The sequence below is a fragment of the Lacerta agilis genome, chromosome 7 (assembly GCF_009819535.1).
Source record: "Lacerta agilis isolate rLacAgi1 chromosome 7, rLacAgi1.pri, whole genome shotgun sequence".
Classification (NCBI taxonomy): domain Eukaryota; kingdom Metazoa; phylum Chordata; class Lepidosauria; order Squamata; family Lacertidae; genus Lacerta; species Lacerta agilis.
Genome location: NC_046318.1, coordinates 70,759,573 through 70,831,661, shown reverse-complemented (window position 1 = coordinate 70,831,661; position 72,089 = coordinate 70,759,573). Strand labels below are relative to the sequence as shown.

The 72,089-nt window shown below is 45.5% G+C and overlaps 1 protein-coding gene and 1 non-coding gene across 2 annotated transcripts; both read left to right on the top strand.

The window, feature by feature from the left end:
* Window positions 1–3,049: 3,049 nt before the first annotated feature.
* On the top strand, window positions 3,050–3,123 carry TRNAI-GAU. Its single transcript has one exon. It is a non-coding gene; the product is annotated as a tRNA-Ile (tRNA).
* A 26,896-nt stretch (window positions 3,124–30,019) lies between these two features.
* Window positions 30,020–51,284, top strand: SLC30A8 (solute carrier family 30 member 8). The gene is made up of 8 exons (XM_033156103.1): window positions 30,020–30,074; window positions 32,397–32,666; window positions 35,547–35,693; window positions 37,581–37,734; window positions 40,441–40,630; window positions 47,345–47,450; window positions 48,582–48,716; window positions 50,885–51,284. Exons 1-8 carry the CDS (start codon window positions 30,020–30,022, stop codon window positions 51,028–51,030), a joined length of 1,203 nt encoding a protein of 400 aa, XP_033011994.1. The 3' UTR covers window positions 51,031–51,284.
* The last annotated feature ends 20,805 nt before the right edge of the window (window positions 51,285–72,089 follow it).

Below are 72,089 nucleotides of genomic sequence, written 5' to 3'. Positions count from 1 at the left end.
TTCCTTCTGGAACAGGAAGGCAGTTACTTTCCCCTAATGTGAATACAGACAATAGTAATACAGATGTGATAACCCTTGAATCAGTACACAACAATTCAATCTTCCCTTATCTGTCTTTTAAAGTTAGGGTGGGCGCTACAGCTAGACGTATTTAGAAATCCATTTAGTCAAACGTATGAGCTGCTTTGCTTAAGTGTTGCAGTCCTCTTCATTGCTTTTAAGGGTGGTCTCAAAAAATCCTCAGGGTCTGCAAACATCCCTGAAAACAAGAAAGCAGAGACAATTAGGGGGATGGCAACCATTTGACAGCATGCCCCTGGCACCTCCACTAGCTTCTGGCTGGCCACTTCACCCACTAACTTCATTCTGCCAACTTCCACAGGTTTTATCTATCCATGAATATCTACTGCTGGTTTTAGGGCAACACAACCGGTTCCTCGCACTGGATGCTAAGCACAGAGGGTGCTATGGAACAGAAGTATGAGGGTTCTAACAGGGTCCTAGAGCCCTCCTTCCATCCCAAAGCCTAGTTAAGACTTGCCCAACTTTGAGAAGGGGGTGGGTGGGCTCTAGGACCCTGTCAGAGCGCCCCCATCCCCACTTCCTTCCCAAAGCCTGGCAGGAGATTTTGGCCTAGCTCAGGGCACCATAGTACCAAAGCCCACCCCATGGCTTCACCTCCAAAAGTGCTTCATGCAGTCATGTTCTCATCAGAGCTTCCAGCAACAGTTTCTGCATCAAAACTAGATAATAACTCCCTGCCTAATAAATGGTCTGACACCCCCCCCCCCCGGTCCCTCGCACTGCGGAAGCTAAGTGGGAAACCTCGGGAGGCTCCATGTAAGCTACACTGAGCTTCCTAAGGGAAGAGCAGGAGAAGGATGATCCTATATACAGTCGTCCCTTGGATCCTGAAAGCCTTGCGACTTGAATGTTTCTCCCGAATGCCGCAAACCCGGAAGTGAGTGTTCCAGTTTGCAAACGTTCTTTGGAACCTGAACGTCCGACGCGGCTTCCGGTTGAGTGCAGGAAGCTCCTGCGGGCAATCGGAAGCCACGCCTTAGTTGTTGAACATTTTTGGAAGTCGAATGGACTTCCAGAATGGATTCCATTCGACATCCAAGGTACGACTGTACTAATAAGCATGGAAACCTACGTAGCAAAAGCAGCTCGTGCACAAGAGTGACGTATCAGCAGGCTTGGAAACTCCAAGCTTAGCAGAAGTACCAAACATATTTGAGGGCAAAAAAAAATAGCCCCAAACTGCCTAATGAGCTTGCTCAGTGGCTGCAGAATGTCTGTTGGGAATTGAGCAGGGGAATGATGGGATGCAGCACCCTGGAAAACAACATGGCTGGCTAACCAGCTGGCTGGAGCCCCAAAAACGAGCCCTCCACACTGCAGTATTTTGTTGCCGATCTCACTTGTAAATATATTACAGTAACAGCTCAGCAGACCTTTGCAAATCTGGATTTTTCTGGATCCTCTAGATGGCAGGCACGCTCCACTGAAAAATAAAACAAATGCAACCCACCCACCCCCCACCAAAACCCAAACTTTAATTAGGTCACGTGCTTTGGAATTCTTCTGTACGCCAACAGTGGAGAAATGGGACGCTGAATATTGACTGGTCCAATGACCTCTTCCTCCTCCAGATTTAATTGCCGCTGCTCTGCCTGGATTCCTTACACCCACGCAGACACTGTGCAAAAACTGGTATTTTTATTTTTTTTAATGTTGCCTCTCATTGCAGTTTTGTTATCTTTCTTTCCTGCATAATGATTATGCAGATTTCATTAGGCTGCATCTAATAAGATGCTTTTTCTTCTCTGGCTCCACACGGAAGTTATTGACTTCGTGTCTATCCGTGGAAAGTCATTGAACCCTGGCACATTCTACTGGTGGGATGGAAGATCAGATGCAGCTCTCCTGGCCTCACTCTCTGACCTTCAGGACTCTGCTCTGACCTCCAGGCCACATGCCTCACACGGAGGGTGGTGTGTGTCTGGCCACAGCCACTTTTGCCACAATTGGTGCTAGTATGTGGCCCCCAGAAGTCTGACGAGGAGGCACAGTGGCCCTCAGGATGGAAAAGGTCCCCCAGCCCTGTTTTGCAAAGACATTGTTTCCTTTTGAAGCCGTTTCACAAGCCTAGACACAGGCTGAGCATCTCCCAATCCAACCATTTCATTTCATCCTGTCACGGAGGAAGCGGGAAATATCTCAAGGGCCAGAGAATGTGAAAATGCTTGTAGTTGTTATTTTTTAGTTGTTTGTGACTGCAAAGCATCCCACATCAAAGTCAGTGGAGAAATGCAGTTGTCCACATTAGCACTGGCATTTTTGTAAAATATTACTTTACACCGCAGAATTCTGTGAAGGGCAGATTTTGAAGGATGGCTGTGTTTTGGATCGCGTCTTGTTTCAGAAAGCTTGAATTGGGCAGGTTCACCTTCAAATCCAAATTGAACTGAATTTTACTCCCATTCCTACAGTGGCGGTTAGACTATTTCCAGATTGTATTGCACATTCATTCTGATCTGTTTGCAGGGTATTATATGTCTTCCTATTCATAATTTGTCCATCCCACATTTTTAAGTGCGCTATGCGGCAGTTTCCTGAGCACATCAAAATCTTTTCCCCCACCTTTCTTTTTAAAGCAGATTTGTTGTGCTGGGCTGACAGATCACTTTAACCCACTTTAATTTGTGCAACGCTAAATTTCCAGTAAGCACCTGAATCCCTCCTGCAAAATAGTGACAGCCCAGAAGCACACCTGGAGTTGCTTGCTGTGTTACACAAAGGGCCAACTGGCTTCAATTGCAAGTCAGGCATTTAGTGTCACCATTTCCCAGGCTGTGGAACACTCTTCCAGCAGAGAAATTCAGCCAGCATCTCTGAGACCTTGAGCTATGTGCATGTATTAGGATGCCTGAAGAGCAGAACCACCCCATAACATATAGCTACATGAGGGCTCAGTTCAGGCATCAACATACATGCATATAGGTTGTGGTGTAGAGCTTGCTACTGCAGTGCCACAGAGCTTTCTGCTTGGATAGCTCAGTTGGTTAGAGCATGGTGCTGATAACGCCAAGGTTGTAGGTTCGATCCCCATTTGGGACAGCTGCATCTTCTTGCATTACAGGGAGTTGGACTACAGGATCCCCAGGGTCCCTTCCAATGCTACAATTCTATGATTGTCAGGGACTGGTCTGAAGGGCAGGGCTGCAAAATGTCCAGAGAACTGCTAAGTTTACAGGTATTGAGAGAAGGAGGGAAAATTGGAGAACAGATAGCTGACTGTCAGGAATGAGCCAGCTCCCAATGAAGGTTTGCAGCCAACTGAGGAAAGCAGCCAGGAACAGAGAGGATTAGCTTTCATACAGGATGAAGAGCCTAGAGAGCTAACTCCCCCACCCCTTGGAATGCCAGCTGATAAGGGAATGACTGCATGCAGGCTGGAACCCTGCCAATGCTCTCGGAAAAGTCAATCAGGCAGGAACACAGTAGTATGTCAGACCGGGAAGAGATTGGAGCTGATCCAATCTTTCCTAAGAGTCAGCTAAGGGTTGGGTTGTTAGACCAGAAGCAAAACTAACGACGCCGGGTTCGAAAGTTCATATCTTCTGTAGAACCCGGAAACAGTCTTCAGAAGGGTCATCATGATTGATGATGCCAGAGGCTCGTTACAGCCATCCGGAGTTACCGGTATTTGTTTGTTTTGGCAATAAAGCCTCTTTTTTAATTACTTACACGTACTGTGTTACCAAGCTGAGAACCTGGACTCCTGACACTGACACATCCTTAGAGAGCCTGGGAACTCTTCCCCCTTCTCCAAGGACACTTCGGTCAGTCAGGATTCAAGAGCAAAGAATGCAGAGACGTATGACTGCTGAGACTTTACGTAAGGACACAGGATGTTGTTGGGGAAAGAAGAGGAGCTCAGAGTGAGCAACATCATAACGGCGTCCGGCACTAGATTCTTTGCTCTGATCCACAGTTGCTGAATAAAACCATAAATACAAGCTTCCTTGTTCCTTCTTTGATCCTGGAGGTTGCTGGGGGAGGAGAGAATTCCTCGAGTCTAACAAGGATTCTATGAATTCCCACACAGTTCCCCCCTCTCGCAGCCTCCTGAACATTCCTTATATACACCAACTGAATGTCCACATACCTCTGATATAGTCCTAACTGTCTATGCAAAGTCCTAACGAATTCAGTGGTATTTACATTCAGGTGAGTGGGGTTAGGACTATGGCCTCAATGGCCGTTGATTTCAGTGGGTGTACTCTGAGTATGATGTAATCGGATACCATTCTTAATAATGGCAGCAGAGGGCTTTAGCTAATAAATCATATGAGTTTTAGTCATAAATACCGTGCCCACATACCTGGGAGTACAACCCATTGAACTCACTGATGGCCAACCAGCTGCCCATGGAAAGCCGGCATGTAGGACCTGAGCAAAACAGAATTCTTCCCCACCTGCGATTCTCAGCAACTGGTATTAGGAGGCTTACTGCCTCCAACAGTGAGGTAGGACATAGCCCACCATGACTAGTTGACACTGAAGACTTCTTCTTCTTCTTCTACTTCTTCTTCTTTGGCAATCACTCGTAGCCGACATAAGGCATATGGCAATATTTTACAAATATGCAAAGTGAGTGATGGTGGAGGAGACACAGCTTTTTTGTTGTTGTTGTTGTTCAGTCGTTCAGTCGTGTCCGACTCTTCGTGACCCCATGGACCAGAGCACACCAGGCACGCCTATCCTTCACTGCCTCTCGCAGTTTGGCCAAACTCATGTTAGTAGCTTAACATCTTGCAAATCCACTAGTTCTGGGTTGTATCCAACAATGTCATGTTGCCAATGCAAGGATTTTCATTGGCACAGCAGGACTCATTGGCAGAACTCTCCTCCCTCCCTCCAACCTGTTCTGGATTCTCCCCTACCTTCTAGAGGAAATTTAGGGGAAGTCCTTGCAGGGAGATGAGAAAAAGAGGAGATCCCATTGCAGACGCAGAAGTCTGTGTGCTAATGGGATGACTTTGTTGGATACACAACCCTACAAGAACCAGCATCTGAAAGCATCACAGTAGTAGTAGTAGTAGTAGTAGTAGTAGTAGTAGTAATAATAATAATAATAATAATAATAATAATAATAATAATAATAATTTATTTGTACCCCACCCATCTGACTGGGTCTCCCTGGCCACTCTGGGCGGCTTCCAACAAATATTAAAATACATTAGAATATCACAGATTAAAAACTTCCCTAAACAGGGCTGCCTTCAGATATTTTCTAAATGTCAGGTAGTTGTTTATCTCTTTGACCTCTGATGGGAGGGCGTTCCACAGGGCGGGCGCCACTGCCGAGAAGGCCCTCTGCCTGGTTCCCTGCAGCTTTGCTTCTCGCAGTGAGAGAACTGCCAGAAGGCCCTCTGCGCTAGATCTCAGTGTCTGGGCTGAACGATGGGGGTGGAGATGCACCTTCAGGTATACAGGACTGAGGCCGTTTAGGGCTTTAAAGGTCAGCACCAACACTTTGAATTGTGCTCGGAAACGTACTGGGAGCCAATGTAGATCTCTCAAGACCGGTGTTATGTGGTCCCGACGGCCACTCCCAGTCACCAGCCTAGCGTTCTGGATTAATTGCAGTTTCTGAGTCACCTTCAAAGGTAGCCCCACGTAGAGCGCATTGCAGTAGTCCAAGGGGCTAAAAGGAGATAAATGGAGCAACTGAGCTTTGGTCCCAACTAGTAAAATTTTGAACATCACCACAAAGAATGTACTTAAGAGCTAAAAAAATGACATTTTACTTCTTCCTCTTTTTTCATGTCTCTATGGCTTTGATTTTCTTCCTTCCCCAGACCCCCCCCCCCCCGCTGTCCTGGTTTGTCAGTGACAATTCCAAGGCTACTTGGCAGCTACTGTATTGCTCTGCTCCATCCCTTTCCCCTGTGCGTTATGTAGCATCAATTTACAGCAGAGAGGAAAAAAGAGAAAGATTATTCCACTACCACAGAGCTCACAGACATGCTCTGGGAGCTAGCAACAAGGACACCTGGCCCATTCCTTATTGAGCATTTTTCAGAGAACAAGTGTTGCCACTTCGTGGGGTGTAAATATAAAATTTAACCTAAAGGCCAAATGGTATATCTTAAAAGCGACCTTCATGCTAAATAACTGTATGGGAGCTGTCAGGTTATTCCTCCTAGAACAAGGACACAATCCATGTCTTAATAATATTTTATTTCTTCCTGTCACAAACTGATGCCCTGCGGAACAATATTTTTCTCTGCCCTTCATTTGTGATTTATTAGATAGAATACATGAACACAGACTGTATTCATATTGGTCCTCTCCCACATACAAATGTTCATTCTCCTTTGACCTTGAAGGTCCCTTGTTGCTTGTCCCATGCTGCATATCTAACTAACTAACACCATCTAATAGGAAATTCAGGTATTTGAGTGCTCCTAAAGTGTAGCACAAATGAGGCCGCTGAGAAATAGGATGAACAAATCTGAATTCTCAGGGCAACTCTTCAGATTGTGTATTGTTTCAGATTGTGTATGGAGAGAGAGAGAAAGAGAGTAAGAGAGAGAGAACAGCCAAATGACGTCTAAGAAAGTGTGTCCTCCATCAAAGAGGTGCGACCTGGCCACCTGACCCGGTGTTGTGGGGGGTAATCTGGAATCAGCCACAACCCCTGGTAGGTCGGTCCTGTGTTGTTGGGGTGCAATCTGACCAATGAGGTGTCACGAAAGAGCAGCAACGCAGGACCTATTTAAGCCCATGTGAGGCAACTGAGCTTCCTCTTTGGGGCTTTCACATCGGAACACCTGCCCACCTCTCCCTATATTTAGGGCTTGCACTTGACCTTGCTATGCCATCGTGTGCCGTCTGCTTTTGAGGCAGGGGCACGGCAGGAATTTTCCCCACTTGGCTGATTGGCTGGTGCCATTTGGGTTTCACCTGCCGTGTAGCAAATAGTCACAACTTCTAAGTTGCGGATATTCTCTGGTTCAGGTGATAGGCGTGGCACGTGACATGGCCACGCCTATGCAAATGAAGGATATTCCAATAGATGAATCCGGGGACTCACTGGTTTGGCGTTCCCTGAAAGGAGTCCAGGCCGCACCCGAGTCCCGGGGACATCAGGTCGGCTGATTGGTGCTCCTTCCAGCAGCTGTCCCTGGTGTTCATCCTTGGCTGTCCTACGAATGTGGCTCTGGGACAGCGCTGCCTGCAAGGGTGCAGGGAGATAGCCGAACCAGAACCTATGCAACCACTCACTTGGTTGTAATCAATAAAGTTGTGGCTTAAATTTCTGCCAAAAACCAAACCAAATATCTGACTCTTGTGTTAATTTATTTGGGGAAAGGTAAAAGGTCTAAACATGCAATGTTCAATATCCATGTAATGTAGAATAACAGCTGGAAAGGGGGGGGAATGGAGTGTGGCAGGAGTGTAGCAGGTGAAGAATTAAATATCTAGCTTGGAAGGATAACTGGCTGGGACCCTGAACAGCAAGCTTTTGCCATATGTTTCTATAGATCTTACTATATAATAAAAATGTAGCAGTGTCATCATGCAGCAGTAGTTCACATGGCCACCGACAAATGGCGCTGAAGACTACAGAGCAATGACAGAATTCTGAGAGCTGTAAGGGAAAATCAGGACATTGGAGGGTATGTGATGTGGCAGTGCTGCTGCTGCTGCTGCTGCTGCTGGGAGGCAGGTCAGCAGCAGAACCCGTCCCCCTTCACTGGCCACTTGTGCTGACAGTTTTTTGTGAACCTCTCATTTGCTGGCTGTCCTTGAACCTGAACTTTTGCTGCACCTGACCATGCATAATGGAACCGGACTTCTGTTTGCTGAGCTGCCTTTCTAGAATTTGGACCAGCCAGGCTAATTTGACACTGCACAGCAAAGGCAGGAAGAACCAGAGCCCAGCCATCTCACCCCAATCTGGCCTACATGTGTTCTCCAGCTGGGAATGCTAACTGAAACAGAACTATTTATATTATCGGTGTCGCTTCTTTAAAAATATATTTATCTGGAGACTTTGGTCCCCACTGGTCTAGTTCCTTATTCCAGAACAGCATAAACGGGGCCATTTCTATGTCTCTTGGGAAAACAAGTGTTCACTTATTAAAAGAAATGGCAAATCATTTCCCCGGGCAAGCAGAAGTAAAAAGGTTCATTGGGTTAGCGATATAAATAGGATAATTTTGGGGATGGGAGAAAAGGGAATCAGCAGAATATTCTCACCGGTACCTGTGTTATTTATTTATTTAGTCAACATTTATTTTTGTATCCTCCTTACTCGTCACAAGGCCCTCAAAGCAGCCTGTAATAAAAAGAGAGTGCCACATCATAAATACACCATAAAGCAAGTCTTTAAAATGGTAAGAGAGTAATTCCTACACCCACACAGCAATCTATTAAACATATTAAACTTAAGTGGGGAGGGGGAACAGTGGAAGAAAAATGTCTTTGATTTTGAAGGAGAATTTATGGCTTAACTCCTAAGGAGTACCTGACAGACCAAATTAATTCCTTAAACTCCCGTCTAGAGTGGTCTCCTTCACTACCTTTCCCAGACAAGGCAGAATGGTAAGGTTTGTGGGAGATAGAATTGTCCCCACTCCCAGACATTCAACCAAAACATTCAATCATTTTAAAAGGTTTATTGGAATAACAAAATCTCTATTACAGGAGCTATAGCCAGACAGTAACTTATGCACACACAATTTCCTGATAATGGCAGTGGAGTGGAGAATCTCACGGGAGTGGGGGTGGGGGACAACAGAGATTCACGGGGATTCATACAGGGCTCCTCCGGACTGGTAGGGTGGTGGTGGTAGGGGGCTATAGGTGTACTCTGCAACATATCATTGAGACAATAATAGTGTGTTGGTCCTGGATTTATACCAAGCCGTCCACACATAATTCTGCTTCCTTAGTTGTTCTGCAATGCTTCCCAAATGTTGTTGTTGTTGTTTAGTCATTTAGTCGTGTCCGACTCTTCGTGACCCCATGAACCAGAGCACGCCAGGCACTCCTGTCTTCCACTGCCTCGCACAGTTTGGTCAAACTCATGTTGGTAGCTTCGAGAACACTGTCCAATCATCTCATCCTCTGTCGTCCCCTTCTCCTTGTACCCTCAATCTTTCCCAACATCAGGGTATTTCCCAGGGAGTCTTCTCTTCTCATGAGGTGGCCAAAGTATTGGAGCCTCAGCTTCAGGATCTGTCCTTCCAGTGAGCACTCAGGGCTGATTTCCTTCAGAATGGATAGGTTTGATCTTATTGCACTCCATGGGACTCTCAAGAGTCTCCTCCAGCACCATAATTCAAAAGCATCAATTCAGCCTTCTTTATGGTCCAGCTCTCACTTCCATACATCACTACTGGGAAAACCATAGCTTTAACTATATGGACCTTTGTCGGCAAGGTGGTGTCCCTGCTTTGTAAGATGCTGTCTAGGTTTGTCATCGGTTTTCTCCAAAGAAGCAGGCATCTTTTAATTTTGTGACTGCTGTCACCATCTGCAGTGATCATGGAGCCCAAGACGGACAGGTCATAGTGGAGAGTTTTGAGTTTTGACTAAACGTGATCCACCTGGAGCAGGAACTAGCAAGCCACTCCAGTATCCCTGCCAAGAAAACTCCATGGCTCCCAAATGTAGGGTTCTGCAATTAGGCAGGAAGAACCAGATGCCCAAATATAAGATGGCAGGCACCATCTAGAGGGTCTTAGTAGACCACAAGCTTAACATGTGTCGACTGTGTGATGCAGCAGCAGAAAAAAAGCTAATGCTGTTATTGACTGCATCAATAGACGTATAGTGTCCAGATCTATTCTGCCATGGTCACTCAGACCACACCAGGAGTACTGTGTCCATTCCTGGCACCACAATTTAAGGATACTGACAAGCTGGAATGTGTGCAGAGCAGGATGACCAAGATTATAAAGGGTCTGTAAACTAGGGCTTATGACGAATGGTTGAGGGAGTTGGCTATGTCTAGCCTGGAAAAGAAGAGACTGGGAGGAGATATGATATCCATCTTCAAATATTTAAAGGGTTGTCACAGGGAGGATGGAACGAACTTGTTTTCTCTTGTTCTGTAGGAGAAAAAGGACTTGAGGCAATGGATTCAAGTTAAAAGAATGGAGATTCCAACTAAACACCAGGACAGACTTTCTGCAGTGGAACGGACTCCCTTGGGAGGTTGTGGACTCTCCTCCTTTGGTGGTTTTTAAGCCGAGGTTGGATGGCTACCTGTCATGTATGATCTAGTTGAGATTCCTCCATTGCAGGTGGTTGGACTAGATAACCCTTGAGATCCTTCCCAACTCTATGATTCTATTATTCCATGAAATTTTATCCGCTGTCTGGAAGGGCACTTCTGTGCTATAGGACAACAAATGCCAGACTAAAAACAACAACACCTAGAATATTTGTGGCATAAAAAGTTACAGGATTTCAGCTGGGAGTTGGTTAGAAACGGAGTGGCACGCCCACCGCTTTTGCAGGCCCAAACAGTGTATTGCATATCACTGCCCTGAGAACAAATCACCACTTTCATTCCACTTTAATAATAATCTACCTAATTTGCACTTTGGAAACAATACGTGGTTTTTAAACATATATTTCAGAATGGTTTAAAATGGCCTTTTATGCAAATGTCTCAATTTAAAATAGCACACTGGAGATACAAAAATCAAATCAGCCCAAAAGTTAAAACACAATACATGATCTGATTCATGCAGCAAAGAGGAAGCTCACGTTGCGTGCAAAGACATATGCCGTGTTTCTCCGAAAATAAGACACCGTCTTATATTTATTTTCCCTCAAAAAACCCCACTATGGCTTATTTTCAGGGGATGTCTTATTTTTATTACCACAGATTTAGTACTTCTCATGGCTCAAGTGAGAGCCATGAGAAGTACTAAATGTGGGTGCAGGCTGCCAAGACTGCACAGCTTATGTACGTTCTTTGCTAAACTTTTTTTCCCCTTTTAACACAAAGGAAATTCAAATACAGTGGCAAGTATTTTTTTGGGGGGGAGGAGTAATTTAGTCCCAATCCCAATAGTTTAACCTCTTGGGTTCTCTGCTGGGTCCCGCTGGCTCGGGGCTCCACGTGGCGCTGCTAGGCGTCCCTCTCATAGCTGCAGCAGCAGCCGGTTGTTGGTGCCGTGCCGGCAGACCTTGGCCGAGCCAAGCGGAGGCGAGGCCGCTGGCTCGGGGTGCTCCACACAGCGCTGCCGGGTGTTCCACTCGGTGCTGCAGGAGCAGCCGGTTCCGGGCGCCAAGCTGGCAGGCGGATGCAAGGCCAGGCAGAGGGGAGGCTGCTGGGTGTTCCACTCGGTGCGGCGCTGTGGTAAAGAAGATGGGCAGCAGCTGGAGGGCAGCTCCTCCAGCAGGAAAGAGGCTTTAAGGTGCGGGCAGCCTCACCTCTTCCTTGGCGCCCTCCAGAACTGCGCCCAGCACTACAGCTTATTTTGGGGGTATGTCTTACATTTCGTAAATGCTTGAAAATCCTGCCATGGCTTATTTTATAGGGACGTCTTATTTTATGAGAAACAGGGTATAAACTCTGGGCTGTCCATCAACAATTGCAACATAGAAATCTCCCCAACGACACCCAGAGCCCAACCACAGCAATGGCCATCTATATGATCCCGCCCAGCAACAGAGGGGTGACTTGCTGGCCCCCACTGCAACACGTGCTCCCCATGAAGGAGAACCCGCTTTCTCAAAATCAAAAGAGAACACCAACAAAAGCAGTTTGACATAGAGAAAAGAACTCAAAGGGCTAGCCAGAAAATTGTCCTTAACTTCACTGAGTGGAACAAACAGTGAGGAACAGATGTTGTTTCAATGTTATCTGCAAGGTGATAGAATGAGCAAATATATATAGATATACATTTGCCAATGTGGGGTGAGAGGGTGAGAATTGAAGCATGTGCTCCCGGTGTGGGCAGCTAACAATATTGCCTCGAACTCCAAGTCAGATGCACTTAGAGAGACGTCGGGAAAGCAAAATAAATACACCTGCCAGTGCACTGTGTGAAAACAATTAGGGCTTGCAACGCAGCGGGAAGTGTAGTTTCTCTTCCTGCTTACTCTTGGAAGGTTAAAGCAGGCAAGAGCAACAATACGGTGGGAGAGCGATGTCTTTTCCATAAACAAAATGAGAGGCCTTCTAAGGCAACCTCCTGCAACATTCGCTTTTTCCAGCATTCTCGTTATTTGTTGAGACAATTAAGTAGGAAGAACCTCAGTTAAACATCTGGAGAAAGTTTCTCATCCAAAAATCCACCCCTACGACAGCAGAGTGATTTAACCAGGGGGTGCCATCAACATCATCACCACCAATCGTAATATTTATTATATTTCTCCTCCAATCTTACAGAGTCTTACAGAGTTAATTATGCACACAACTATTTGAAATATTGTGTATGCAGTGTACTTTGAGAGTTGATGCGTAATTTGTTTTGATGTCTTCTTTCTATTGTTTATTTATTTATTTTATTCATATTACTGGAGTGGAGTAACTCCAGAATGTTATTTGCAATTATGTATGGCAAAACTCCAATGAAAAATTGTTTCAAAAAAGAAAGCTTAATTAGCTATGACTTTTATTTGTGAATGTGGGGTGTTTCAATCCAGATTTAAAACGCACACACACACACACAGAACTGTCTTTTCGATTTGTTTACATTGCTGGTTTTAATATGTTTATGTGTTTGTTACTTTGCTTGCTTGCTTGCTTAAAATATTGTAAGTTGCTTTGAGTCGCATCAGCAAAGAAACCTGAAATGGATTGAGTTTCTCTGATCACCTTTTAAAGCCATCCAAGTTGGTGACTGTCTCTGCATCTTGTGGAAGTGAATTTCATAGTTCAACAACTATGCAGTGTGTAAAGATGTACAAAATGTTGTCTATCCTGCTGAATCATCCAACATTTAGCTTCATCAGAGGACCCCAGGTCCTAGTATTACAAAAAGTAAAAATAAGTCCACCTTCTCTATATCATGAAAAATTATCTGTACATCCCGCTTTACTTACCCTTTTTCTTAATTGTTGTTGTTGTTCAGTCGTTCAGTCGTGTCCGACTCTTCGTGACCCCATGGACCAGAGCACGCCAGGCACCCCTATCCTCCACTGCCTCCCGCAGTTTGGCCAAACTCATGCTAGTCACTTCAAGAACACTGTCCAACCATCTCATCCTCTGTCGTCCCCTTCTCCTTGTGCCCTCCATCTTTCCCAACATCAGGGTCTTTTCTAGGGAGTCTTCTCTTCTCATGAGGTGGCCAAAATACTGGAGCCTCAACTTCAGGATCTGTCCTTCCAGTGAGCACTCAGGGCTGATTTCTTTAAGAATGGATAGGTTTGATCTTTTTGAAGTCCATGAGACTCTCAAGAGTCTCCTCCAGCACCATAATTCAAAAGCATCAATTCTTCGGCGATCAGCCTTCTTTATGGTCCAGCTCTCACTTCCATACATCACCACTGGGAAAACCATAGCTTTAACTATACAGACCTTTGTCAGCAAAGTGATGTCTCTGCTTTTTAAGATGCTGTCTAGGTTTGTCATTGCTTTCCTCCCAAGAAGCAGGTGTCTTTTAATTTTGTGACTGCTGTCACCATCTGCAGTGATCTTAATTTAAAAAAACCCAAACATTTTCGTATCTTATATTTGTAGAGGGTCTCATTTTGGCTGCCCTGTTTTGTTTTGTTTTTGCACTTCACTGATCCTTTCTGCCCTTTTCTGATGCCATTGTTAATTTTTAGATTGTATTTTATCTTTATGGTTTTTTTAAAATTGTTGTTGCCATAAACTGCTTTGGGTTTTATAAGAAATGCCTGTGTATTTTTAATAAATGCTACTTTAAAATGCACATTTACTTCCCCCAGCTTTTAAAATCTGACCTGTTTTATCTCTGTGGATTACTTTCACACCAATTTACATTTTGTTTTATTTCTGCTGACTGCTTTTTGTGCTGCTTTATAAAATTGCGACGTTTAATATTTTGGTTTTAATCTTTTCCCTTTTCTTTCTTGCAGCGTTTTTACCTTCTGTAAACCACCGTAGGAAGTTGTTGGAAGGACAGGGTATAAATTCCCAAAATAAACTGGGAGACATGAACAAACAAACAAATATATTCTGCATATATATAAGGTTAATAATAATATTATAATACTGTAATTTATTATTTATACCCCGCCCATCTGGCTGGGTTTCCCCAGCCACTCTGGGCGGCTTCCAACAGAATTTTAAAACGCAATAGTCTATTAAACATTAAAAGCTTCCCTAAACAGGGCTGCCTCCCGATGTCTTCTAAAAGTCTGGTAGTTGAGACAAAAAAAATTTGAATCGGCTAATAAGACAGGGAAGCTATTAGCATGGCAATTAAGGAAGAGACAAAATCAGAATATAATTAATAAATTGGAACTTGGAGATGGAGTAACAGAAGATCCAAAAGAAATTAAAAGAGCTTTCCAAAGATATTATAAAAATTTGTATCAGCAGGAGAAAGAGAATAAGAGAAAAATAGAGATGTATCTTGGAAAGTGTAAACTTAAAAGGATTCCAAAAGAGAAAGTGGATATTTTGAACGCTCGCATTACGATGTTAGAAATACAGATGGCAATAAAAAGAATGAAACTAGGGAAATCTCCAGGACCGGATGGACTTTCAGCAAAATATTACAAAACTCTCAGTGAGCAGCTAACTCCGGTACTGAAAGACGTAATGGATAATATTCTGGAAGGGGGCAAGATCCCAAGTACATGGAAGGAAGCATACATAACTCTAATACATAAACAAGATACAGATCGATTGAATGTCAAGAATTATCGACCAATCTCTTTATTGAACAACGATTATAAACTCTTTGCAGATATCATGGCAACAAGATTGAAGGGATTGTTAAATGAAATGATTCATAAAGATCAAGCTGGATTCCTTCCTGGTCGACAGTTAAAAGATAATGTGAGACATATTGTGGATGTGATAGAATATCTGGAAACCAGGAACGATAAACCAGCAGTACTAATGTTTATTGATGCGGAAAAGGCGTTTGACAACATTTCTTGGCATTTCATGAAGAAGACTATGGAGGGAATGGGAATGGAGGGATCTTTTATGAGAGGAATTGAATCAATATATTCAGATCAAAAGGCAAAATTAATAGTGAATAACGAAATAATGGAAAGTTTTGAAATAACGAAAGGTACCAGACAAGGCTGCCCGCTGTCACCCTTACTTTTCATAACGGTCCTGGAGGTTTTAGCGGAAAGATTGAGAGAAAGTCCGGAAATAAAAGGGATTAAAGTTGGTGCAAAAGAGTATAAATTAAAAGCCTTTGCAGACGATTTGGTAGTAACACTAGAAGAACCCCAAATCAGTGTCCCGAAAGTCGTAGAAGAAATTGAGAAGTTTGGACAATTTGCAGGATTTAAATTGAACAAAACCAAGACTAAGATGATGATTAAGAATATGGAAAAAGAGCGAATTGAGGAAATAGAACAAAAAACTGGAATAGCAGTTTCAAGGAAAGTTAAGTATCTGGGAATCTGGATGACCCCGAAAAATATAAATTTGTTTGAAGATAATTACCAACCTGTTTGGAAAGAAATCAAGAAAGATTTAGAAGTGTGGTCTAGATTTAAGCTGTCCTTCAGTGGAAGAATAGCTGCAATCAAGATGAATATCCTACCCAGGATGTTATTCTTATTTCAGACAATCCCAATAATTAAAGGGATAGGGCAATTCACTGAATGGCAAAAAACATTATCAAGATTTATCTGGCAAGGACAGAAGCCAAGAATAAAATTCAAGATTTTGACTGATAAGAAAGAAAGAGGGGGCTTCGCCCTGCCAGATTTGAGGTTATACTATGAAGCGTCCTGCCTGTGTTGGTTAAAAGAGTGGATAACACTGAGAAATACCGATCTGTTAGACCTAGAAGGTTATGATAATAGGTTCGGATGGCACTCATATCTCTGGTATGACAAGGTAAAGGCTCATAGAGGCTTTTCGAACCACGTGATAAGGAGAGCCATCCTTGAAGTGTGGGAAAGGAACAAGAGACTTTTGGAGAGTAAAACCCCACGGTGGATCTCTCCGATTGAAGTGCTTACCATAAAAAAAGTTAATATGGAAGGTAAAAGGTCCACGTACGAGGATTTGTTGATGAGATCGGAGAGAGGTTGGAAATTAAAACCATATCACCAGATCGAGGATACTTTTACAGGATGGATACAGTATCACCAGGTGAATAATTTGTTATTAGAAGATAAAAAGCTTGGTTTTGAGGACAAAAAATCGAGATTTCATACTGAGTTATTAGAAGGTAAAGGTAAATTTCTAACAAAAATGTATGATTTGTTGTTAGAATGGAATACTAAGGATGAGTTGATAAAAGAAGTGATGATCAAGTGGGCAATAGACTTTGGGCACAATATTGAGTATGATGCATGGACAAAATTATGGAATGAGACACTGAAATTCACTGCATGTGTATCATTGAAAGAGAACATTTATAAAATGATGTATAGATGGTATTTGACGCCGGTAAAATTGTCGAAAATGTATAGAATGCATGATAAGCGATGTTGGAAATGTAGACAAGAAGAAGGGGACTTTTATCACTTGTGGTGGACATGCAATAAGGTTAAGGGATTTTGGGAATCTATTTACAACGAGCTCAAGAAGATGTTTAAATATACTTTCCCCAAAAAGCCCGAAGCCTTCTTGTTAGGTTTGATGGGAGAAGAAATAGATAAAAAGGACAAAAGATTGTTCATGTACGCGACAACGGCAGCGAGAATACTACTTGCCCAAAAGTGGAAATTACAGGAATTACCAACAGTTGGAGAGTGGCAGACGAAGATGGCTGAATATGCGGAGATGGCAAAACTGACCGGCAGGGTCAGAAACCAGGAGGACTCGAGGTTTCAGAGAGACTGGAGTAAATTTGTGGAGTACTTAAGATTGAACAGAGGAAGTTTAAAGACACTAGTAGGACTGGAATAAACCTTTGACAAAGATTAAGATAGTTTTATTATGAACTGCGCGACAAGAATGGACAAGAAAACCTGCTGACGTGGGGGAGGGGAGTATTTAGCTCGGCAGAGCATTGTTTTAAAAAATGTATTGTATTGTGATGTGGAATTGGCTGTAATTTGATATATTTGGAAAATAATAAAAATTCTATTGGAAAAAAAATAAAAGTCTGGTAGTTGTTTTTCTCTTTGACATCTGGTGGGAGGGCGTTCCACAGGGCGGGCGCCACTACCAAGAAGGCACTCTGCCTGGTTCCCTGTAACTTGGCTTCACGCAGCGAGGGAACCGCCAGAAGGCCCTCGGCACTGGACCTCATAGTGTGGGGTGAAACTGAATAGGGAGTAGTTTCTCTCTCTCCATCCAATGAAGTGAATGCTGGAAGATTCAAGAGGAGATGCTTCTTCACACAGTGTGTTGTCATATTATTGAATCACTCCCACAAGAGGCAGTCAGGACCACCAACTTGGATGACTTTAAAAGAGGATTATACAAACAGCGGCGTAGGAAGCCTCTTCGCCACCTCCCCTCACAACGCCCCTGATTCCACGATCAAATCAGAAACTGGGACAGCTTCCGTAAATCTGGGACTGTCCCTGGAAAATAGGGACACTTGAATAGGGTCTGCGTATGCAGGTGGCCATTGTGAGAACAGGATGTTGGACTTGATGGGCCAGATCCAGCAGGAATCTTTTTATTTTGCTTCCCTCACAGAATAGACCATAGATGTATTGTTTCAGATTATAGGGAGATACAGGTGAAACTTGAAAAATTAGAATATCGTGGGAAAGTCCCCGACACGTCTGAATGGTCTTTTCCTGACAATCCTCTTCAGGCTGTGGTCATCCCTGCTGCTTGTGCACCTTTTTCTTCCACACTTTCCCCTTCTGCATAACTTTCCATTCATGTGCTTTGATACAGCACTTTGGGAACATCCCAACTTCTTCTGCAATTACCTTTTGAGGCTTTCCCTCCTTATGGAGGGTCTCAAAGATGGTTTTCTGCACAACTGTCACGTCAGCAGCTTTTCCCATGATTGTGATTCCTACTGAACCAGACTGAGAGACCATTTAAAGGCTCAGGAACCCTTTGCAGATGTTATGGATTGAGTACTGCACCTTTTCACAATATTCTAATTTTCTGAGATTGTGAATTTTCACAATATTCTAATTTTCTGAGATTGTGAATTTTCACAATATTCTAATTTTCTGAGATTGTGAATTTGGGGTTTTCATCAGCTGTATGCCATAATATCACAATTATAACAAATAAAGGCTTGACATATCTCGCTTTGCATGTCATGAATCTATCTCATATGTTAGTTTCATCTTTTAAGTTGAATTACTGAAATAAATGAACTTTTCCACAATATTCTAATTTTTTGAGTTTCACCTGTAGATGCAAGATGTATAAAGAGTGAATGGAGGGATCCTGTGGCTATTTACTTCAGGGTAATCCCACTGAAACTAACTTCCAAGGAAACACACATATGTTTGATTCACAGAGCTACAAAGGGTTGGTGACATTTATGACAGGTGCAGCCACACGAGTTACTGCTCTAGCTTTTCCATCACATTTGTGTGTGAGACTGACAGAAAGAGAGAGAACATTGCTTCCATACAGGAGGTTGAGAATTTATTTTATTTTTTATTTTATTTTTTGCTTACCTACAGTAGGCAATGAGTGACTGGTCTGAATGATACAGTCAGAGTTCCCCATGATAAAAAACAAGGTATTGATTCAAGGAGATTTTAATTTAGATAAGTTCACATAAATTGAGTAATAAATTGAAAAGGCCTTAGCGTAGCTCACGATTGGAATGAGTTATCATAGCACCAAAGTGAAAGGTCTGGCAGGGAACAATTCTGCCACAGGCTTAATCCAAGTCCCACATTTTCAAATGATCAAGATCTGCACAATTTGGACATGTGCAAGGAGAATTGTGTGTGTGTGAATTAAACCCACCAGCCAAGGATAAATGAGGAGAGATACATTGGTAACAAGGGTTTGATACATTCAGAATGCTTAATGGCTCAATTTAATAATTCAGAATTCTTGATAGAGCAGTTAAGATAATCTAGTAATTCCAGAACTTAAAATGTAGATTTTAATGAAACAGTAATAACAAAAAACCAGAATGTATTCCACAACGATCATCTCTAACCTAGAGTATTAGCCTTAGGTTGGATCTGCACTGATCTGTAAAAACTTTATTAAATATAACGTTACTGTATATAGCTCTCAATGCAGTTTTCCATTGTCGAAGGCTCACTGCTGTACAGCGCTCTCTGGTGTCACATTTTAATAGCACATTTTAACACTATAAACGACCAATGTAGATTTGTCCTTAGTCCAAGGAATGATGGGTTTCAATCACTGCTCATCCATTGCCTTGGATCTACACTGGGTTGGCGGGCAGGGGATATTTTGAAGCCAGGGATCAGATTCTCTTCTGGGCAAATGTTCCAGGAGGTGTATACCAGTGCTGGGGAGGGTGAGAAGCAAAAGTGAATAGAGCAGTGAATATAAATATTGCTTTGCAGAGTAGGCTACTTTCTACTTTCTATTTTGTTTTGTATCTCCCCAGTCCCATCTGCACTACACATTTAAAACAGTACCATACCGTTTTAAACAGTAATGGCTTCTGCTGAAGAATCCTGCCAGTTGTGGTTTGTTAAGGGTGCCGTGAGTCTTTAGTAGACTATTCCCCTCACAAGAACTACGATTCCCAGAGTGCCCTGAGAAGACGGCTTGATTGTTAAACCTCTCTGGAAATTGTAGCTCTCTGATGGGAACAAGGGGTCTCTGAACAACACTCAGCACCCTTAACAAATGGCAGTTCCATGATGCTTTGGGAGAAGGGATGACTGTTTAAAGAGTTGTGATACTGCAATAAATGTGCAGTGCAGATGGGGAGGAGGAGCTCCTCAAGTGGCAAGACATTCCACCTTAAATAGTGCCAGTTTCCATTTAAGGAGAGAGCATTGGAGACAGGTGCCCCTGTACTCTATTGCTGTTACCTCTTAGGTGGGGCTGAGTTAAGAAAATTCAGGGCCTCTCAACTGAACAATCCTGTTGTCATGGAGCAGGGAGGTAGTGCTTATAGTATGCATACTACACAGGCTTTGGCTCAAACACTGCTTTGCCATACTGCCCCTTTATCGCCTGTAACCCCTAGAGGAGAACAAGATGAGGTTGCAATGCCATGTAACACGACCAAACATTGAGCATCCTACTCCTTTCTCGTCAAATGGCGCATCCAGCCAATGGAATGCACATGGCAGATAGACAACTCTTTATTGTCGAAGGTAACACAACCGCTTCTGCAGCTCTAGATACCTATGCACACCAATCTAGCATCTAGGCAGCTATTCCTATCTTCATGCAGCAACAGGGGGCCACTCCCTCTCCGCCAATGGGCTACGTGCATGCAGCCAGAGACTGTGCCTACATGGACACTTCCTCTGCTCATCGCTTTTCAGTCCCCTCCTGGTTCTGGGAGACAGTGGTACAGGAGAGGGTGGGGAAGCACCTGGCCCTTCACTTTCCCGACCTGCCTTTTCCTCCTCTTCTTACGAGGTCCCTATCCTGTTCTCCACCCTCCAGCTCCGAAGCTTCTCCTGCCTCTGCCTCTTGCCTCCTGGCTGGTACAGGGCTCTACAAATCACTGAACCCCTCTCCCGAGTCACACTCCACACTTCCTATCCCCAGTGCACACTCGTCCTGCCATTTCCTGACATTTCCCATATGAAACGGCTCAGCCCTGCTGGATGGGGCCAAAAGTTAATCCAGCATCCTGTTTCTCAAGTGGCTGCAAGCAGGTCAGGGGAGCAATAATGCCCTCCTCTTCTGTCCCCCTATCTTGGGCTCCTCAGCAACTGACATTCAGCAACACTCTGCTTCTGATCCTGGATGTAATATATAGCTATCATGACAAGCTCCTATTCAGGGGCGTAGCTAGGTAAATTGGTACCCGGGGCAAAAAAAAAAATTGCCCCCCCCTCCCAGGCATGGGAAGGTCAGGTGGTACCCGGTGCGGAAAATTTCTTGTCAACCCCCCCATTGATCCCCCCCCAAAAAATGTTTTTACGTTATTTCATATTTTCTTACAAAGGAATAACAACAAGTAATAATAATAATAATAATAACAACAACAATAATAAACTTTTATTTATATCCCACCCTCCCCGGCCAAAGTCGGGCTCAGGGTGGCTAACATCAGATACAGTACATAACATTGGTATAAAATAAAAATAATAATTAAATTACCTCCTAAAAACATCTCAAAGTCTAATTAGATGGCTTTCCACAGGGTTAGCGTTAGGAACAGTAAGTGTTCTCTGAACTGAAATTTCAGCCTTCATGACAGGAAAACAGCCAAGTGAACAGCTATTTTGGTGGAGGTCAACAGCTATTTTGGGTCAAGATATTAACCGATATGCATGAAATTTCAGATATAGCTATATAATCCCTAGTATAGTAAGATAAGACCTTCGGAGCAGGCATTAAAAAAAATAAAAAAAATTGTTTCTTGATAATTTGTCACCCCTTCCATTATGGAACATGGGGCGGACCGCCCGCCCCCCGCCCCCTTGCTACGCCCCTGCTCCTATTTGCTACCCTTTTCCCTCCGTGATTTTTGTCTAACTTCAAGTTTGCAGACATTTTCTCTTGCCTTACATTTATTCCTTCTGCTTTATCAATTTCCCCCCTTAGTCTTGGATTTATTTTCTGCGTGTCTTAAATTGGGAGACGCACATTTCGAAAACAGATAATAGAACAGAGCAATGCTCCTTTTAACCAGGATAACAGCTCGCTGCTTAATCTCCTGCTTCCAATTTATTTATCGCTGTCCCTGTGCTATATTGGAGACTCCTTGTTGAAAGGCTTAGCTTGCTAGATATCCTGGGGGTAATTGGGACACATTAGCTTAAAGAGTTGTCTTTCCTTTGTTCCCCGGTGAATATGTAGTGCTAATATATACAAGATAACTTCTTAAGCCTCCAGATTCATCACGTTAGGAAAATGTCCACTGAATGTAAACTCCCGGGACCAGTTTTTCATCGTAAACCATGCAAGCGTTTAGCTACTAAGTGTTGCAGAAAATGTCTGGGTTTTCACGCAGCAAGTCAGTTGCAGGAAGAAGGTATGGCAGGATAAGTCTTCCAGAAGTTTCTTTTGTCGTTGTTTCGTTTCAGTGAAATTATTTGAGATACGTGCTTCAGAGTTCGTTTGTCAGTTTTCTCTGTTACCACAATCTGTGCTGCTTTGGGGGAGCACATTCTGCTGGGATCCTGAGTTGTTGAAGAAATACAATTCACAAAATGAACATTTTGTGTCCTCTTGTTCCTACTGCAGTCAGCTGCGTCTCTGCCCCCTCTATCATCACCTCTCTGAATAGTTAAGGGTCCCCCTATGTGTGATGGGGAGGACAACTTGGGGTGGGCTAGATGACATTCATGGTCCCTTCTAACCAGGTGTGCCAAGTTGGGCCCAACATTGGGGAGGGGCACTGTTGCAATTGCATGGTGTCACAAGTGTGACACCCCGCCCCTGTGTCGGGCCACACCTGCTGGGCCATAAAGTCACCTGCTAGGATGCTCTGACGATCATGGCGGGGGGCGATGAGGGTGAAAATAGCCTTTCAAGTCTCCCACCCCTGTCCGGCAGGCCAGCGCTTGCCCGGGGGCAGTGGGGGATGGCAGCCCCGTCAATATTACGTGGGGGGGGTCAGCCTCCTGCATCAAAATATTGAGGGGGCTGAAGCTCCTTCTACCCCCTATAACTGGCTCCCCTGCTTCCAACTCTACAATTCTATGATTCTAAGTTTTAAAAAGTTAACCCCTCAAATGCCTTAAATTGTAAACTGAATGGAAGCAGCTGGGGGAGGTGAGGACAGAGGGTGAAGGAAGTGCTGTAAGTGGAGGGGGGCCCTCTCCCATCCTCTGGACCCTCTGAGAAACTCAGCAAACCTGCTGCCCCTGGAGCTGGGTGTGGAAAGTGCAGCTGAATAGGATACAGCTGTGGGCAGCTGGAGGACGGACCATTCACCTTGGACCTGCCCATAAAGCAAGTCTAGAATGAGAGACTAGGGCAGGCTTCCTCAAGCTTAGCCCTCCAGATATTTTTGGCCTACAACTCCCATGATCCCTAGCTAGCAGGACCAGTGGTCACGGATGATGGGAATTGTAGTCTCAAAACATCTGGAGGGCTGAGGTTGAGGAAGCCTGGACTAGGGTGATGTCCACTGTTTCCTGGAACTCTTCTCCTTTAAAGCCTTAAACGGCCTCGGTCCATTATACCTGAAAGAGCGTCTCCACCCCCCATCGTTCAGCCCAGACACTGAGGTCCAGCTCCAAGTGCCTTCTGGCGGTTCCCTCACTGTGAGAAGTGAGGTTACAGGGAACCAGGCAGAGGATCTTCTCAGTAGTGGCACCCTCCCTGTGGAACGCCCTCCCATCAGATGCCAAGGAAATAAACAACTATCTGACTTATAGAAAAAACAAAACAAAATAAAAAATTCTTTCCAGTAGCACCTTAGAGACCAACTGAGTTTGTTCTTGGTATGAGCTTTCGTGTGCATGCACACTTCTTCAGATACACTGAAACGGAAGTCACCAGACCCTTAAATATAGTGAGGGAGTGGGGAGGGGTATTACTCAGAAGGGTGGTGGGAATGGGTGATCAGCTGATAGGTGTGGAAAACCTGTTGATGACTCTTAAAGGCTGCAATATTTACAGGGTCTTACAGGGAAAGGGAAGGGGTGAGATGGCTAAAGATAGCTTTGTCATGTATAATGAGATAAAAATGCAATGTCTTTGTTCAGACCAGGTTTCTCCATGGTTTTAAGTTTGGTGATTAGTTGCAATTCAGCCACTTCTCTTTCCAGTCTATTTCTGAAATTCCTTTGTATTAAGACAGCTACTTTGAGATCTTGTATAGAATGTCCTGGGAGATTGAAGTGTTCTCCTACTGGTTTCTCTGTCTTGTGATTCCTGATATCAGATTTATGTCCATTTATCCTTTGGCGTATTTTAGAAGATATCTGAAGGCAGCCCTGTTTAGGGAAGTTTTTCATGTTTTATGTTTTGTCATGTTTTTAATATTCTGTTGGGAACCGCCCAGAGTGGCTGGGAAAAACCCAGCCAAATGGGCGGGGTATAAATAAATTGTTGTTATTATTATTATTATTATTATTATTATTTCTTATTTCTTTTTATTATGAGACTTCTGTGGGTGAGCTGAGAGTTTGTTTGGACCCTGGGGAAGAACCCAGAGCCTGAGTAGGAGGGTGCTTCAAAAGAAAAATGAATTGATAATGATTTCTATATACTGTACAGTCAGGGGCGTAGCGAGGGGGGCGGAGGGGCGGGCCGCCCTGAGCAGCGCCCAGGGGTGGGGGTCACACTTGGGGTGGGGGGCACCACCCCCCGCAATCGGCGGTGGCGCACGGTGGCTGGCTTGCTTGCTGGCTTAGCCAGCCGCCGGCGCCTGCTTTCCTTTTTTAAAAAATTTAAAAATTAAAGGGCTTTTCTCCCCGAAGCCCGGGCGGCCAGCGAGGAGGAGGAATGTCACAAGGGTGACACCCCCACATCCTCGCTGGCCCTCCTCACCCCTGCGGGCGGCTCCGCCCGGCCGCGGGAAGAAAAGCCCTTAAAAAAAAAAGAAAAGCCAAGGCAAGCAGGCTACTTGCCTTTGCTTTTCTTTTTTTTAAATCGGCTTTTCTCCCCGTGGCGTCACAATGTGACATCATGATGCCCCGCCCCCAGGGATGCCTCCGGTCGCCGCCCCGGGTACCAAGGAGGCTTGCTCCGCCCCTGTGTACAGTCATACCTCGGAAGTCGAACACCTTGGAAGTTGAACGTTTTGTGTGGTTTAGTGGTTAAGAGCGGCAGACTCGTAATCTGGGGAACCGGGTTCGTGTCTCCGCTCCTCCACATGCATCTGCTGGGTGACCTTGGGCTAGTCACACTTCTCTGAAGTCTCTCAGCTCCACTCACCTCACAGAGTGTTTGTTGTGGGGGAGGAAGGGAAAGGAGAATGTTAGCCGCTTTGAGACTCCTTCGGGTAGTGATATAGCGGGATATCAAATCCAAACTCTTCTTCTTCTCTTCTCTCCCATACGCCGCAAACCCAGAAGCGAGTGTTCTGGTTTGCAAACGTTCTTTGGAACCCAAACATAGAACGGACTTCTGGAATGGATTCCGTTCGACATTCAAGTTACAACTGTATATATTAGCAACCATGCATTAACATAACATTTTATAGGTAACCCTATACTTTTGTAATATGTTAAGTTGTCGTTGCTTCAGTTCTGTGTGAACTGCTTAAATATATTTTAAATATATTAAGTGGAAAAGAAATTAAGTAATCAATCAACCAATCAATCAATCAATCCTGCTGTTGTACTTCCAACACCAAGATCATAGCATTGCCAGTAAGTGAGTCATGACATTCCTCTCGCCCCCTTTTCTTTTCTTTCTTTTTTTGGTAGAGTGGATCACCTCTAGTGCACACCCAAATGAAGTTAATGAGAGTTGTGCACGAGTTCACATGTATGCTTTCATGTCTCTCATTTGTCTCAACAGACATTCTTAGGGGATTGCTTTCCTCCTCCTCCTCCCTCACTGCCACTTATGATGGGACCAGCTGGCTGAACACACACAGCAATTTGAGCACCGCTAGCAAATGAGGTGGGTAAAAGAAATCCTCAGCCACTTAGCATGCAGGTGGCACAGAGTGCCAACGCTGAAATAATTGATGCAGTTGCTGAGTGACAAGGTTTATCTATGTGATTCATTCACCAGGCAACGGAAGTAGCAACCCACTCTAAAACCGGGCCATCCTTCAAAGGGAAGGATTGTTATACCCATGTTTTACCACTAAACATAAATGGGAATGTCATTCTTATCCCAACCATCTGTAATTCTCACAGGGTATGTGTCTCATGTCGAAGTGTTGGGGGGTGGGACATAAAACTGGATGAACTTCGTCTCAGTGGTCGTACCCGAGAAATAAAATGCATACTCCGCACAGGCCCCAACTCTTTGAGCTCTACATAATGAGTTGTTGCTCTGGAGTGAGACTGGCTAGGATGCCCAGTGAGTTACTGGGATGGTGAGGTATGAAGGTGAGAATCTGTTGGAGGGTTTAAATGCCCACCCTGAAGCAAGGAATTTATGTGGGACAGTAACACTTGACTGTTACCAGAATCAATTGGCTTCTTACTAACAGGGTATATGAGAAGATTTATGAAGTGTAGGTGGGTTCCCACGAGGCAAGACACAGTGATAACAGCAAGAACCTTTATTAAACTAACTGAACTGGACAACAGGGGCAAAGCAACTGCTTATATACATTTCTAAAGGCCTGGCCCACTCCCACTCCCAACGTGATTGGCTATCTAAACTTCCAAGCTGCGAATCATAACTCAGAGTTTAAGGGCCAATGGCAGAGGGCCAAATCTTGAATTGTTCTGTGACTGAATATCATGTATTGAATCAGAACAAAGGGGCTCAGAATCCTTAGTCCAAACTCAAGCTCAGGCAAAACACAGACCACTGAATACATAACAATTTAAAGGCACTGAACTAGCTCTCCAGGAAAACAACCAACATGCACAGAGAGGTCCCAAACGGACATGGTTTGAAGGCCCTCTTGATACCTGGTTGCCAGGAAATCTTGAAGTGTGTTGCTGCCTGCTTTCATTTGCACCAAGCTGCTGTCTTGATTTACAGTTATGTGGATGATAACACGTTAAGTAAATATTTGCACGATGGTTGGGGAAAACTGGCTTGTCTTGCACTGGCTGATCCACCCAGCACCAGTTATATAAAATAAAAAAAAGGAAATTGTGACCGAAAATGGGCCTTGGGGTTGATCTAGTGGGCTGTTCTTCTGTTCTTCTGCTCTGAACCCCAAGTTCCACCAGCAAAAAGAAAAAGGAAAAGAAAAGGGCTCAGAAAGATGTGTAGAAACATACTCTTTCATCAGGCAAGATGTTACACAAGGCAGAGGTATCAAGAATAATCAGGCTGATGCTATAGCCATGAGGTCAGCTTGGAGACTTGGCTCTGAGATGAACATGAAACCAGGTCCCTCCCCACTCATTGCTTATCTGCTAAACATCACCTCTGCCTTTTCTTTTTTGCTGCCAGAATGTTTCTGTTCTTACTAACAGATCCCATCCCCAAAGAAAAAGAAGTGCATCCAAGAGATATTGTAAGCAACATAATTACAGACTTAATTCCTCAGCAGATTCCAGGCATCATAAAAATGAAAACAAATGAGAGAACATCTGTTGTGGCCATGCTGCAAAATGAAAAGAGCAACTAAGGGCTGTATCTAGCATTGGTCATACTTGGAGCAGGCCCTTTGAAATGAATGGATGTAACTAACACAGGCCCATTCATTTCTATGGTTCTACGGGCATCACATGGCAGGACAGAGTCTCAAAGAAAGATGTGCTCTCCCAAGCCCACATTCCCAGCATCTTTGCACTCCTGTCTCAGTGACCACAACACTGGCTTGATCATGTCCACAGAATGGAAGATGGCAGGATCCCCAAGGACGTGGTCTGTGGGGAGCTGGCTTCAGGCACCAGGCCCATTGGTATTGAAAATTCATGGTGATGGGCACCTGTCTAATTTCAACCGGGCATTGATTCCACAGGGCTGGAGCTACAGCACTAAAAAGCCCAGTGCCTAGTTCAGATTAAGGTACTCTCAGCAATGCCTAATCTGAGAGTGCAGTTGCGAGGCAGGGATATATATGGGGGCAAAGTAGTCCCTTAGGGGTAATCTGTTCCCAGGTTCTCAGCCTGTTTCATTATGCAGGACAAATAGAGGACATCTGAAAGGAATACAACCCTTTCCAACAACTTGCTTTCTTCATTTGATGTCAGTATGATGCCCTGGCTACTGCTTATCTTCCCAACCTATTTCTGGCTTGGTATCATTGGTTTCTCTCTCTGTGTGTGTGTGTGTGTGTGTGTGTGTGTGTGTGTTTCCCCTCTTCCTGCAGCAGCAATTCTTCTCCACTGAAGATGTCCTAGTGACTGTGATGATGTCACAAAGCCTTTTCCCCACCCTCCCTTTTCATAACAGCGTCACCAGACCAGAGGGCAGGTGGGCAGAGCAACCCAGCCCCTGTTGACGCAGGGGGACACAAAGTGATGTCACAAAGCCTATCATTAACCCTTTAGCGCGGAGACACTTTGCAATGGTTGCGCAGTATACACTAGAATTTGTGCTTGGGTGAGCATTGTGAGGGGTGGGGAGCGCGGGTGTCAATATGTCAACCCTCCAGGGCATGGGGAGTTCCGGCAGAGGGGTCTTGTCTAGCCAAAGGAGGTGAAAGAAGGACTTCTGGCTGCAGGTGCCCCCCATGGCTGTTGCTGCCCCCCGCCAACGAGGTCTGGGTCATTCTGTTAATCTGTCCTCTGCTCCAGTAGTGGTGTTAGTATATGCTGAAGTGATCTGGAATGAAGCAGCTGCCATCCGTTATTTGATCATTGGCAAGAGGGGCTGTGCTGGTATGTATTACTGGGACTGGGGCAGGTGTAAACTGAGGGGTGGAAGCAAGTCTATTCCAGCTTTGTCCACCTGTGTTCTCAGTATAGCATTGAGGCAGATCAGAAGGAAGGGCAGGAAAGGTAAAAATGTAAAGGACCCCTGGACGGTTAAGTCCAGTCAAAGGTGACTATGGGGTTGTGGCGTTCATCTTGCTATCAGGCTGAGGGAGCCTGCATTTGTCCACAGACAACTTTCTGGGTCGTTGCCAGCATGACTAAACCGCTTCTGGCGCAACGGAATACGGTGACGTAAGCCAGAGTACACGGAAACGCCGTTTACCTTCCCGCTACAGCGGTACCTATTTATTTACTTGCACTGGTGTGCTTTCGAACTGCTAGGTTGGCAGGAGCTGGGACAGAGCAACGGGAGCTAACCCCGTTCCGGGGATTCTAACCGTGACCTTCTGATCAGCAAGATCAAGAGGCTCAGTGATTTAGACCACAGCACCACCCTCGTCCCAGTAGCCATGGTCACTACATTTCTTTTGGCTCCAGGCAAAAAACATTCCTCTTTACCCAAGCTTATGGCTATTAAATAATCTATGGCCCATGAAAGTGCCGGGGAGAGAGGTCTGTTATTATGCTGACTATTTTATTATTAGGTTGACTGTCATTATGGGTTTCTATTTTGTTCTTATCATTGGTGTTCTGTAATCTGTTTTTCATGTTGTACACCACCCTGGGATCTTCTGATCAAGGGCAGTACATAAATTGAAAAAATAAGAAAATAAACAAAATGCAATTTAAAAGGGGATAGAATAGGGAGCTGGGGAAGACTGTGACCGGGTGCCTGCTCAGTCAGTTTAAACTGGGGTTAATTTGGACAGCTCTTCAAAGAGAGGGCACTTTCAAATTTATAAAGTAGACATCCTGCACCGAGCCTATAACTAGAATTAGAAACAGTCTTTGTTGAGCAAGTAATCCATAAGCACAGGAGAAATCTGTTATGAAATCCTCAGGCTTAAATGGTTTTCTGTCCATGCAGGTCAAATGACCCAGGCTGTAGCTGCTAAGCAGTGAACAGCAGATTAGCTGTTTCAGAGAAGCTAGGGCTGTTCTGCAGCCACCTGTTGCAGGGGTTTGAGTGAACCTGAGTCAGCAAATCTTGTGCATTTGACTGTGTCAGTTGGGGGCTGTCAGAAAGCAGGAAGGCATTCAAGGCACAGCAGATTTACATCCCGGGAAGTAGATAGAGATGCTCTCAGCAGTTGAGCAGTCATTGGGTCCCTGGGGATGATTAAGGAGAGGTCTAACCTTGGAAACTTGGGCAGCCGTTTCTCTTGAGCTACAAGAACCATTTTAATTCCTCATCAGCATCCAAAGAGTGACACAGCCATCATTCGGGATAAACCTGGCCACCATGACAACTATGGCAAACGGTGCTGAAAGGACTTCCCTTGTGGATGACAGAGGTGGTAAGAGGTACACCATAGATCTTCCCAGGTAGCTATGTCTTGCCTGTTTCATACTTTGTGCAGAATATCAAGATACGCATGTTCCCAAGATGTTACTGTTATTTTAATAATTTGCTGGAAGTTGCTCAGAGTAGCTGGGGCAATGCAGACAGATGGGTGGCATATTAAACTATTATTATTATTATTATTATTATTATTATTATTATTATTAGGAAACATTATTCGTTCTAGACTTGCTGCAAGCTGCAGCATCACTTACTACAGAACATTCTCATTAATGTGGGATAAGTTATGGATAGGCATGGCAGTGGAATTCAATTCAGTTTGCCGCGGATAGGTAATCCTACCTAATTTCATACTTCCAAAACAAAACGCAAACTGAAACACTGCGCACCTTTGAAATTTGCATTTCTCTGAATTTGCAATGTAGTTGTCCAATCAAGTAATGGTGTAGAAAACTGCATATACTGAGGTAAATTGTGCATTAAAATGGATATATTAGTAAAATAGGGTGCAAAAAGGCATTATATATAAAAAAAATGTATATTAGCCAAAACTGCATACTTAGATGTGTATATTAGGAGAATATACACCCTGAAATGCTGGCGAATTTTCATGAGGACTTTTTTTAAAAAAAGTAAATCACAAATGGATGTGGAAATATGAGAACGGAACTTATGAATGAAGCTGGGAGAAACCAAAACTGACAGATTCACTCATTTTTAGTTATGGATTACAAGTTTAATTTACTTGATATGTTCTGTTATCCTACTGTATTGTAAGCCACTTTTGTTATCCAACAAAATACTGAAGTATAAATATTAAAGCTAATTATTCAGATAGCTGCACACTTGACTCCGTCTCCCTTTTCCTGTAATACATTTCCTCCCAAATATTTTGCACAATCCTCATGTGTCTACTCAGAAGTAAGCCCAGTGGGTTCCGTGGACCAGGTCAGTGTGTATAGGATTGCCGTTATAGTGAACTAGATGATTTAGAGTTAGGTCGCAACGTTATATATCGTTTACTGGGAATGAACCCCATTGAAGTCTGCGGTCCTACTTCTGAGTAAGTTTACAGATGGTTGCCCTGTTATCGTCCAAGTAAACTGGGGGAGGAGCTATGGCCAAAAAGATATGCAAGAAATCTATTACTTTCAGTTTTTTTATTGTTAAATTGGTTCAAGAGCCTTCATAGGATGTGATTCATATATATCAGGCTTCCTCAACCTCGGCCCTCCAGATATTTTTGGCCTACAACTCCCATGATCCCTAGCTAGCAGGACCAGTGGTCAGGGATGATGGGAATTGTAGTCTCAAAACATCTGGAGGGCCAAGGTTGAGGAAGCCTGATATAAATGGAAGAAAAGAAACAAATTGTAGCCACCTTGGTTATTTGTCACGGTCACATCCAAGGAATATTGACACACACTCTTCGTTATTTCAGACTGGTGTATTTTGCGCCTCCAGTCTGAGCCACACCACTGTAATACCAATAACTCACTCGTCGAATCGGGAGCAGAGCGGGATGTTTTCTCAGCCAGCCTAGCGAATTTACTGTTGCACAGCATAGCGCATTAATTACATGCTATTGGCGTGTAATTTATTCAAGGCCCCCACTGAATGCATAAAACCTCTTTAAGATAAGCTGGCTAGTAAATTAACGGAAGAAATCTAAACCAGCATCCTGATCCCCAATGTCTTTGAAATCTATGATTTCACCAATATGGACCCCCACGTTTGCATACTCTCGTGTGCAGAGAATCTCTCTCACTTGGCAGATAACCTGCGTCCTAGGGATCTCAGATGCCTGCCCTTGGTTTAAAAGGAGCACAATTCTAGTCCTTGTGGCTGCAAAGGTGAGCATGAAAATGCGTTGTCAGCAGAGGTGCCACCTTGGCCGAAGATTGGGGGGGCAGTGTGAGTGTGAAATCGCGCATGTGGTGAGTGGCGTGCGCACGCTGTCGGGAAGAGGCGTGTCATTGGGAGCAGACCTTGCCCAGTGCTGTGCAGCTTCAATGGGTGTGGCTTCTCCTCTCTCACACTCAGGAGGAGTCTGCCTTTGATGTTGTGCCACCCTCAGCTTGGTGACTCAGCCTCTTTCTCCCCCTCAGTAATGGGGGGCTGAGCTGCCTCCTAAGGAATATTGAGGAGTGGGTGACACTTCTGCACCCCAGAGTTGGCGCACCTGGTGGTCAGTGCCTGGTGAAAACTGAGGTGCCAGTGGCAGGCTGGCAAGGCTTACAGGGCAACTGGGGAGAGCGCTTGCTAATTTATTCAGCTCACAGAATGCGGCTTTTCTTGGAACAGAAATGATGGAGAGGGAGGGAAGGCTTGTGTAGAGAATACAAAGTCGTTGAATTCACAAAAGCTTCTTGTTCCTCTCTCACACACGACATTGATCTACTAAGGAATAATCCACACAAAGAGAACCGCAGTGAGAAATCAGCAAACGTTGTGCCTGTTTCAAGGTATCACTGCCATAACCACTCGGAAGCCTATGAGGAGAGAAAGGGAGAGGAGCGACAAGCCAAGAAGAAGCTTTACCTGGCATCGGCAATTTGCTGCATCTTCATGGTAGCGGAAGTCGTAGGTGGGAGTTCACTATTGTTAAATCTCTCTCTCTCTCTCTCTCTCTCTCTCTCTCTCTCTCTCTCTCACACACACACACACACACACACACCTCTAATAGAGGGAAACGGGAAGTACAGTCAAACCTCAGTTGTCAAACGTAATCCGTTCCAGAAGCCCATTCGACTTCCGTAATTATTCGAAACCGAGGTCCAGCTTCCGATTGGCTGCAGGAGCTTTCTGCACTCAAGCGGAAGCCATGTCGGATGTTCGGCTTCCGAAAAACGTTCGAAAATCGGAGCATCTACTTCCAGGTTTTTGATGTTCGGGAGCCGAAACATTCCAAAACGGAGGCATTCAGGAGCCGAGGTTTGAATGTAGTAACACAACTCAAATACACATTCCAAAAGCAGTTGAGGAAGATGTGCAGCAGGGCCAAGGAGCAGCGTGTGTTGTTGCCTAGCAGGGCTGTCTTTCTTAGAAACAGATTCCAGGTACTTCGGGTAACCTCAAAAATGAATCTGAGTAGACAGGGAACCCTGCTTACTCCTCTTACTCATCTCTATGGGATGTTCCCTCTTCAAGAACTTCTCATTGACCAAGGAAGTAATTATATAGAAGGACTGTGGCCTGGGAGCATCAGAAAAGAGGTCTGGAGGACTATTATTTACCCACCAGGTCTGAAGTTCTCATCTCACACCTTGAGTGTCCTGGGGACTTAATTTGGTAGTCAGGGACTGAGAATCCTCTGCAGAATTCTGTTATCCTCATATAGCTGCAGTTCTTATGGTTCCCTGGGGACAACGAATGACAAAGAAAATAGGTTGTCCTGAGTTCCATATTATGTCTCAGCATGAGCCATAAGCATGTGGCATGTGGCCTTTCTAAGAGAAACAGATTCTAGGTGTCTTCTAATTTATCTGGAGCTGTGCACAGGTTCCCAGGCTTCTTAAAAAATGAAGTGAATTTCTGCATACACAGTAGAGGAGAAAACACTATGTACCTTTTGGCTGCTGCTGCTGCCTGCATCTTTAGCTCCTGACAGTCATTTCTAGGCGCTGTGCAAGATTAGCAAACTTATATAAACAGAAGCTTTATGTTAAATGAATTCATCAGCCCTAGAAAATATTTGCATGGACAGATAGTTGTTAACAACCTAAGGTTTCCCCCATCTCCAATTTATAAATGTTTAAATTGTTGTAGTGCCAGCTTTAAGCAGGACCTTTTTTTTGCTGCAGAACTTTAAGCTCTGATGAAACACGTATTAACTGCTAGTACAGACAGCAGTCTCTCTGACATTGCAACGATGGAACTGTTTTATTTTTAATATCAGTCTAGACAGTGCTTGCTGGATGATTGACCACTGAATGACTGACAATTCCCATTGCTGTGTTAGTGCACAAAGCAGTAAACAAGTCACTGTGAGTAACGCTCCATCTTGGAAACAATTTGGTGGGAGCATCGTTACAAAGCAATAAAGAGTTGCTAATCTGAAAGAAGCATTTGTCTTTAAAATAATGAGAGAACAAATTATCCTTCCATCCTACTCTTAGGGGCAAATGCAACTGATACAGTGGTCTGGCTCACACATAACGCTATGCCAAAGCTATTACAGTGGTACCTCGGTCTACGAACTGTCCTGTTAACGAACTATTCGGGCAATGAACTCCGCAAAACCGGAAGTAGGTGTTCCGCTAGCGAACGTTGCCTCGGAAGCTGAACGGAAACTGAACGGTGGAAGGGCACTGATGGCGGGAGGCCTCTGTAGGGAAAGGATGCCTCGGTTTAAGAACGCTTTGGGTCAATGGACTTCCAGAACGAATTAAGTTTGTAGACCGAGGTACCACTGTACTTCATGTGGACAAGGGACGGTGCAGCTGCACAGAGTAAAAAGAGTCAAAGCCACTTTGCTCCTGCCTTGATCCTGCTGTTGATGGGCCACCTGGAGCTAAGCTGTGGTTTGGATCAATGTTGGTTTCATAAGGACTTTAAAAAACAAACAAAATGCAAATGGACGTGGCAATGTGGAGAACCAACTTTAAGATTGGAAAAATGAGAAACTGAGAGAAACCCCAATTGTCAGATTCAACAATACCTAAGCAAATGTGAACCAGAGGATGGAAAGATCCTGGTTTGAAGGTCACAGTGGTTCACACACCCACCCATGTCCAGCCATCTAATAGTAACATCAGCCATGCCTTGTAGGGACCAGCTGAGAGGCCTAAACCCCAGTAGGAAACCCACTACCAATCCCTGGGTGCCTCCTGTCCCTGGTAATCCTCCTCTATGCTGTTCTTGTTTCTTCTCCTGGCGTCCCTGACCAAGCATTGAAAGGAACCCTGAGAAGTTGCTGTAAAGTCCACGTTCCTTGTCCTGTCTCTGTCTGGAAGATCTGGGAGATACGGTGTCCTGGATCTTGAGGGGGAGGACAGGCTGAGTGAGGATGGAGGGGAGAAGTGGTCTGCAGAGGCTCCACAGGTCTTGCTGCAATGGCCACTCCTGAGTAAAAATATGTAAGTTCTGAGTGACAGAAAACCTACCACATACCCTCCAATGTTCCTCAGATGCAAATAGGGGCATTCTATTCTACATCAGTATCACTGCTAGTTAGTTGTACTCATTGATTTGGGGGGTTTTCTGTTTCCCTCAGGCTTCCCTAACCACAATAAATAAATTCAAAGATTCCTGTGCTTAAAAAACTGCACTGTTTCCTCTAATAACTTTTGTACTTGATCAACCAGGAGGAAATGTTGAAGCAGTGACACTGATGTGGAACACAATGTCCCTATTTTCATCTGGGGAACGTTGGAGGGTATGCTACCACTGTCTTCTGTGTGACATCTGTTTTGAATTTTTGCTTCCTTCCTTGGATTGAGCAACTATCATAATTGATTTGACCTAGGTGGACACATTGCAGGGAGTCTTGCTGTGATGATGGATGCATCCCATGTAATGGTGGACCTGATGAGCTTTCTGATCAGCATCTTTTCTCTGTGGCTGTCATCTAAACCCCCCAATAAGAGATTCACCTATGGATGGCACAGAGCAGGTAACAAATGTTATTGCAATTTGAAAACTATGAAAAGCAATCCCTATCAACAATGGATCAGATTCTGAGATCAGCACAGAGTAGGGTTCCTCAAGCATGGGTCTCCGAGCTATTTTGGGACCATAACACCGATCATCCCTAGCTAGCAGGACCAGTGTGGTCAGGGATGATGGGAATTCTAGTCCAAAAACAACTGGAGGGCACCAGGTTGTGAAATGTTGGGGGTTGTAGCCAACTAAAGTCCTACTCGAGTAGACCCATTAAAATTAATAAACCTAAGTTCATGTCTATTAACTTCATTGGGGCTATTTCAGGCTTCAGGAGGATCTCCATATCCTTAGAATTAAGAAACAGATTGCTTCTGAGCACATGCTTAGTCCAGGAATTTGTTCACAGTGTCAGAATGGAGCTCACCCTCATGTGACAAATAAATTAACTCCTGGTTTTCCCCAAAGCTTTCTTCTTCAGAGCAGACTGATTTCGAGGACAAAAATGTCTCTCTCTCTTTTTTACTGTTGCTATTGTTAAGCAAGTGGGAGTTGGAAATCCCTGTCAAACTACTCCGAATAATTTTATGTGGACTGCTTTGGGGTCCTTGTTGGGTTGCTTTTATGAATGACTGGGGGCCCCTCCACCAGATGTGGGTTTTTTGCTGCTATATTCTGCAACATGCCATTGATACAATAAGACTGCATTTGTGGCTGATTTGTACTGGACCATCCACATATCATTCCACTTTGTTAGCTGTTGTGCGATGCTTCCTTGGTTTTTACCCTATTACTGTACTGCTATCTGGAAGGACACCTTTGCACTACAGCGTAAAAAAAAGGAGAGACATAAAACAAAAAAACAAACCCCGAAACCTTTGAGACGTGAAGGATTTCAGCAGAAAGCTAATGGGACATGTACTGATTGGAAATGAAGCAATATGTCTGCCTTGAAACTCTTGCAGGTACAAACAGTACCTCCCCATAGCATCATATCTACAAATCATCATGAATGCACAATAAAAAGGAGGCCCAGAGTGAATGAATGAATGAATGAATGAATGAATGAATGGAGTGTCATGACTTCCCCAAAGGAATCCTGGGAATCGGGAGTTCTGTTGGGGAATTCTACCTTCTTCACAGCACAACATATCCCAGGATTCCCTGGAGTAATGGAGTGACCATTAACAACAACTTCTTCTTCTTCTTCTTCTTCTTCTTCTTCTTCTTCTTCTTCTTCTTCTTCTTCTTTTTCATTGAATTTATAGACTGCCCTATACCCGGGGGACTCAGAGAGGTTCACAGAATAAAATCAAGATATAAAACCACAAAATACCTAATAATAATAATAATAATAATAATAATAATAATAATAATAATAATACAATCCAATAGCCCCCCCCCCAAAAAAAAACATTTAAACAGGACATAGGATGTAAATCAGATCAACCAAAGGCCTGGTTAAAAAGGAATGTTTTTGCCTGGTGCCTAAAGGTGTATAATGAAGGTGTCAGGCGAACTTCCCTGGGGAGAGCATTCCACAGATGGGGAGCCACTGCAAAGACGGCCAGTTCTCTTGTTGCCATCCTCCAGACCTCTTGAGGAGGCGGAACATGAAGAAGGGCCTCAGAAGATGATCTCAGGGTCTGAGTAGGTTCATATGGAAAGAGGTGGTCCTTGAGGTATTGTAGTCCTCAGCTGTTTAAGGCTTTAAGGGTCAAAACCAGCACTTTGAATTGGGCCCGGAAACTAATTGGTAGCCAGTGCAGTCGAACAGTGTAGGTAGAAGATCATATGCCCTGCATCCAATTAGGCAACAGTAAGGGGGGGGGGACGACAGCTTTTCGCTGGAAAAATATTTTAGTTATCCTACTATCCTAATAATTATTTGAATCACTAGAAATCCTTGGCGCTTTCCTGTCAATGATCGTCATCTGGGTGGTGACTGGCATACTGACGTTTTTAGCCGTCATGAGGCTGTTGCACCCACATTATGAAATTGAAAGTACAGTCATGGTCATTACGTCTGCCTGCGCAGTAATAGCCAACATAATGTAAGTGGTCCTTTATCTTTGTTTTAATCTTAAATGCTATCGTGTCGAGAAAAATGTCATGTTATCATGAGCATTCCCTCCCCACCCCCTTAAAAGTCTAACTGGGTTCTGCGGTTATATTTCAGCAGGGAAAAACTGCAAGAGAATATAGAGTTCAACTAAGCTGGATATTTTGACGTGGCTGGAATGGGCTACGATGCTCAGGGGAGGGATGCTAAGATGTTCTCGGATTTGCACAAAGAACAGCTGTGCAAGACAAGCCCGGTTTGCTTCAAGTCCTGATTCAGCAATCCTGATCGGGCCCCTGTTCATTTTGGATCATGCCATGCCTCACCTAACCCAGGTGCTGAACCAAATCGGTGAACTTCCACAACCCCTGGGTCAGGCAGCAAGGAGAAGCATGGGTGAATCGTCTCTTCCACCCCTTTTGACAGCTCTGGGTTGCTCTGGGTGAATCCGATCCATGCAGATCCATTCTTAGGATCCAGGCAGATCCAGCTTTAACCCATTCTGGAAAAATCTCAGAACAGCCCAAATCAGCTCAATTGAAATTTGTCTGGTCCAGATGCATGGGCCTAGTTGTTATCTAAATATTATTGCAATTATTTGGAATAGCATTAAGAAAAGGAAAGGAAACAATGAATGAATGACATTTGTCTCAAGGAGCTTACAGTCTAAATGTTGACAACTGGGAAGACAACAGAGGAAGGGAAGAGGGGGGCGAGAAAAATGCAATTACAATTAAACATAATTAGGCTTCATTGCAATTTGAGGATCAGGGGCATAAGTCAAATGCTTCATGGGAAAAGTAGGTGATTCGAAGGAGGAGCAGGGAGGCCACCAAGTACAGTGGTACCTTGGTTCTCAAACGCCTTGGGACTCAAACAACTTGGAACCCAAACACTGCAAACCCAGAAGTAAGTTTTCCGGTTTGCAAACATTTTTCGGAATCCGGACGTGCTCCGTTTTGAGTGTTACACTTCCATTTTGAGTGCCACACTTCTGTTTTGAGTGTTACGCTGAGCTCTGTCTGTTTTTGCTATTTATTTTGCATTTTTGTTTTTGCGGCTCTTTTTGTTTGTTTTCATAGAATCATAGAGTTGGAAGAGACCACAAGGGCCATCCAGTCCAACCCCCTGCCAAACAGGAAACACCATCAAAGCATTCCTGACAGATGGCTGTCAAGCCTCTGATTAAAGACCTCCAAAGAAGGAGACTCCACCACACTCCTTGGTAGCAAATTCCACTGCCAAACAGCTCTTACTGTCAGGAAGTTCTTCATAATGTTTTGGTGGAATCTTCTTTCTTGTAGTTTGAATCCATTGCCCCATGTCCACTTCTCTGGAGCAGCAGAAAACAACCTTTCACCCTCCTCTATATGACACCCTTTTATATATTTGAAAGTTTTTGTGACTGTGTGGAACCCAGCTCAGCTACTGATTGACTGACTGTGTGACTGCAGTTAATTGTTTGTTGCTTTCATTTTATGGATCAACTAGTGGTTTCAGCCCGTTAAAATAACGGGCGCTAGAACATATGTCCACCACCCCGACCTCCCGCTAAAGCAGGCTTTGGCAGGGGGGGCAGGGGGCGGGGGGCGGGGCGGGCAAGCAGCGGCTTCTCCGCGAAAGCGGAGAAACTGCTTCTTTCCTCTCCACCCCCCCACCTCCTGCTAAAGCAGTCCCCTGCAGGCCAAGTGGGTGGCGGGAAGCCCGGCTGGTGGTGGAGCCGAACGCGGGAAGGTGCAGCGGCGAGAGCGGCAGCGTGGCCTCCCTTCTCGGCCTCCCCTGGCCTCTGGAGTGCCGACGTTCCACTTCAACCGCCCCGCTTCAACTGCCCCCGGCCAATGTCTCTCCATCCAATCCCTGTGTCCCTGGGGCACATGCGCAGTAGCGCAAACCCAGAGACACACAGACTGGACGCAGAGACACTTGCATTTTATATATATAGATAGTCTCATTAGAGAGTAAAATTCATGTTAAATTGCTGTTTTGGGGGTTGTTTTTAAAAGTCAGGAACAGATTAATCCATTTTGCATTACTTTCTATGGGAAAGCGCGCCTTGGTTTTGGAATGCTTTGGTTTTGAGACGGACTTCCGGAACAGATTAAGTTTGAGAACCAAGGTACCACTGTACAAGTGTTTCAACGGTCTTGTGAAAGGAGACAGGAAGAAACATATGCACCTGCCTGCCCAAACTCATCCACCTAACCAGGGTGTCTAAACATACCTTTTGTCTACACTGATAAAAAACCTGTTCGACACCGATTCATCTGCCTGCATTACAAACTATGAGGATATTTGCTTCATATGCGCAAGAAACAGGAGAGAGAATTATATAGCTATGGGATGTTTTTAATTACATATCACAGCGTGCAGAAATTGTATGTGTTATGCCGATTCCAATAACTTGTTTTTATATGTGTTTGATGTTTTTGCATTTGGCAAAGACTGTAAAGAAAGTGTAGGGGTTTTTCTGGTTCCTTTGACCTTTAGAACATATATCGCTTTTCTAATTAAAAAGGAAGAAAAATCCAAAGTGGTGTACACAATTAAATTAAAGATTAAAACAGCACATTAAAAAAACAGCTGAATGGAAACCAGAAAACACAGAGCACCAGAACCTGATTTTAATAGCTTTGTCAATGATGTGCTGGAAAAGCAATGGGGTGAAGGATGAGTGGTCTTGCTTGTGTGATTCTTGCAGATTAAGCCTGACCCTGCACCCAAAGGGGAAGGAGCATCTTCACCACGGCCACAGAGCCCATCACCACAGACCTTCGGATTCAGAGCAAGTGTTAACCAATGCCAGTCTAAGAGCCGCTTTTATCCACGCCATCGGAGATCTGTTTCAGAGCCTTAGCGTGCTAATCAGTGCGCTTATAATCTTCTTTAAGGTCAGTTTTAGGGACGCGGGTGGCACTGTGGTCTAAACCACTGAGCCTAGGGATTGCCAATCGGAATGGTTGGCGGTTCGAATCCCCACAATGGGGTGAGCTCCCGTTGTTCGGTCCCAGCTCCTGCCAACCTAGCAGTTCGAAAGCACGTCAAAGTGCAAGTAGATAAATAGGTACCACTCCGGCAGGGAGGTAAACGGTGTTTCCGTGCGCTGCTCCGGTTTCACCAGAAGTGGCTTAGTCATGCTGGTCACATGACCCGGAAAAACTGTCTGCGGACAAAAGCCGGCTCCCTTGGCCAGTAAAGCGAGACGAGCGCCGCAACCCCAGAGTCATTTGCGACTGGACTTAACTGTCAGGGGTCCTTTACCTTTACTTAACCTTTAAGGTCAGTTTTATTGAGTTGACTCACCTCCATAGCAATTAAGCATGCAGCTGTTTTCATAGCACGTCCAATTTTTATGCAGTGGAGCATTTTGTTCTCACAGTGGCCAACCCAAGGGAAGCCTGAAACAGGGCATGAGTGTAATAAGACTCTCCTGCACGTGATCCCAAGCAAATACTATTGAGAGGGATGTTGCCTCAGATACTGGAGGTGTGTTGCCGTTTGAGGGAATGCCAAAGTCTCACTTCCCACAACTTGTCTTACAAAATTTCACTCAGGTCCACATCATACATTTACACCCTTATACCACCTTAACAGTTATATGTGTTCCCCCAAAGAATCCTGGGAACTGTAGTCTATTAAGGAGGCAGGCTTCATGGAGCCAAAGTTCCCAGGATCCTCTGTGACTGTTAAAGGGGTATATGACAGTGCTTTAAAGGTATGGTGTGGATCTGGCCTCGCTCATTCATTAGTTGTTGTTGTTGTTTATTGTGCTGGCCCCAAGGGTTTGTCCATGAAGCGAGGTCCAAGTCCAGTCCTGGGTCTAGGGGTCCAAAGGAGGTCAGTCCAGCGGGGAGCGAGGCAGGGAGCAGGTCAAGGTCCAAGGCAGGTTCAGGCACAAGGTTGCAGGTTGAGCACACGCTTGCAACTATGTTGCTCACGCAACTTGGGCTGGGTCTGGCTGGCTTTTATCTGGCCCTATGCTTAGGGCCGCCCCGATCCTCTGGAGACTCGCCTCTCCTCCGGGCCTGGAGGCGAGCACTCCTCCTGCAGACACTTAACTCCCTTCGCCTCTCTGCCCTGAGCCTCTGTAGCTCAGGAGAGGCTGGTGGGTTACTGGACCCAGGGGATGCCTCAGCTTCCTCTGAAGAGGCTGGGAGTGGAGCACCTGCAGGCAATGGGTCCTCCCTCCCATCAGGAGCCAGAGCAGACTCTGCTGATGCCTGCACCTGGGGATCCAGCACAGGTGGGGATCCTTCAGGCTCAAGCCCTGGCCCCGGCTCAGCTGGTTCTGGAGGCGGGGAATCCTGTGCAGGCTGGGATCCCTCAGGTTCAGCATCAGAATCTGACTCCCAGGCCATCACACCATCCCCCCTCCCAGGCCTCCCCCTCAACTGAGGGGCCGGACCAGGCTTGCTGGGGTAAGCTGCATGGAAATCACGGAGGCAGGCAGGTGCGTGGACGTTTTCCACTGGTTCCCATGAACGATCCTCAGGCCCATACCCCTTCCAGTCGATGAGGTATTGGAGCTTCCCCCTGCGGTATCGTGAGTCGAGAATGCGCTCCACCTCGTACTCAGGCTCCCCCTCAACCAAAACTGGCTGCGGTCGTGGATTGTCTGGGTGGAACTCGTCGGGCGGGGCGACTGGACTAAGTAGGGACCGGTGGAATACTGGGTGAACCTTGAGTGATGGAGGTAACTGGAGGCGAAACGCCACCAGTGACACCTGCGCAGTGATGGTGAATGGGCCGGCAAACCGTGCATCCAGCTTTCGTGAGGGCCGAGAAGGATGCAGGTGACGGGTAGAGAGCCACACCCGATCGCCAACATGCAGTTCTGGCCCCTCCTGACGATGTCGGTCAGCCTGGGCCTTGTATGCGTCCTTGGCCTGGCGCAGTTGCTCCATCAATAATTGTTGCTGGGACTGAAGCTCCTGAAGCCAGTCTGTCACTGCGGGGACCGCGGAAGCTGGCAGCACGTCCGGGAACAAACGTGGATGGTAGCCGTAGGAGGCCTGGAACGGGGTCTGCTGGGTGGAGGCGTTCACTGCATTGTTGTAGGCGAACTCCGCCAATGGCAAGTGATCGACCCAGTCATCCTGCTGGAAGCTGCAGTAACACCGGAGGTACTGCTCCAGCACCGCATTTGCCCGTTCCGTCTGGCCATCGGTCTGCGGGTGGTGGGCCGAAGATAGACAGACCTCCGTCCCAAGGGTCTGGTGCAGGGCTCGCCAGAAGTGGGATGTGAACTGGACGCCGCGGTCAGAAACCACACGCTCGGGAAGGCCATGCAGGCGGAAGATGTGCTGCATGTACAGTTGAGCCGTCTCCTTAGCTGTGGGTATGGACGGGCAGGGGGCACAGTGCACCATCTTAGTGAAATGGTCCGTGAAAACCAGGAGGCAGGTACAGTGACGAGATGGGGGCAAGTCTACCACAAAGTCCAGTGAGACCGTGTGCCAGGGACGTGGTGGGACTGGTAATGGCTGGAGCAGACCGGGGGGTCGCCCAGTAGGACCCTTGGCCCGCCGGCAGACATCGCAACCAGCAACATAGCGTGCCACATCAGCCTTCAGGCGGGGCCACCAGTACTCCCGGCTTACCAGATGAGTGGTCCGGTACCGCCCAAAGTGCCCTGCTGCTGGGGCATCGTGGGACATCTGGAGAACCTCAGCCCGCAATGGTCCTGGTGGGATGTATAGACGACCCTGGTGCAGCAGTAGGCCCTGGTGCAGGGCCAGCCCTGGATATCGAGGGCATGACCCGTCAGACAGTTCCCGGAGCCGTTCCTGAGCCCAAGCGTCGACCCGTTGCTGTTCTCGCACCCGAGCCTGCAGTGGCTTGGCCTCCTGAGTGGCCAGGAATGTGGCTGGTGGTAAGATAGTCGTCGGTACTGCCTGCTGTACAGTGTCTGCGACGTCCTCGGGTTTCCGGGACAGGGCATCCGCTTTCCGGTTTTGGGAGCTAGGGATGTAGCGGATCCGGAACTGGAACCGGGAGAAAAACAGCGCCCACCGGATCTGCCTTTGGTTCAACTTGCGGGTGGTCTGGAGGTACTCCAGATTCCGGTGGTCCGTTCTCACCTCCACCGGGTGTCGTGCCCCCTCAAGATGATGGCGCCAGACCTCAAAGGCCACCTTGATGGCCAGTAGTTCCCGCTCCCACACGGTATAGTTACGCTCCGCCGGAAGGAGCTGCCGGGAGTAGTAGGCGCAGGGTAACAGCGGCGCATCGGGTCCGTGTTGCTGAGACAGGATGGCACCGAGAGCCGTACTGGAGGCATCAGTCTCCACCACGAAGGGACGAGAGGGATCAGGATGCTGTAAAATCGGCGCCCTCTGGAAACAGGCTTTCAACCCCTGAAATGCCACTTCAGCCTCCTCATCCCAGGAGAAGGGTGTCTTGGGGCGCAGCAGTCGGGTTAATGGGGTGGTGCGATGAGCATAATCTGCAATGAAGGTCCGGTAATAGTTGGCGAACCCTAGGAACCGCTGTAAGTCCTTGCGGTTCCGGGGCGCTGCCCACTCTCGAACCGCAGCCACCTTCCCAGGGTCCATCTGCACCCCGTCAGGGGAGAGTCGGTGTCCAAGGAAGTCCACTGACCGCTGGTGGAACTCGCACTTGCTGAGCTTGGCATACAGGCGGTGCTCCCGCAAGCGCTGCAACACGGACCGAACATGACTCTCGTGACGGGCTGGGTCACGGGAATAAATCAGAATATCATCTAGGTACACCACCACGTATTTGTCTAGCAAGTCCTGGAACACGTGGTTGATGTACCGTTGAAACACGGCGGGTGCGTTGCATAATCCAAACGGCATAACCAGGTATTCAAACTGCCCATACCGGGTCCCGAATGCCGTCTTCCACTCGTCCCCGGCACGGATCCGAATCAAGTTGTAGGCCCCTCGGAGGTCCAGTTTGGTGAACATCTGCGCCCCCTGCACCCGCTCCAGCAATTCTGCAATAAGGGGCAAGGGGTACCGGTCTGGGATGGTGATCTTATTCAGGGCCCGGTAGTCATGGCAGAGGCGAAGCTCCCCACACTTCTTCTTAACGAAGAGTACAGGAGCGGCAGTGGGTGAGGTAGAGGGCCTAATGAACCCGCGTTCCAGGTTCTTGCGAAGGAAGTCCTGCAAGGCTTCACGCTCTGGCTCCGAAAGAGAATATAGGCGGCTTACAGGCAGGGGCGCCCCAGGCTGGAGGTCTATGCCGCAGTCGAAGGACCGATGAGGTGGCAGCTGGTCTGCTCCCTGTTCCTCGAACACGTCTAAATAGTCCTGGTACACGGCAGGGAGCGTTGACACAGCCTGCCCCATGGGGGCAGCTGCTACTAACTCGGACTGAGCATGGGAACCCGGGTCTGGGAAGCGTACAGTCCGATTGACCCAGTCGATCTGAACATTGTGCGACTCCAGCCAGTCCATCCCAAGCACCAGGGGAAACCGGGGCATGGTGGCAATGTCCAGGGTTCGCACCTCCCGGTGCTGCTGGTAGCACAGGACCAAGGGCTGGGTCTCCCGAGTAACCGCGCCCGAGCGTAGGAGCCGTCCGTCAATTGCCTCCACCTGTACTGGTTCCGGCTTGTTCTGAAGCGGCACCTGATGCTGAGTGGCGAAGGCAGAGTCCATATAGGAGCGGGTTGCCCCCGAATCCACCAGAGCGTGGGTGAGAATCCAGGGCCCACCGGGGGGGTATAGACGCACCGGTATCATGAGGTGTTGCAATTCCACTGGTGAGGGCCCATCATGCGATGCTTGGGGCCCCAGGTAGCCTGGGCCATCGGCTACTGGGGTTGGCCGTTTCACCTGCGGCTGGCGTTTCTCAGGGCAGGTTCGGGCGTAGTGTCCACTCCCACCGCAGTAGAGACACAGGTTCCCCTCCCGACGCCGAGTCTTTTCCGAGGGGGAGAGGCGAGGCCGCGCTGCCCCGAGCTGTATCGGCTCCTCCAATGACTCAGCTCTGGCCACGGAACTGCAGGGAAGCACCGGCGCTGGGAGCCCGGAGTGCCGGCGGCCCCGGGCCTGGCGACGGTCCTCCAACCGATCATCTATCTGCAGACTCCGTTGGATGAGGGCATCCAGTGTGGCAGGGCGATCCAACGTGGCCAGCTGATCCAGTACCTCGTCTGAAAGTCCCTCGAGATACTGGTCCCGCAGTGCAGAGTCGTTCCAGGTCAAGTCCTGCGCCAGCAGCCGAAATTCTGTGGCGTAGGTGGCCACTGTGGACTTGCCCTGTTTCAACCGCCGAATTGCCCGATTGGCTTGACTCCCCTTCTGAGGGTTGGCAAACGTGGTTTCCAGAAGATTGCAAAACCCCGTATAGTCTGTCAGCAAGGGGGAGTCTTGCCGGAGCAGCGGCAACGCCCACTTGGCCGCCTGGTCCTTCAGCAAGCTGATCAGGAAGTGCACCTTGGTGCGGTCGTCGGGGAAATCCCGAGCTCGCCCCTGAATATACAGCTTGGCCTGGGCGAGAAACATGGGAAAGCTGGCTGGGGACCCATCAAATTTCTCTGGCAGGGCCACGGGGTACTTGCCAGGAGCTGGGGCGGCGGCCCCAGGAGCCGGTAAGGCATCCAAACGCTGCTGAAGCGCCGTAACCACATTGCTTAGCTGCTGCACGGTGTGGGTCAAGGCCTGGTTCTCCTGGGCCAATGCCACCAGCGCAGCCGCCTGGTCAGCCATGGCTATTAGTTCCTCCCGAACGCACCCCAGCGAAGGGGGAGTGCGGGTGTGGCGTGAGCAAACTGTGCTGGCCCCAAGGGTTTGTCCATGAAGCGAGGTCCAAGTCCAGTCCTGGGTCTAGGGGTCCAAAGGAGGTCAGTCCAGCGGGGAGCGAGGCAGGGAGCAGGTCAAGGTCCAAGGCAGGTTCAGGCACAAGGTTGCAGGTTGAGCACACGCTTGCAACTATGTTGCTCACGCAACTTGGGCTGGGTCTGGCTGGCTTTTATCTGGCCCTATGCTTAGGGCCGCCCCGATCCTCTGGAGACTCGCCTCTCCTCCGGGCCTGGAGGCGAGCACTCCTCCTGCAGACACTTAACTCCCTTCGCCTCTCTGCCCTGAGCCTCTGTAGCTCAGGAGAGGCTGGTGGGTTACTGGACCCAGGGGATGCCTCAGCTTCCTCTGAAGAGGCTGGGAGTGGAGCACCTGCAGGCAATGGGTCCTCCCTCCCATCAGGAGCCAGAGCAGACTCTGCTGATGCCTGCACCTGGGGATCCAGCACAGGTGGGGATACTTCAGGCTCAAGCCCTGGCCCCGGCTCAGCTGGTTCTGGAGGCGGGGAATCCTGTGCAGGCTGGGATCCCTCAGGTTCAGCATCAGAATCTGACTCCCAGGCCATCACATTTATGAAACTGCCAATGTTGCACTAAGTCATTTTGTCCTGACTTCCTTCCTCAAAGTGACTCCTCTGTTACTGAAACTGCTATGCGGGTGAGAATGGAGAGAACAGACCCCAAATTCTGGGTTCCAATGGTTCAACCTATTTATAAACCTGTGATGACAACCACAAGGCATTTGGTTACAAAGCAAATTTTATATTATAAAGCATTTTTTCAAATTGCTCGTTAACAGAAGGTGGTTTATTCACTGAATATCTATTTTTTCTAGCCAGAATACAAAATAGCCGACCCTATCTGCACATTTGTATTTTCGGTACTTATTCTGGCAACAACCTTCACTATTTTACGGGACATTTTACGTGTGCTGATGGAAGGTAAGGTGTTTTGTTTGCAGAGCAACTTTTTTCCTGCAGCTCCTTCCTTCCTTCCTTCCTTCCTTCCTTCCTTCCTTCCTTCCTTCCTTCCTTCCAAATATCTACACTACTTATTATCCCACCTTGTTTGCATGATGAACCTCAAAGTGAGATACATCAGAGGTGTCCAGGTGGCATCCCATTCATGAGCAAAGCCACCTACATAATATCAAAGTATGAACCGGCATAGATCTAAATATTGAATTCAACAATGAAACATGATATAAACATGACAGTATCCCCAGTTCTTAATGGCTGTCCAGGTAGCTCCCCGGTTTTCTAGAAAGTTTCATCTGATGAAGATAGCCATGGTTAGAATTGCTAGAAAGCCTCAACCTGACTATGCATTCATTCAAAAATTAAAAAATTATGGGATTTCATTATTACGTTCCTCCTGTCCCACCAGATATCAATGAACGTGGGGTGCAGGAAATACCCAGCAGACCCAAACCTAGGAGGTCAACAGCAGAGGCTGTTATTGCTTTGGTTAGATATCTAGAAGCAACTCGGCTCTGTGAAGGAGCAGAACAGAAGCTGTTTGCATCATCCTTTGGCCAGAATTTTGGTCTGATTATCTAACCTGATCCAACCATTCTGGGGTTTCTCTTCACTCTCTGAACAAGCCTCCTGTTCAAAGGAATCTGCCCTTCCACTGTGGAACACACAAACCCCCTTAATTTACTTTAACGAAGGACCAGTTCACATATGTACGCAGCCTGGTGGTCTTTCACATGCTGTAGTGGTGGATTTTTTTCTCTTCCCCTCTCTCCTTCCCTCTCTCTCAGATAGGCAGTGCAACATGCAAAGCCCTTATGTGGAGAGATTGGGGTTGCACAAACTTTCCAATGTTTACAAGGGAGGCAGAAATAATGGAGGGGCTGTGTGTATTCTTGTAACGTTGTGTGCATGGTGAATGGAGTTGGTGTGGATACACCTGTCTTTCCACTATGAGAAGAAATTAGATTGGCTTGGTAAACACGTGGACAAGCTCAGAAATGAAACCTTTCTAATGATCTATGATGAAAAATTCTCTTTAACTGTAGGAATCTGTATTTTGTAAATTAAAAAAGGCATTTACCCCCTTTTCTACAGGGTCCCCAGAGGTGCTTCCCTATGATGAGGTGAAAGAGAGAATTCTAGCAATAGAAAAAGTGGATTCTGTTCACAGCCTTCATCTTTGGTGTCTGACAATGAACCAGATACTCCTATCAGCTCACATCGTCACAGGTCAGTACATTTTTTGTAAAATAAAAGAATGAGAGAGTCAATATTCATGTGTTTTCTTGGGAAATGAGGTCAAGCTGAAGGAAAGGCCACTATTTATCTGTGGTCATTGCTTTGTTGTTTTAAAAAGGGTACACAAGAAGATTAAAAAAAATGTTGTGGATCTTATTGTCCCGACTCAGAACATACATCCCACTGACATCAAATGGCAGTTCCTTCTATGCGCTTGTACTCGTAGCCTACCTGAGTGTAGGCTGTGAGCTGGAAGTTCAAATCTCAGCCACAAAGTATTCTTTGCTAGGGGTCTAACGGGCACCACATGTCAGGCTCAGGGAATCAAATCCCTCCCACAGTGGCAGCACAGAATCAGAGAAACGATAAAAGTTCTTACCAAGCAATTTATTCAATAATTTACAGAGAATGACGAAGGAATGCAGCCTTCCTAATAATGGTGTTGCTCCAAGTAAAGTCCCCCTTCTTCTTCTTCTTCTTCTTCTTCTTCTTCTTCTTCTTCTTCTTCTTCTTCTTCTGTCATTTAGTCGTGTCCAACTCTTCATGACCATATGGACCAGAGCACGCCAGGCACTCCTGTGTTCCACTGCCTTCCGCAGTTTGGCCAAACTCATGTTAGTAGCTTCCAGAACACTGTCCAACTATCTCGTCCTCTGTCGTCCTCTTCTCCTTGTGCCCTTTCCCAACAACAGGGTCTTTTCCAGGGAGTCTTCTCTTCTCATGAGGTGGCCAAAGTATTGGAGCCTCAGCTTCAGGATCTGTCCTTCCAGTGAGCACTCATGGCTGATTTCCTTCAGAATGAATAGGTTTGATCTTCTTGCAGTCCATGGGACTCTCAAGAGTCTCCTCCAGCACCATAATTCAAAAGCATCAATTCTTTGGCAATCAGCCTTCTTTATGGTCCAGCTCTCACTTCCATACATCAATACTGGGAAAACCATAGCTTTAGCTATATGGACCTTTGTCGGCAAGGTGATGTCTCTGCTTTTTAAGATGTTGTCTAGGTTTGTCATCGCTTTTCTCCCAAGAAGCAGGCATCTTTTAATTTTGTGGCTGCTGTCACCATCTGTGGTGATCATGGAGCCCAAGAAAGTAAAGTCTCTCACTGCCTCCATTTCTTCCCCTTCTATTTGCCAGGAGGTGATGGGACCAGTGGCCATGATTTTAGTTTTTTTTATGTTGAGCTTCAGACCATATTTTGCGCTCTCCTCTTTCACCCTCATTAAGAGGTTGTTTAATACCTCCTCACTTTACATCTCCCTTATTCAACGTCACTCCTACATCGGTTAATCTGAGCTTTCTGCCTCTGAGCTCTCTGTTCGAATACTCTCAATGCCCGTCTGGTCTTGGGAGGGGGGTCAGGAAAGCTTACCAAGGACACTGAATCTGTCAGCTGTCTCTCCCCTGGTGCTTCTCCTTCTTTCTGCTGTTCCCCTTTCAGTATTTCCCAGCTCCTGCCCTCTGCAGCCTCTGAATTATGCCCTTCTGTAAACCACTGTTCTAAATCTATACTGTCCTCCTCTTCTTGGGAAGGTTCAGGAGAAGGTGGGCGGCCCCCAACATTCCTCTTCACTCTAGTCCCTGACACCACAGCTCTCTTGACCTCAGAGTCCTCTGTCTGAGATATGAAGATTATAATTATACTGACCAGGAAAAAAGGGAATGGAAATATTTACTTTTGAAGAAAAGTTATGCTCGAAATTCACTAGGGTCCTGTTTACTGGGCATTCATCCTAATTTGTTCACCAACATCCACGATTATTGAGCATTTATCCAGATTATCTTGCACAAAGTTTGTGGGGAGTTTATATGACATATTGTGCATTCATTCTGATTTTTCTGTGGGGAGGTTATATGATGTTGCGTCAAACAATTGTTATCCCATCGTTTCCACTGCATTTACCTGTCAGTTTCCTTAATGCAAAAAGCCTGGGTTGTTTTTTTAAGCAACTTTGTTTCCCAAGCGTACCAAAAAACAGTTGAATTGTTTAACCTGAATTTGAATCCTTCTCTACAGGTTAACAACAGTCTGGAATCTGCCTAGTTTTTACAAACCCCACCCCTTGTTTGACAAACTATAATTGTGTAAGAAATCTCTTGCCCTTAGGACTGCAAGATGTGCACTGCATCCATTAATTCCTTGTGTTTCTCTCCTACAGTGGATGCTGCAGACAAACAACAGATTTTGAATAAAATTACTGAAGTTCTATTTGACACTCATCATTTCTACGCGGTCACACTTCAAATTGAAGCCAAAGCAGACCAGAAACCAGGCTGCGTTTTCTGTCAAGACCCAAGAGACTGAAGTTATTGGGTTGCCCTAATAATCAGTCATTTGATGGGCCTGTGGCTACTAAATGAGATGGATTAATAGGCTTTGCTTTGGCCCCAAATCAAACTGCATTGAAAACACAATGGCCTAAGCATTGTGAAGATTGCAGAACGCACAATTAGGGATCAGTGATTTAATCCATTTCCTCTCCTTACAACTTTTGTGTATGTTCATCCATAAGTCCTTTCCATTCTGTTTCCATATTAATTTGCTTCTTTATTTAAAAAAAGTCTTGCAATTATGTATTTAAATTATATATTGAAATGTATTTTCTCATAAATAAGCATTTAAAAATGTGTTTTCTCTCAAAATGTGTGTGGCTTTCTTCTGTTCTGTTTTCTTGTGCTGAGTATTACATTGAGGCAGTGCAAAAGTCAGTGCATAAGTAAGAGAGTAATCCCAACCGCCCCACCCCCTTACTCAGGGGTTGGTTGAACACCTCCTACCTAACAAGGAATGAGCAAGTGTGTCAATTTTATTTTCTTATTTTTCCTGTCTTAAGTTCAGTTTTTCACATTTCCTCCCTCACCAGCCTGCAATGTTTTAAGTCCTCATCAAAATTCGCCCCCAGATTAGTGTGAAATTCTCCTAATGTATGCAATTTTGTCTAATGCACACATTTTTACAAAGCAATTTTCCTTACTGCAATGCATTTGTGTATGCTGTCTCCACTAATGCATGCATTCATGTGCAGAACGTACCCTAGTACATGCATTTTTGACTGCAGAACGGCATTGCAAAATTCAGAAAAGTGTGAATTTTGAAGGATGGCTGTGTTTCAGTTTGCATATTGTTTCATAAGGTGCAAACTGGGTAAGCTCATCTTTAAATGTGAACTGGATTGAATTTCTCCACCATACCAACACCCAACTAAGCTGGTTGCCATTGCTGCAAAATGATGCAAGCATCACTCTGTCAATGCAGAGCTTCCCCTTCTACCTGCCAAACATGCAGGTGGAAGGAAGGCTGCCAGTGGAAGACCCCAAAATGAGACCTCCTGAAGGCAAGGAGGACTCAGCTGGCCTGGGATCTGCTGGCCCCACCACTGTCACATGATAGCATCAGTCCCAATTACTATATCAGCTCCGAAGTAGAAGAACCATCCTGCACCTCCCCTCCTGCACCCACATCTTCTGCTGTAATGATCCCGTTGCTACATAAAGCCTCACTGTTCAGCAACCAAGGTCTGGATTGCCTTATGAGTTCCAATCCGCCCATTAGTCCGGGAGATGCCAATCAAGTCAGTTCATATCATAGACTCAGATACTTGGAAGAGACTTTGGAGGTCATTTAGTAACACCTACCCACACCCTGACCAATGCAACACCTGCAATTCTGGACACAATTACAGCATCCCTGACACACAGCTCCCTAAAGGTAAAGGTAAAGGGACCCCTGACCATTAGGTCCAGTCATGTCCAACTCTGGGGTTGCGGTGCTCATCTTGCGTTACTGGCCGAGGGAGCCGGCATACAGCTTCTGTGTCATGTGGCCAGCATGACTAAGCCACTTCTGGCGAACCAGAGCAGCACACGGAAACGCTGTTTACCTTCCTGCCGGAGCGGTCCCTATTTATCTACTTGCACTTTGACGTGTTTTTGAACTGCTAGGTGGGCAGGAGCTGGGACCGAGCAATGGGAGCTCACCCCATTGCGGGGATTCAAACCGCCGACCTTCTGATCATCAAGCCCTAGGCTCTGTGGTTTAACACACAGTGCCACCCGCGTCCAACAGCCTAGCCTCTCATTAAACAACAAGCAAAGGAGAGACATCATCATCATCATTATCATCATCATTATTCTCTGCCTATCTGACTGGGTTGCTCCAGGCACTCTCCGCAGGTACTGAGTTCCTCAAGCATCCCTACTAGTGTCAGGCTTCAGGGAATCTGATCCCCACCCCCACCCCCATGGTAGGCAGCCAAGAATTAAAGAAGGAGAGTTCTTACCAAGTCTTTTTATTCAATATTCACAGAGAGGGGCTTAGAAAGGAGCTCTTGTAGTAATAATGGCGTTGCTCCGGATCTGGCCCAATCACCTTCTAAATCAGGCCCGCGGACAGTCTGGGAATCAGTGTGTTTTTACATGAGTGGAATGTGTCCTTTTATTTAAAATGCATCTCTGGGTTATTTGTGGGGTATAGGAATTCGTTCATCCCCCCCCCAAAAAAAATATAGTCCAGCCCCCCACAAGGTTTGAGGGACAGTGGACCGCCCCCCCTGCTGAAAAAGTTTGCTGACCCCTGTATTAAACCATTGACCATGTTGGCTGGGGGTGATGGGAGCTGGCCACTCCTGCTGCCATAGAAAGGTTTGGGGAAACCCCATGCCCAACCCCATAAATGTTTGGACTGCATCCTATCAGCCCAATTAGCATGGCTAAGGTTAAGGAATGATAGGAGGTGCGGCCCACTGATATCTGTAGGGCCACATGGCCCCCCCTCCCCATTCCTGCCATCAGTCATCCTTGCCTTGGGCCCTAGGAAGGAAAAGGAGCTTGTAAACTCTGTATAAATCCAGAAGTCTTCCTGAAGCATGCACAGCGAAATAGCACGCACAGGCTCTAATTTACCACACTGCTTCAATTTCAATAAGTAATAAAATATTGAACAAAACGTTTAAAAAGAAGCCGGTGGAATCATTAACTACTGAAAATGAGCAAAACAACAAGATGCTTCTTTAATTGCCTCTCCCCCCTTCCCGACGCACAAAGACACAGTTTATGGAACGAGACAGTATTGTGAGACAAAAAGATAATCAATGCTGAGTGGTTGTTCTAGTGAGCCGTGCGGCAATTTAACAGACCAGAGAGGCTGGAGACCCAACGTAGCCTTAAATTAGGGTCTCGGGATACTGGAACGGAAAGGCCAGCTGAAGGAACACAAGCCAATGAAGCATGAAGTTACCAAATGCACAGTATTGCTGCTGCCATGGATGTAGCGATTCATGCAAGGAAGTGTTGCGGGATGACCCAGTTCAGGGATAAGGAACCTGTTGCCCCACAGGTGTTGTTGGGCTACCATCCACATCATCCTGGTCAGTGGCCGTGCTGGCTGTGGGTGATGCAAGTTGAAGTCCAACAGATTTTTCCCAAGCACTTGGGGTCAAAAGAAAGTATTTTAAAGCAACTGTTGTTGGGACATTTCATTCCTAATCAGCTAGACAGAGCCAAACAGAGGATGATGTCAGGTGGGTGACTCCCCCCCCCCCCTCCATATATCTAGGCTACACCCATGGCTGGACAGACTGCTTTGTGCATGTCCATCAGTGCATGTCCTGTAACTTCCTACTGAAATCCCGTACCTTTTCGTATCACAAATGCCGCGCTTTCATTCCGCTATAGTGCAAGAGTGCCATGCCATATGGCAATCATGCAATAACTTTGGGAAAGCATAACAGAACAACTAAGAAAGCGGAATGATGTGGAGAGGATCCAGTATAAATCCACCACTAATGTCCCATTACTGCATCAGTGACATATTGCAGAATAAACTCACAAAAATAGCCCTCACACTAATCTGGAAGGGCCTTGAGAAGCACATCCTTTACCCTGTTTATACAGGATTCAAGAATCCTTGCAGTGTTTTCCCTTCTTTCTTAAGAATATTTTTTTATTGCTTTCCCCCTAAGGTGTGGTATAGTAGACAAGTGCTCCTTGGGCAGCTCTGAGTCTTCTCTCTTCTTTAATGAATCCAGCACAAATGGATCTGGAGTTTAATTTGAAAAGCCAAGCTGCTAGTAACCCAGGAATGATTACACATCACGACTCCCACTGCCTGCCTGGCTGGACTTTAAAAGAATTACATCTCCCTGGCTCCGTGCTAAATCTTATATTTATCATGGAGCCTACATTAAACAGGTCAGTTGCTTTGGCAGAGAAAAGATTCCATTGAGATGCCAAAGACTTCCCTTTTTCAAAATTAAGTTTCTTCACAGCAATTTTACTGCTTTTCCAATGTTAGTAACAATTTCGTTGTTAACTTTTTCCTACCCAAATGTGCGGAAAAGTGTGCTTTAAAATGTCTGGCTGCTTTACCTTTGGGTAGGGATGTCAGAGAATTCTGACAGAAACAGAAACAGGAGAGGAAATTGCTCATATTTGCCAAATTGCCCCATCTCTGGAAAAGAAAGCAATTCAGATAATATGATTGGTGTTCACTGTCCTTGCTTTCAGTCTGCAAATGATACGTAACTGATTACATTCCTCCATTTGTATTGTATTTCCTTTTCATTGAAATGAATGGGGTGGGATAATGTAAAGACAACATGGTTTATGTAATCAACATAGCTATCTGTGTAAATTACATAATTTCGCCACAGAGAACTGTGAGACAGTTATTTTTGGCAGAAGTTGAACAGCAGTGGAACAGAAACAGTGGTGCATGTGATGAATACAGGGGGGAAATGGAAAATGATGCTTTCTTACATCCCAGCATTTGGGCTTAGCGCTCCTTCAGTGCAGAGGCCCTGATGCCTCTGTGTTGCTTAGGCTACCTCTTGACTACTACCCTCTTGAAGGCAAGTTTGGTTTGTTCTCTCTAACCTTTCCCCCTCTCTGCTCTGGAACAGGACTGGTCTACTCATGCCAGAGGCATAGCCTTCCCAGAACTGGTGCCCTTCAGAAGTTTGAGCACAACCCCTATAATCTCTGGCTTTGGCCATGCTGGCTGAGGCTGATGGCCGTTTTTGTGCAAAACATCTAGAAGACATCAAGTTAAGGAAAGGTGATGCTGAGCAGGGATGCTGTTAGACACCAGCTCTCATCAGCCCCAAACCACCGTGGCCAGTGGTCAAGCAGGAGGATGGTTACAGAGCGGAGTATTGCAGATAAGGCAATACTGAATTAGACAGACCAATCTAATGATTTGACTTGGTATAAGGCATCTTCTATCATACTGCCTATTCAGTTTCTCCAGTCTTAAATTACATAGCTATAGTTATTATGGATATTGCATATTTATGCATGAGGATTTTTAAAAATGTAAATCATCTGAAATCATGCTTATTGGATAGCTGGGTATTTTGTGTGTTTTGATTTTCCTTATTGTAAACTGTGTCAATATCTATGGGCAGTGTTGTTGTTGTCATTTGAGAGACAATGGATTGTGGAGTCAAACTGCTATGTCAGCTGCACCAAAGTGTTCTCCCCAAGTCACATTTTCATTGTGCCACATACTTTTGCCTCTGGCACTGCCCAGAACTGGCATGTGGGCCCCAGAAGGCTCTCCAAGAAGAAATGAGATTCTTGGGCTGAAAACGTTCCCCACCTTTGGCCTATAGACTGACTTGCTTTCTTCCATGTAACTGTTAAAGCCAAATTGCCCTCCTTCATACTTGCCTTTCTCTCTGCCCACCCCCCGGCCCAGAATTTCTAGGCTCCGTTTATGCGATTCACACACCCAGCATCTGGAAATTAAACAGTGAGCTAAACAACGGCTCCCTTGTGATTAGGACCTAGTAATGTAATGTAAATTTATGCTCCGAATTTTTGTAACTTTTAAATATCGCTAAATGAAATTGAGACCCTGAATGCTGATTTCATTATATGTGATTTCCAGATTGCTCCCAAGTCAGCCATAGCTATTCATAATAATTTATTCTAACCTAGTCATGATGACTATAGTTAGTCCCTAAGCACTCTCCTCTTATCATGGGTAGCACAGAATTGCTAAAATCCTCAGCCTAAAGCCTGGAATTTCTGGAGCTGGAAAAAAGTGATAGAGATGAGATAGCCCAGCCTATTACTCCAGACGTTGTCGGATTTCAGCTTGGCTAAACAATAGGGGGCTCCTCCAGTTGACCTGTTTATTGGGCATTCATACATGGACTGGCAGTGCCTATCCAGGGTTTCAAACAGGGGGACATTCCCACCCCTGCCTGGAGGTGTCAGGAATTGAACCTGGGAGCCATCTGCATTTGAAGTGTTCTCCTGCTGAGCTGCAGCCCTTCACATCATGATGCCCATCCGATGCTGCAGATCACAATCCCCCTCACCCCCAGGCAGCATGTCTGATGATCAAGGATGGTGGGAGTTATAGTTCACAACCAGGGGCGGAGCAAGGAGGCAGGGGGGCAGTCCGCCCCGGGTACCGCCCTGGGGGGTGACACTCTGGGGGAAGGCCCCACCCCCGCGATCGACACCGTCGGCGCGGCAACTTTTAAAAGGCTGCAACGCGCGAACATCAGCACAGCGTCTGTGCTGCTGTTCACGTGCTGCAGCCTTAAAGGTTGCCGCACCGCACGGAAGGGGTGCCGGCCGATCACGCCCGCCATCTTGGGTGGACTGCGCATGTCCACACATGCACAGTCCACCCAGGAGGCTGCGCACGTGTCATGACGTCTGGGCGCACGTGCTAGGGAGCGGCACACCGCCCCCCGGGGAGGGGTGCCTTCAAGTTTGCCGCCCAGGCGGCAAAGCGGCTCGCTACGCCTCTGTTCACAACATTTGGAGGGTACCACATGGCCTACACCCCTGAAAAGAAAACATAATTAGCGAAGTAGTTCTGAGTTGGGATCCGAACTAAGCTTGTTGGCAGCCACCTGTCTCAAGAGACAATGGAGTGTGCCTCTGGGGGTGAAGCCAAACGGCTGCATTAGCAGTACCAAAGGAACCTCCTTGTGGTGCAAGCCTGGGCAGTGTGTATGGAGATCGTGGGCTGCCCAGATGACAAGAGCCATCTCTCGGTCTCACTGATGTGGTCCAAAGGAAAGCAGAGCAATATGTTTGGCACCAGATTGGCTGCAGGAGTTGCCGAAAGCAGGGACTCCACTCCGGATTCGTGTAGGGTTTACTCCTTAGCCGTTTCTTCTCCCAAAGGTATTGAGTTTTCCTTCTCCTAGATGGGCTACCTTCCCAGGCTTGTTGTGAGTCCCATCTGCCCCTCACCGCCCTCTATAGCACATGCAGAAATTGCCTTCTTGACCATTGGACCCACTATTGATCTCATTTGCCCATTCCGCCAGAGCCTGAACTAAGGTAGGCTACAGCTAACTGATTGTGCCATTTCCTTCACCAGACAGCTTTCTGAATCTACGATAATGCATTCTCAGTGTGTCTGTGTTATAAATGCATAGTTTTTACTTTGAATGTCCTCCCATTTCATCCCACGCATGATCCTTGATCTGTTCATTTCACGAACGCAGCCAAGAACTCTGCAACATGTCACCAAGCGATATTATAAAGAGTAATGTTTATCCTGTAAGAACAGCAGGCCTACCATGATCTTGGAATGGATTTGCAATCAAAATAGCTGCTATGCTTTAAAGCCAGCACTTGTAGAAAAATGGTGTTTTGCAGCTATTTCTCCTAATGCCAGTTCTGATGTAGTTTTTACCCCTGCAACTTATAAACTTTCAAGTGCAGTGGAAGATGATTTATCTAATCTATATGATACAGTTAGAATGTTCTGCTGTAAAAATAATAATAAAAAATGAGCTATTGATCTCAGGAGATTCTAATTTAGATTAGCTTCCGGCAGGGTGGAGGCAGGAGAGAGAGCAATAAACTGAAGCACTCTTTGAAGGCATCGCATTCTGAATGTCTTATCAAGAAGTTAAAAATAGCCTTGGTCAGCACTAATTTTTACCACCGTAAAATCTTATGCCACAGTCTGGCTGAGTTGGTCCTAACAGAGATCATTCAAGATAGGGTAGTTTATTTAATTCTTAACATTCATAATCCTGCCTTTCTTTCTTGTTGCATTGATAGTCCCAGATTACTTCCACCAATGAAAGCAAGGCCACATGCATTGCATTTTTAAAAGCAGTTCAGTGAAAGAAGGCAGGAAATTCTATGAAAACTAGAATTATTGGCTGTGGTTCAACCCATGGTTGTGGGTCCACTGTTTGGGCTCCCTGCCTTCCATCCTACCAGTTGCAATAAGCACCAGTCCTCAGTACTGACTATAACTACATTGTAAACAAATCACAACAAATGCTGTGATGGCCTGGGAGTCAGACTCTGATGCTGAACCTGAGGGATCCCAGCCTGCACAGGATTCCCCGCCTCCAGAACCAGCTGAGCCGGGGCCAGGGCTTGAGCCTGAAGGATCCCCACCTGTGCTGGATCCCCAGGTGCAGGCATCAGCAGAGTCTGCTCTGGCTCCTGATGGGAGGGAGGACCCATTGCCTGCAGGTGCTCCACTCCCAGCCTCTTCAGAGGAAGCTGAGGCTTCCCCTGGGTCCTGTAACCCACCATCCTCTCCTGAGCTACAGAGGCTCGGGGCAGAGAGGCGAAGGGAGTTAAGTGTCTGCAGGAGGAGTGCTCGCCTCCAGGCCCGGAGGAGAGGCAAGTCTCCGGAGGATCGGGACCGCCCTAAGCATAGGGCTAGATAAAAGCCAGCCAGACCCAGCCCAAGTTGCGTGAGCAACTTAGTTGCAAGCGTGTGCTCAACCTGCAACCTTGTGCCTGAATCTGCCTTGGACCTTGACCTGCTCCCTGCCTCGCTCCCCGCTGGACTGACCTCCTTTGGACCCCTAGACCCAGGACTGGACTTGGACCTCGCTTCATGGACAAACCCTTGGGGCCAGCACAAATGCTCAGTATAGACAGGACATAGACAAACCACCACCAGGGCTCTTTTTCAGCTAGATCTTACAGGAACTGAATTTCGGCACCTCTCAGGTGGGTGCCATTGCCCTTCTAAGAGAACGAGAGAGGCATTCATGGTGAGTTCTGGCACCTCCTTTTCTAGAAAAATAGTACTGACTACCATGTAAGATTTGTGAAAGCAAATAGGGATGGATGCTGAATAAAGATATAATCTGGGGGAACCCAGTGATCTGAGAATCATAGCTACCTCTCTTGTGTGTCTCTCCAACATGTTGAGTTTACATTTATTCATTTTAATCAGTTTATGGGTGGATCTACTGGGGTTTGTGTTATAAATAGGTCAGAAATTAAATTGCTGTAACAAAAGAAAACAGGATGTAAAAATCACATAGAATTTTTTTTGCTCTCTGGTGCCCTCTGGTGTTGCATACTTATAACACATTCAAGTGGTCCCGAGTCACCTATTGAAAGAACTGTTAGTTGTTCTCTACAACATGCATTCTGCATGGCAGTCCATGTGGACTTGGTAACTGAGTGACCCCTTATTTGCTCCTCACTTATGACTGCTGGTCACTTAAATCTCTTTCTCCTAAGAAATCCTCCTTTGTGCTTTCAGTGCCTGTCATCATCAAACTGGAGCCCTTTGTTAAAAGCTTAGGTCACTTGACAAAACTGAGTAGCCTCAGAGCCTACTAAAATGAGATAGTAATTCATCAGTTCTTGCAAGGGAAGGTAATAAAGTCTTAAATGAATGTTTTGGAGTTCAGCAGACAATGGTCTGTTCATCAGACGCAATCATGGAACTTAAACTCCCCGACCTAAATAGAGACCTTGTTATTTGAGGGATTAAAAACCTGATTGTAATTTACCATCAATTTTTTAATTATTGCATGCAGCTCTCTGAGAGCAGTGCTCAAGGTGTGTGCATGGGGACTTGGGGACATACCCTCAGAGCTGCTGCTGAAAGAACTGCAGCTCCCTCGGGCCTCTAAGAGCTACTTCACATCTAATTTTAAAATGGGGCTGTGCAACCTTTTTGACGCTGCTTTGTCTTATTCCCAGCTCTCTTTACAAAGTAGATTCATCCCTTTCTATTAAGCCACTTGTGCTGTAGGGTGAGTCAAGGGGTGCTTCCAAACAGAGACCCCGAGACAGTGCCGTAGCATGGGTTGCCAGTGCCCGGGGAAACAGACTGAGTGTGCATGTGCGTTCAGCTGCCTAACAGCATCCGCGTCACCCAGGAGATTGCAGGCGCAGATATAAGAAAAGAAGAGTAGTTCCACTGTCTGGAGAGATCACTTCCTGGTTTGTATGCAGCCATGTTATGAAAGTGCACAGCTGTGCTGAGGCAGCACTGGGTGTTAAAATGTTGCACCCCGAATTGTTTTTATATGCAACAACAGCGGCGAGACTATTGTTAGCACAGGTTTGGAAACAACGGCAACTGCCAACAGTGGAAGATTGACAACAGAAGGTAATGGAGTACGCGGAAATAGCTAAATTAACTGGGAAAATTTGACAACAGGGCGACATAACATTTCAAAAAGAATGGAAGAAATTTATGTTGTATATAGGAAAGATTTGTATGAAATAGAGAAACCAGTAAAATAGAAATAAACCTCATACTGTGTAATACAAATATTTTTATTGGAATAATTAAAAGTACGATGTAACCAAAGTAACAACTGTATTTACAAATAGTACATGGATACACAACAACAATATAAAAATAAGAATTGTATGTATAAAAGGGTTTATATATTCACAGAGGGTGAAAGAGGAAAGCGCAAAATACGGTCTGAAGCTCAACATCAAAAAAACTAAGATCATGGCCACTGGTCCCATCAGCTCCTGGCAAATAGAAGGGGAAGAAATGGAGGCAGTGAGAGATTTCACTTTCTTGGGTTCCATGATCACTGCAGATGGTGACAGCTGTCATGAAATTAGAAGACGCCTGCTTCTTGGGAGAAAAGCAATGACAAACCTAGACAGCATCTTAAAAAGCAAAGACATCACCTTGCCAACAAAGGTCCGTATAGTTAAAGCTATGGTTTTCCCAGTAGTAATGTACGGAAGTGAGAGCTGGACCATCAAGAAGGCTGATCGCCGAAGAATTGATGCTTTTGAATTATGGTGCTGGAGGAGACTCTTGAGAGTCCCATGGACTGCAAGAAGATCAAACCTATCCATTCTGAAGGAAATCGGCCCTGAGTGCTAACTAGAAGGACAGATCCTGAAGTTGAGGCTCCAGTACTTTGGCCACCTCATGAGAAGAGAAGACTCCCTAGAAAAGACCCTGATGTTGGGAAAGATGGAGGGCACAAGGAGAAGGGGACAACAGAGGATGAGATGGTTGGACAGTGTTCTCGAAGCTACTAACATGAGTTTGGCCAAACTGCGAGAGGCAGTGAAGGATAGGCGTGCCTGGCGTGCTCTGGTCCATGGGGTCGCGAAGAGTCGGACACGACTGAACGACTGAACAACAACAACATATTCACAGACAATTCATGGATAATTGCGCAATCAAAAGAACAATATATAGAATGGATAAATACAATGCAAAAAAATCAGATGTGACATAAAGAAGCCAGAAGGAAGGAGGGAAGTCAGCTCATAGGAGCAAACTGTAAATGTATAATGTAATATAATATGTATTTGAAGTATGAAATGTGTAAAACCAATAAAGATTATATATATGTTTTTTTTAAATGTTGCACCCCTAACAATTTTGCACCCAGGGCAACCACCTCTGTGCCCCACACACTATACCACTGGCTTGATTGGAGTGTGACAAAGGGTTCAATGCCACCACACACCCCAAGACTAGATTTTTCAACTAGCCAGCATTTTCTGAGGGTTTTCAAAAGACCCCCAGATTCTGCCAGGCACAACTCATCAGATTCTGCCTGGCTCTACTTCTCTTGCCCTGCCTGATTCTTCTCTGTCTCCGCCTCAATCTGCCTAGCTAACAGTCAGGGCTAATTTGTGCAAAATTGTGCACAACCAGTTGGTTAGATAAGACGAATCAATGGAGGCTGAAATCCTGCACATAATTACACGTGTGTAAGTCCAGCTGAACTCAGTCTGACTAACTTCTGGTAAACACACACAGAACTGCACTGTAAGCTTTCTTCAATTGGGCGATATGCCCTAGTTGAAATGAGACTTCTCAGATACATGCAATGAATTCTGATAATTGGGAGATTAATAGTTAAGATACTGATCTTAGAAGCTCTACTGAAAAGAGGAGGAGGCTATAATACTCTAGCCTCTTTTTCCACCGCACAAGTAATTGAATGAGAAAATGGGGCTGAATTTGTGAGTCATCTTGCATTATCATCAACGGGTCTGGTTGGGAGTTGGCGAAAATTCATTATAAGACATATTTGAACATGATTTAAATGGACCTCACATGCAGCCTGCCACATGTCTAAGCACACTTGCTATTTACCTTATTTTTAAAAAGTTCATTTCTTGGCTCACCACTGTCTTTTTTAAACTGCCTATATGCTCTTGAAGACAAAAATGGTGTGAAAGGATGAAGGTACACAAGAACAAAAGGATAGTGGGAGAGAAAAAATATTCCGTTTCCCCAAAGAATGAACTGGGAAGGTATCTGCATCGAATCAAGGAAAGGCCTGTACACATATTTTATTTCTTTTGAAGGAATTAAATATGTGCCAGTCAAAGAAGAATCATGAGATTCATATTGATATTTTATAATCTGTATCCCCGCAGGTCCCATCAGTTCTCTTGCCTATGGATTTCCAATTTCATTCTTAACACAGTCCTGCCACTGTCTGATTACAGTTAACTTCTGATACAATATTTATTTTAAAGTTAAATCCCAAGGTGGTTTCTTAAAAAAACAAAAAACCAGACTTTATTCCTGCTAATGCCTTTCCAATCCATACCAGCATCTGCTGAATTGTTCCAAACCAGCAGAGTTCAAACTTCTTACCCTGAGGGCAACTTTCCCACAACCATCCAAACTGTGGCATAACCCTTATGCACTGCAAGAGATTCTGGGCAGATCCTCTGGTGCACTTGCCATTTGTTAGAAACTAGACAAAAGCCATCCAAACCACATCACACACGTCCTCTTCTGACTCACAGACTGTGAGTATTTATTGGGATTTGAGAGCACACCAAAACTTTAGGTTTGTGCTGTAAAAGTGGATAAAAGAGCTCTGTTGCCCCTGCACAACAAATCCGCTTTTTAAAAAAAAGAACAAGACATTTTGCACCTGTGCAGAAGGCCCCTTGTTCAATCCCTGGCATCTCTGTCACCCGTGGAGGAGGAATACTTAAACACGTTGCAGAGTTCCCCAAAAATAGACCAGAGGCAATTGTATTTCATCCAGCAGAGCTTTACTGCTACTGAAGGCAAATGAACATAATGGTCACAAATCCAATACATTCAGGATTGGCACGGTCCATAAGAAATCCAGTTGCAGCAGACTTAACTTAAATTTAACTTAGAACTTATAATAAGACTAAACCTTAACACTATAGCATACAGAACACCACACCGGAACAAAGGGATAGAAAGAGAAAGTGAGTGAAACCCAGCTCTTTCTGGCCCTACTATTATAGTCAGCATGACCTTGACAGAAAGGATAACAGAACCAGTTTAAACCAGCTGTACTCAGCTTCCCAGAAGGAATAACCCAAACATCAGAAACCTTCAAGAACATTATTGAATTAAGTAGAATAGGAAATATCTCTACACATCAGATCAATACTTTGTGGGATTTGAAACACATATCAGTGAAGTACAACATTCCTAGAATGGACATGCTAGAGGATGCTTTGTACCAGCCAGGAGAAAACTTCCTGTTTCCTCCTGAGCTGGGACAAACTTCCTCTGCATGTGATTAGAGGTGCTCTCTTCTTCATTTTGTTTTTCTGTGTGTGACTGTCTGTTCACAGTCACTTGGGACTAACTCCCTTATGGGATAGTTCCACATATATATATATATTCTTGTAACCTAAGACTGCCTTCAGGGATCCAACTGTGAACTGAATGAATGTGAGTAAAACTACTTTTATATTGACTTTAATAAGATTGCCGTGCTATTCTTTTTAAGAGGGACAAGAAGGGATCTTACCAGGAATCTTATACAGAGAGGCTCAGACGAGCCTGCAACAAGCAGACCGCTGTGCATTTAAAGTGGAATGTTTAAACTGTGCTAAGATATAGAACTTGCTAACGCAAATTAGAAATGATATCATTAAACAATATATCCTCTCCTGCCTCCCTGAACATTCCCACATACATTCTGTACTGTACTAAGAAATGCAAACTGACAATCTCCAGGAAGGGCAGAGCAAAACCCTTGTTTGAAAACCCAAGAGAGCCACTGCCAGTCAGTGTAGACAATACTGAGCTAGATGGAGCAGCAGCCTGACTCTGTATAAAGCAGCTTCTGGTGTTACAGTACTAGCTTCCTAGGTTCTAATACTGGTAATCTGTCAGAAGATGGTTTGAACACAATGTCTTGTGGATAACCTTGTGAGCTGGCGAAAGCACTGGAGAATATGTTATTGGGAAGCCCATCCACTTATGTTTGTTGGAAGGCCACATTTGTATGGCAAACTGCATTGCTCTTAAACTTGGTTCTGTAGTTCCCAGACTGTTGCAGTCAGGCCTGGCCCACCCATGAGATGGGGTGAAGCAGCCACCTCGGGTGGCAGAAGTCCTTGAGGCAGTGCTTCCATGGTGCCTGGCTGCTTTTGTCACCAGCAGAGAAGCGGTACTGTTATCAGTGCCAGTTTTTGGCGAGCTCTCACAAGAAATCACCAAGACCTCACAAGATCTCACAGAGCATGCAAAATCTCGTGATATTACGGTGGGATCTCGCAGGAAATCAGCGCTGATGCCAGCCCTGCTTCTCTGCCAGTGACGGCAGCAGCGGGGTGGAACAGGGTGTGCCAGCCCTGGTTGCAAGTCTGCCCTTGACCTCAATATGTACTCCAAGAAACAGGAAGAACATACAAAAATGATTCCTCAAGAAGGAACAAGGAGCTTAGAAAAAAAATGGAAAGGGATATGGTGCGTAATCTGAGAGAAGAGGAGACAATTTTCAGGTTGGAGATAATGGACGCAGAGAAACAGAGATGAAATATCATGCAGATGAGGAGACAGAATGACAACTGTGGATGGATTTTTCCTTTGTGGTGTTCTACCACCTCTTTGACTTTGTTCTCCCTCTGGGAGAAATTACACAGCTGGCAAAAAATTGAGTGCACCTGGCTATTACTGTCACTAACTACCGAGAATATAATATCGATGTGAAAAGACTCCATACTTCAGTTGCCCCAAATGATTCTTCCATCAAACGCATTATAGAACAAAAGAAGACTATAGTAGAAAACTTCCTTCGTAGGGCTGCCTCTTCCATTTAAAATACCGGTAATCATGGCATACCAATTTGTTATTCTGTGACTGTACGGATTCCATAGGCAGGGCTGAGGTACATACTGCCAGGCACACACATAACCTCCGTTTTACAACAGCTACACTGAGCTTACATCCACAACATACATTTAAAGCGTTCTTATACCACTTTGACAGTCATGGCTTCCCCCAAAGAACCCTGGGAATTGTAGTTTGTTATGGGTGCTGACCTCGCAGACTTACAATTCTCACCACCCTGAACAAACTACAGATGAGATGTTAAAACCTTCCTCTTCGATAATATTCAACTAGTAATCAGATTCTTTTAAAAAATGAGCAGGTATGGGGAGAAACCAAGACCACAGATCTTCTCTCTGACATCAAATTTGATGTGTGCAATTCTTCCTTTTCTTTTTCTGTATGCTGAACCCTCAATTGTGTGGTTTTTGACCTCCCTTCACCCCAAGTTGGACACTCCATGAACAGATTTAAACCTCACCTGCGGTTTGTGTGAATGGGGTCCATGTGAAGCAAAATGGGGTCCATGTGATCAGCTAATAGGTGTGGAAAACCTGTTGACGACTCTTGGCTGCAATTAGTCTTGCAGGGAAAGGCAAGGGGTGAGATGGCTAAAGATAGCTTTGTTATGTATAATGAGATAAGAATCCAATGTCTTTGTTCAGACCAGGTTTCTCCATGGTTTTAAGTTTGGTGATTAGTTGCAATTCAGCCACTTCTCTTTCCAGTCTGTTTCTGAAATTTCTTTGTATTAAGACAGCTACTTTGAGATCTTTTATAGAATGTCCTGGGAGATTGAAGTGTTCTCCTACTGGTTTCTCTGTCTTGTGATTCCTGATATCAGATTTATGTCCATTTATCCTTTTCCACACCTATCAGCTGATCACCCATTCCCACCACCCTTCTGAGTAATACCCCTCCCCACTCCCTCACTATATTTAAGGATCTGGTGACTTCTGTTTCAATGTATCTGAAGAAGTGTGCATGCACATGAAAGCTCATACCAAGAACAAACTCAGTTGGTCTCTAAGGTGCTACTGGAAAGAATTTTCTATTTTGTTTCGACTATGGCAGACCAGCACGGCTACCCACCTGTAACTGGAACCTTGGTATTAGGAAGATATTCCTATTTGCTTTCCAGTTTGATGCTGGTTCTCCCCAACCCTGAGCATTTGAGGTTAGAGGCTCAGAATATTCAGCAGCACTTGAGTGACCTTGATTAGTCACAACATGTTCAGTTTTAATTGGCTAAAAAAAAACTCATTAGGTTTCAACTCTTAGCTCAATTGACTAACGACACAAGGGCACAAGCCTATTACAGCTAAGCCAGTGGTTGTCCAAATTTCCTACCTGTGGGAGCTGAGCTATCCATGCCACCTTACCAGGCGGAAATCCCCTGAGCAGCACCTGCCTGTGTGTTGTAGAGAACTCTGGGACATAATCTAAGCCTGAGGTGTGGAACTCAAATAACTCTGAAGGCCACTTTTACATTATTATTAATTCAAAAGGCTACATTGCTGAGTTAACACAGAACAGTATTTTTGTTGCAGTTTTCACTCGGTGTTTTCTTTTTTAACCCATCTTCTACAGGCTCTCCTTTTCTCTTCACAACCATGACAGGTCTCTCTGAGCTCCTCTGTCAAGCTCCCTGGCTTTTCTTTCTGCACACCATGGGTCTCTTTCTCTTTCTCTTTCCACCCCATAGTATGGTCAATGGGTCACCTGTTATTGGTATTTCCAGGGAGACCAGAGCAACTGGCATGCCCCCCAGTTGGTTCAGTCACCACCAGTCGAAAATTGCCGGTCGAGTTCCGATCCCTGGAGCAGCAGAAATCAGGGTCCTAGTCTTCAGAAAGCTAGGCACGCCTTCAGATTCCTTTTCACAGCAGAGGTGGCACAACAGAGGCTGGTATGAACGTTTCAACAAGCATTTATTAAACAAACAGCAGGACAAAGAGATGAACACTTACAATCTCTTCCGTGTCCTAAAGAGAAAGAGCTAACATCTCCATGGAAGTTTCCAGAAGCACACACAGCTTTACCTCAGACATGTAACTGTCTTCAGTCACATGTCAACCCTTAAGGTGGAATGGAATATTACAACATCACCAACATGACAACCAGAGGTGCCATTGCGTCCATGACACCTGTAAATACACATTCAAAAATCCTCAATGCATGAGAAGCTGCTCTTCCCAGGGCTGTCTTAAAGGAATCAGCCACCATGGCGCAACGATCCCTCGGTGCCCCCGGCGTGCCGCCTCTCCGCCTGCCTCCCTCCCGCGCTGGCCGCCCCTCGGGAGGGGGGGTGAGCAAGCGGGGGATGAGGGGCATGGCGCTGGAACAGCGCGGGGCTTTGCGCGCCCTTCCCAGCGCTCCAGCTGGGGCTCCGGAGGCGGGCGGCTTGCATCCCGCCCGCCGGCGCGCGAGCACCTGCCCGCCTGTGGGGGCGGGGGCGGGTTGGAGAGGGGGCGCCCAGTATTCCGGCGGGCTCGCAGGGCGCCCCTGGGGGGCCCGGCGCCCTGGCCCGCCGCGCCACCCAGGCCCTATGACGAGACGGCCCTGGCTCTTCCTGCTCAGTTCCTGTTGGTACCACCTTAATCTCCCCTGCAATGAAAACACACCCTTACATGTTCCCACATTTCATTGGATGCCATGACTGGATACCCTCCTTGCCTTCTGAGCAAAGGAGAAATGCAAAGAGGTTCTCTCCATGAGCAAGCACAGTGGTCACTGATACGGGGGCCTCTTTCCCACTATTGAGGGTGGAGATAATTCCTGCACCATTCTGCGATCCTTTCTCTTTCTGCTTTTTTAGATGCAGCACCTATTTTGTGTTACGCCACACTCCACAGCAGCTATTTTGTAACTGGCACCCCTGGTAATTCTCTCTCTCTCATTTTTATTAAATTTTCTGTTCTACAATTTAGAATACTCATCCTTTCTGTTCTACAATTTAGAATACTCATCCTTAAAATATCCATGACTTCCCTTCTTCTCTTTCCATGGTTCATTTTGCATATCACAAATCCCTGCATATTTTACATAAACTAAACCATTCAGTATTCCATTATTACATCCATCAAAACTTATTTACACAGTTGAATTCATCTTAATGCTGCCAACGTTTTCAGGTGTATACAATTTCCTCCCATATATTCAATCAACATTTTCCAATCTTCTCTAAATGTATGTTCTTCTTGTTCTATATGTTAAGTCTGCAAGCTGCACATATTCCATCAGCTTAAGTTGCCACCCTTCTTTAGTTGGGACCTCGTTCATTTTCCATTTTGGAGCTAACAAAACACGGGCTGCAGTAGAGGCGTACATAAATAACCTTTTTTTTTTGACACCGGGGAATTTCTGTTCGGATTATCCCCAACAAAAAGGACCCCTGGTAATTATTCAGCATTCCAGGTGTACCCAGTGGGTCACAAAGGTTTGGGACATTCCAGAATTGCAGAAGCCAATCTTGGCTTCTGTCTGCATCCTGAAATGTACTGGGGTTTTTTGTCAGACCAGGGACCCAGACCAAAAGACACTCACTTCGGCGCTCGTCAGCAGGTTTGTTCCAGAGAGCCTTCCAGGCTGTTCCAACACATGCCACAGAAGGCACTCTGGCATGGCCCTGCCAACGTCCTGATTTGGGAGACGAAAATGTTGGAGGGTATGAAACACAGACAGAGAAAGGCCTAGGTGGGCTTACACCTGGCCACAAGGAGATGAGAATGGGTCACAAACAACTGGATTTTGTGTTTCTGCAGGAGCTGTAAATAGTCAGGGAAGGAAACACAACTGGTATATGGCCCTAAGGATGTGCAGGACTTGTTCTAATATCCAGATTATATGATTCAGTATAAAGCAGTTTCCTATGTCCCTAGGCCAAGTTAGGTGATCTTCTGTACGCCAGTGTAATAGGAAAAAAATCTGCCCTTATTCCCTTATGGGGTACACAAGAGCCCTTGCAAAGTCCTTTGCAGGTTCTCCATTGGTAGGAGTAAAAAACAGAGGCCAACCAGAGAAGATTGAGAAGCAAAGCAGCTAGTAAGCTTGATCTTTATTGAAGCTGTTGCAACAGCGGTGATTTTCAGGGGGAAAGACCCAGAACAAAGCAGACATGCTCTTATAAAGACATTTCAAAATCCCTCCTGGAGTCTAGCCCACCCCCAGAAACAGCATCCAATCACAGAAGAGGTGTAACCCAAGACCACCACCCCCAGATACATCAGAGCTACATCACAAATTGGGGAGGGTCAGAGGAGGTAACTTGGGGATTTTCCACACCTGTGCCATCTCTCCTTGACCCGTCCCAGACACACATTTCTGCAAAACAAAAGGTTTCCTCCCTGGCAGGTAGGGCTAATGGCTGTCCATTGTGAGGGAAATGGCCCATCCTCAGGCAGAGACTTCTCACTGTTGTGATATTATGACATGATGAGCTGCGAACGCTGCAGCAAGGTCACAAGACTCAAGAGTCATGTTTCCTCTCTGTGGGAATTACACTGGGCATACCAGCTCCCACACATGTGATGTCATTGTATTTTACTATTGTACTCTTTACTTTCAGTTCTGCATCGGAGATGCAAGATGCTTTAAGACACAGCTCTTAATAATGAGCTGCTGCGCAGAGGCATACTCTGCTCTTAATCTACAATAAAGTAGGTTCTTAGCCAAAAGGCTTGTGTATGTTGTTTTCAAGCTGGGAACAACTGCATATTACAATTGTGCCCCTGGACTCAAGAAGCCAGAGGGCACAGAAGCTTCGTCCGCCTTGGGGGTCAGTCTCTCAACTTGCCCCCGCGGGAAGTTTTCATAACACTCACCTCCTCCCTGCAGATGAAAACACTTGGCCAGCTAGGAGTCAAAATGGAGTGAGACCTGTCTTTCTGTGCTGTTTTCAGACATGTGGCCTTATTTGTTTGGTAAATTAATAACAATCATTATTATTATTAATAATATATATAATAACAATTTTATATATATATATATATATATATATATATATATATATATATATATATATATATATATATATGAAAGACCTTGAAATTCTTACAACGCCACACAGCAAATAGGTGGTGGAGCAATAATTTAAATTTAAAGAGTCAAGATGCTGTATCTCTATTTTTAATTATTTGTTTCCATTTGTTCCTGTGGTGAGAATTTTTATTTGTTTCTTGCTTAATGCAATTGTCAGTCACTGTTATTATTTATTCATCATGGCTTGAGCTCAGGCTAATGAAAATCCAATTGAAAGTTGACAAAGAGCAGATAAGACTCAGATTAACTGATAAGACAATTACCAGTTTCCTCCTCAGCCTCAGAGGAAACAAAGCAGAGTCTCTGGCTGAGAGTAAACAAACAAATGGGAAAAAAAATCCTCACCGGGACCAAATAATGATTAAAAATTTAATACTTTTCTGTGTGTTTTCAAACAATTTCTCAGGCACTAATCCCACGGCAGACCAGCCGTTTCACTTGCCTGTCGTTCACTCTTGATGAAAAATGGAAACTAATTCCTTGGTTCACCTTTGGATGTCTTGAATCTCAACAACATACTGTTCTACATACCCCAATCTCCAATCAATTACATACAATCAATTAAAACAAGTCAGTCCCTGCCCGAGGCTTACAATCTGAAAAATATGACACAGGAGGGAACTGGACCAAGGAGGGGAGGCAGGAAAAGCAAACTCAGGCACCGATTCTCAAACAGCAGGTCTTATTGTGTTCTCTTTGCTTTCTTACAGGGCACAACATTGCTTCTGTATCTTAGATACCCTGCTGCTTATTTTCTCCTCCCGTATTATTATTATTTTTACAGTGTTGCTGTTGTGAGAATATGCGTTTTGTAAGAAGCTGCATTCTATTGTGCGTTTCTTATTATTACAATTGCATTTATGTACCGGTAACTGTCTTGATTTTTGTACCGTGTGTGTGTGTGTGTACATATACTGACATTTGTGTTCTATGCTGCAGACCTGCTAGTGCTACATGGCCTTTGATGACAGGCAGTGCATACTTTTTTTTACATTAAATAAATAAAAAATCAAAGAAAAATCATG

What these genes read in the sequence shown, in the direction of transcription:
- SLC30A8 (XM_033156103.1), top strand. Translation starts at nt 30,020, where the DNA reads ATGACAACTATGGCAAACGGTGCTGAAAGGACTTCCCTTGTGGATGAC. An exon ending in CATGGTAGCGGAAGTCGTAG is followed by an intron (nt 32,667 to 35,546) that starts GTGGGAGTTCAC and finishes GATTTGACCTAG; the next exon opens with GTGGACACATTGCAGGGAGT. An exon ending in CGCTTATAATCTTCTTTAAG is followed by an intron (nt 40,631 to 47,344) that starts GTCAGTTTTAGG and finishes TATTTTTTCTAG; the next exon opens with CCAGAATACAAAATAGCCGA.